The following is a 72,089-nucleotide window of genomic DNA, read 5'->3' on the forward strand; positions in this document are numbered from 1 at the left end:
ACTATACTACTCCCTCCGTTCCTAAATATAAGTCTTTGGAGAGATTTCACTATGGACCACATACGGAGAAAAATGAGTGAATCTACACATAAAATGCATCTATATACATCCGTATGTGGTCCACAGTGAAATATTTATGAAGACTTATATTTAGGAACGGAGGGAGTACTACTCAGGCTGGAGGAGTGCGAACCACGGCAGCCCAGTGAACCAGCAGTGCGAACCACGGTAGCCCAGTGAACCAGCAGTAGAAAACAATGGGGTGATATGGCCATAAAAACAATGTGCTACGGTCCACACTGTAGCATGTACAGTAACACTCATCTTTGTTTGGATCCCTGAGTTAGAGCTAGTTTGGGTTGAAATAGCCTCAAATTATCGAAACAAGAGGGGTTAGTTTGAGCTAGTTTGCTCTAACCCAACTAAAAAACTAGCCCGGTGGAGAGGTTCTAATTGGGTTAGTTATCCTCGGGCCCAATAAAAGAGAACTAAAAAAATCTCCCCTGCCCGCACCAGATCGCTCCCCCCTCTCGCACGACTCCTCTCTGTTCCCCATAGGGCCGCTCGCCCTCTCTCTCCTCCGGCCGCCCTCTCCTTCCGGCCTCCGCCGCCCTACTCCGGCCGCCCTCTCCCTCCGGCCTTCGAAGGTCGCCCCGCTCCCCCTTCACCAGTCGTTTTTCTCCATCTGTCGTGCGCGGCGGCGGCACATCTACCAGGGAGGTCGCGAGAGGGGTGAGTTTGTTCGTTCCTTCTCTGTCTCACGGCCATATCATTGATCTTGCTTGCTCTAGCGCTAATTCTGATTTGGAAAAGTAGATCCTGATCAAACTTGGTATAGATTTGTGGCGCACGCATGGAATTGTTTGATGCTGCTTGAGGAGGTAATAAATCTTTCTAGAGGCCCAAAGATTCAGGTCACCTTTCTAGGTATTTCAATTTCAGGCTTGCATTATTTCTAGAGGCCCAAAGATTCAGTTCACCTTTCTAGGTATTTCAATTTCAGGCTTGCATTATTTCTAGAGGCCCAAAGATTCAGTTCACCTTTTAGGTATTTCAGTTTCAGGCTTGCATTATTTCTAGAGGCCCAAAGATTCAGTTCACCTTTCTAGGTATTTCACTTTCAGGCTTGCATTATTTCTAGAGGCCCAAAGATTCAGTTCACCTTTCTAGGTATTTCAGTTTCAGGCTTGCATTATTTCTAGAGGCCCAAAGATTCAGTTCACCTTTCTAGGTATTTTAGTTACAGGCTTGCATTATTTCTAGAGGCCCAAAGATTAAGTTCCCAGTCGGCGGCAAGCAGCCCTGCTACCCATGCCGGTGTCGACCTCAACTCGCAAGGGCCAGCGTCGGAGGGGTTCCCGGGGCTTGGGCTCTACAGAGCCTTCCTCTAGAGCGACGATGGCGAGCTCCTCCCTCGGTGCGTGAGGGGCTCCAGGCTCCCTCCCTATCGTGAATGACTTCCGTGATGAGTTAGCTCATTCTTTGTTTCATGAAGTGTTTTTTATTTTGTGAAGCTTGATTGACGACTTGTATGTTTAAGTGGGATATCTTATTTGTATGGACAAAGTAAAAATTATCATGTTTTGCATGCTTGATTTGTATAGATGGTTCGTTTATGTCAATTGTGAACGGGAGGAGGCCACAGAAGAGCCGGCCACACCAAGAGGGTGCTTGGATCCAAGGGACTTATTTTAGTCTGACTAAAAATACTCTCTTTAAGAGGCTAAAGTTCCAAGCACCCCTGACTAAAGAGGGGCTAAAACTAGTCTTGAGACTAAAAATTTTTAGTCAGGGGTACCCCTACTAAAATGTGGATTAGTCCTCTCTCTCCTCATTTAACTCCTCTCCTTTAACACAGGCGAGTTCTGGATTGGAGGGTTTGGAGGATAATAAATGCTCATTAACTTGATTTTAGTCTCTTTAGTATTTGGATCCAAGCATGGGTGAGGCTAGCAAGCTTTAGTCCCACTACTTTTAGTCATGGAACTAAAACGTATCCAAGCACCCTCCAAATCCGGCAGGAAATAGGGTCCAAAGTAGTCAAATGATTGAGATAGAGCATTTATTGTCAATCTAACCCTGCCATCCATACACCTCTTTGGTTTAGAGTTAGTTCAGGGTTAGAATCTAACTCTAACCTCTAACTGAGTTAGAGTTCTCCTCGTCTCGGTTCATCGCCATCATACTTTCCCCATTCCTGTGTTTTCAGTATCCTGCAAATCAAAGAGGCCCTTTTTTGCGGGAAAATCAAAGAGGCCCTTAGACTGGTTTCGGTCCGGTCATTTTTTATAAATGTGTTATGTCCAAAATTTAATGAACGTGCTCCAGTTTCCACGAAAATAATCCGGTTTCATGTAGTAATTCATTCATTTATTTATTCTTCTGTGGGGGGTTTGCATGTAATTCGTGTGTAAAGTACCCCGGCATATGCTCTGAGTCGTGCATGCACTACGACCCAGATGCTCTATGTCCCACATGTTGGCGAATGGGAGCACGTGGAAATAGCCTAGGACTACATATAGGAGGATAAATGCGTGAAATAATATGTACTGTGAAGCGCAGCCGCGGTTCGAAAAGGAGACCTAAAGTGATGACAGCTATACGTCGCACGCACCCAACTAGTGGTACTAGACATACGACTAGTTTTTCCCTCAAAAAAAAAGAGGCACGAGTGCCCAGTACTCCTATTCTATAAACACGAGTCCCATCTGACAACATCGTCTATGCTACAGCTAGCTCTCCTCCCTCGTTTCTCTCTTCTAATTCTAAACTCGGCCGACGCCCGGTGGGCGGGGTGGGTTTGCTCAACTACGACCCCACCTCACAGTGAAAACGTTACGACTAGAATAAAAATGCCATATACTCCCTCCGTTCATAAATATAAGCCTTTTTAGATACTATTTCAAATGGAATACATCATACAGATGTATGTAGACATAGTTTAGAGTGTAGATTCACTCATTTTGCTCTGTATGTAGTAGTCACTTGCTGGAATCTTTAGAAAGACTTATATTTGGGAACAGAGGGAGTACTATACTAATAAAACATTAAGGCCACGAGGTGATGCAGTGCTGGTTACAGGAGGCAAGAAGAAGAGATGCATCCATCGACGACGTCCACCTCCTCGACTCAGGGCGCCGGCCCACCAAACGGCGCCTAAGTAGCAGCGGCTTTCGTGGCCAGGTCGATGTGCTTCTGAACAATGGCGTCCAAAGATTCCAGCCGCCGGAAGAAGGCCAACGTCTTTCTGTCCTCGCTTGCCTTGTAGTTGCCTATGTAGACGATTTCCTCGTAGACGTGGATGTGCAGGTCGACGGTTTCTTGCATGGCGAGGCGCTGCGCGGCGAGCGCGGCCTCGAGGTGCACATTCTTCGTCGCGACCTCCGGCACCTGCAGGGCCACCAGGGCTTGAAAGAGTTCGTCACCATGGAGGCCGATGAGGGTGGCAGGCAATGAGGAGCTTGGGCGCGTGGGCTGGAGCAGTACGGCAAGGTCGTCCGCGCGCTTCTTGACGGCGGTGAACTTGCGGATGGAGTTGACCATCATGTCATCCATGCAAGAGGCGAAGCCGGCGTCGGCGAGGGCTACGATGCCTGCAGTCGCCAGCACCGTATGGAAACGCTGCGCTGTGCGGGGCCGTAGGCCGGCACCTTGGATGATTTGGCACAGCCGACTGCCGCTCGCGACCATCGCCTCCATAGGTGCTTGTGGCTTCTGGTCACTTGGTCTTGGATTGGAGTGAGCAGTGTTGCGCAGAGACTTGGGAGTAGATGGATTGGAGTGGTGGGGCGCCTTTATTATATGAGAGTCCAAACTCTGTTGCATTCACATCGTGCTGGCTCTATTCTGCTTCTCCAATTAATTCCCTCTGCATGTAATTGAGGATGCATCATTGACCGTTCAACGTCTCGGGAACTGCTACCCTCTCCCTCCTTGGCATTCAAGCACCTATGGACCCGTCGACGATGAGGTGCCTATGGTGACTTCGTAAATTTCAAGATGATAGTGCCGTGCATGTGTGCATTCATAGGGGTGAGTGTAAGTGCGTGTATATGAGCGCTTGCATCTGTACTATGTAAAAAACGTAAATGCGTGTCAAAAAGAGACTAGTCAGTATACTCAATATTGTGCACCTCGGAGAGGAAAACGATAGAACTAGTACGTATTTATTTACGGCGCAGATTCACTCATTTTGCTCCATATGTACTCCGTCTCGGTGTAGTCTAGTCACTTGTTGAAATCTCTAGAAGGGCAAATACTCCTTTCTGGTTTACAGGGCTATACTAGCAAGTAGTTGTACGCACTAGTACAATAGTGGGCTCACATAGCAATTTTGTCTCATGCAAGAGCCTGGCTATATGCGTGCTCCAATGTTCGCAACTGCAACGTTCGGTTTGCGCTTGTCTCTTCGCCTCTTCGAGAAGACGAACAATGATGTTACTACTACTGCTTCTACAGTGTCGAATCCACTGCTGCATGTCCGTCCACCGCGAGCGGGACATATAGCTTGTTGTAGAAGTACTACTAAGCAAAAGTCTGTCCTCGTTTGCGAGCAACCGCGTGCATGGGTGAGGGAGAAGGCATGTAGTAAAATCAAGCTTCTCCTCGTTGTACGAGTTGACGTGACACATCATAGCAGTGGCCCCACATGCTTGCCTCTAAACTTGGCTGAAAGACCCGCAGTGTACAATATATTTGCTGCAACCTCTAACATTTACCCACCACAAATTAAAATATATGTGGCCGTATGCATCGTTCTGATGCAGAGGCCGAGGAGTCCCCCCTTTTAAAAAAAACAAATTAAAATATATATTCCTGTCTTGACCAGATGAGCGTGCAAACTACAATCACCAGGGTGTCAGGTAGGGCTAGAAGACTATTTTAATTTTTTTTAAAAACTTCGAGACGGCCACATAGCATGGAGCCGACCCCAACGATTTTAAGCTTACAGGCACGGTACACGCTATCCTAGACTACTCTACACATGAAACTGCCACACGAGCGTTCAGGCTGCGCTTGGCTCTTCGCCTCTTCGGGAAGTTGAACAATGATGGAGTACTACTGCACTGGAGGAGTACTACAATATGCTTCTGGCCATCTGACACCGATTGAACTGCTGCATGTCCACCGCGTGCGGGAGGGAGAGCATGTAGCGAAAGCTTCTCCTAGTCTTGCCAGCCACCACGCTCATGGGCGAGGGAGGGACGCTCCTGCCTTTGCGTGTATGACAGGTGGGCCCGACAGGTGTGTGGCCAACCTGTCATACAACCAAAGGCAGGTGCAGTTAAGTCCGCGAGGGAGAGCATAATCAAACTTCTCGTTGATGTATGAGTTGACGCGACACATCAAAGCACCGCACTCGATATATTTCAATAATTTGTGTTTACCGATGCATTAATTACAACACATGCATACATGCCGTGACTCTCCTTTTGATACTTGCATGTGTTGATTTAATGCACCTTGAAGTAGTATAAAATATGTGACGGTAAAGCTTTGTAATACCCCGGCCCAAGTCGAGAGATGGTTGTGCACGAGGAGGGCGAGATCATGCAGACCGAACTGGACCCGACAATGGAGCTCTCTAAGGTCTCGATGGACCTCACCGTGCTCCACTGCCCCTTGTGCCACCGCCCCTTAACGCCTCCAGTGTATGAGGTTCGAATACACCTCGTCCGTTCGGCTGATTGAGCAAGGTGCAGGTTTCTTGATTGATGTGCTGTTTGATTGATTTCTGCAGTGCAAGGGAGGGCACCTGGCCTGCGCGGACTGCCGCGTCGAGCGCCCCGAGAACCAGCGGCAGTGCCAGAAGTGCGAGCGCGGAGGTGGCTTCGACGTGCGGAACACGGCGGTGGACTCCGTCCTTTCGTCGGTGAGGTTGGAGTGCCCGCACGAAGGCTGTGGGCTCTACTGTTGGAAATATGCCCTAGAGGCAATAATAAAATGGCTATTATTATATTTCCTTGTTCATGATAATTGTCTATTGTTCATGCTATAATTGTGTTATCCGGAAATCGTAATACATGTGTGAATACATAGACCACAACATGTCCCTAGTGAGCCTCTAGTTGACTAGCTCGTTGATCAACAGATGGTCATGGTTTCCTGACTATGGACATTGGATGTCATTGATAACGGGATCACATCATTAGGAGAATGATGTGATGGACAAGACCCAATCCTAAGCATAGCACAAGATCGTGTAGTTCGTCTGCTAGTGCTTTTCTAATGTCAAGTATCATTTCCTTAGACCATGAGATTGTGCAACTCCCGGATACCGTATGAGTGCTTTGAGTGTGCCAAACGTCAAAACGTAACTGGGTGGCTATAAAGGTGCACTACATGTATCTCCGAAAGTGTCTGTTGGGTTGGCACGAATCGAGACTGGGATTTGTCACTCCGTATGACGGAGAGGTATCTCTGGGCCCACTCGGTAATGCATCATCATAATGAGCTCAATGTGACCAGGTGGTTGATCATGGGATCATGAATTACGGTACGAGTAAAGTGACTTGCCGGTAACGAGATTGAACGAGGTATTGGGATACCGACGATCGAATCTCGGGCAAGTAACGTACCGATTGACAAAGGGAATTGTATACGGGATTACTTGAATCCTCGACATCGTGGTTCATTCGATGAGATCATCGTGGAACATGTGGGAGCCAACATGGGTATCTAGATCCCGTTGTTGGTTATTGGCCGGAGAGCTGCCTCGGTCATGTCTGCGTGATTCCCGAACCCGTAGGGTCTACACACTTAAGGTTCGATGACGCTAGGGTTGTTAGGAAGACTTGTATGTGATTACCGAATGCTGTTCGGAGTCCCGGATGAGATCCTGGATGTCACAAGGAGTTCCGGAATTTTCCGGAGGTGAAGATTTATATATGGGAAGTTGTCATACGGTCACCGGAAAGGTTCGGGGGCATATCGGTATTGTACCGGGGCCACCGGAGGGGTTCCGGGGGGCCACCGGGAGGGGCCACCTCTCTCGGAGGGCCTTATGGGCCGTAGAGGAAAGGAAACTAGCCCTTGGAGGGCTGGGCGCATCCCCCCTTGGGCCCATGCGCCTAGGGTTGGGGGGAAACCCTAGAGGGGGCACCCCCTTGCTTGGGGGGCAAGCCCCCTCCCCTTGGCCGCCGCCCCCCTCTATATCTCATCTAGAGGGGGCCGGCCCCCTTCCCCCTTCCCCTATAAATAGAGGGGCGAGGGGAGGGATGCACACCACACCCAAGGCGCAGCCCCTCCCCTCCCCAACACCTCTCCTCCTCCGTTAAGAGCTTGGCGAAGCCCTGTCGGAGTACTGCCACTCCATCACCACCACGCCGTCGTGCTGCTGTTGGAGCTCTATTCCTCAACCTCTCCCTCCTCCTTGCTGGATCAAGGTGGACGTCTCCGCTCCATACGTGTGTTGAACACAGAGGTGCCGTCCGTTCGGCGCTAGGATCATCGGTTATTTGGATCATGATGAGTACGACTCCATCAACCCCGTTCTCTTGAACGCTTTCGCTCGCGATCTACAAGGGTATGTAGATGCACTCCTCTCTCTATCTCGTTGCTAGATGACTCCATAGATTGATCTTGGTGATGCATAGAAAATTTTAAATTTCTACTACGATCCCCAACAGTGGCATCATGAGCTAGGTCTATGCGTAGTTTCTATGCACGAGTAGAACACAAGTTGTTGTGGGCATCGATTTTGTCAATTTACTTGCCGTTACTAGTCTTATCTTGATTCGGCGGCATCGTGGGATGAAGCGGCCCGGACCAACCTTACACGTACACTTACATGAGACAGGTTCCACCGACTGACATGCACTAGTTGCATAAGGTGGCTAGCAGGTGTCTCTGTCTCTCCCACTTTAGTCGGATCGGATTCGATGAAAAGGGTCCTTATGAAGGGTAAATAGAAATTGGCATATCACGTTGTGGTTTTGGCGTAGGAAAGAAACGTTCTTGCTAAGAAACCTATAGTAGCCACGTAAAAATTTGCAACAACAATTAGAGCACGTCTAACTTGTTTTTGTAGCATATGCCGTGTGATGTGATATGGCCAAAAGGATGTGATGAATGATATATGTGATGTATGAGATTAATCATGTTCTTGTAATAGGAATCACGACTTGCATGTCGATGAGTATGACAACCGGCAGGAGCCATAGGAGTTGTCTTAATTTATTTATGACCTGCGTGTCAACATAAACGTCATGTAATTACTTTACTTTATTGCTAAACCATTAGCCATAGTAGTAGAAGTAATAGTTGACGAGACAACTTCATGAAGACACGATGATGGAGATCATGGTGTCATGCCGGTGACGATGATAATCATGGCGCCCCGAAGATGGAGATCAAAAGGAGCAAAATGATATTGGCCATATCATGTCACTATTTGATTGCATGTGATGTTTATCATGTTTTACATCTTATTTGCTTAGAACGACGGTAGCTTAAATAAGATAATCCCTCACAATAATTTCAAGAAAGTGTCCCCCCCTAACTGTGCATCGTTGCGAAGGTTCGTTGTTTCGAAGCACCACGTGATGATCGGGTGTGATAGATCCTAACGTTCGAATACAACGGGTGTAAGCCAGATTTACACACGCAATACACTTAGGTTGACTTGACGAGCCTAGCATGTACAGACATGGCCTTGGAACACGGAAGACCGAAAGGTCAAAAATGAGTCGTATAGAAGATACGATCAACATGAAGATGTTCACCGACGATGACTAGTCCGTCTCACATGATGATCGGACACGGCCTAGTTGACTCGGATCATGTATCACTTAGATGACTAGAGGGATGTCAGTCTGAGTAGGAGTTCATTAAATAATTTGATTAGATGAACTTAATTATCATGAACTTAGTCTAAAATCTTTACAATACGTCTTGTAGATCAAATGGCCCACGCTAATGTTGCCCTCAACTTCAATGCGTTCCTAGAGAAAACCAAGCTGAAAGACGATGGTAGCAACTATACAGACTAGGTCCGAAACTTGAGGATCATCCTCATAGCTGCCAAGAAAGCATATGTCCTTGAAGAACTGCTAGGTGAAGCACCAGCCCCAGCAAACCAAGACGTTATGAACGCTTAGCAGACCCGTGTTGATGATTACTCCCAGGTTCAGTGCGGCATGCTTTACAGCTTAGAACCGGGGCTCCAAAAGTGTCAGGACCCCGATTCTAAGTCACATCGATCTAGCCGGTAACACCTCATATCACTTTGCGGCCTCACGCACGGTATTCCCACGGGTGTCGCCTTACCATGGCCCGGGACCGTTTGCGCCTTTTGGCTCACGTATATGATAGTGTCACTAGCATCCATATGACAGAGAATCCGGGCCGACATGGCTAGTCGTGAACCCAAAGCGGCACTAACCTATGGGGACAGGCATACATGAATCACATCGAGCATGTCGGTCAGCAGCGTGTGAATCCGGGCTGTAGCACTGGGCTAACAGGACTCCGGGAACCCGGGATGTAGCAGGCTAGGCAGGACTCCAGATGTCACCGCGTGACATTTCCCCGAAGGGACAGACACAGGAACAAAGTGAAACACATGCCGGCCAGTCAAGTGTCCTGAGCAGTAGTGCTGGGCTAGCAGGACTCCAGTGAACCAGGCTGTAGCGGACTACTATGGCTCATGGAAGCACTAGACTACATTTCCCCATAAGAGAGGCTGCCAAGGATAAACAACTATATTGTCGGATCCCACACATACCAAGCATTTCAATCATACACACAATATGCTCGGTATGTGTAAATACAACATGGCATCACAACATAACTCTACAACTCAAGTATTTATTCATTAGGCTCCGAGGAGCGAGATATTACAAACATGGGTCTCATGACCCAACATTCAGAGCATACAAACCAAAGCACATGCGGAAGCTTAACATGTCTGAGTACAGACATCTATAAATGAAAAAGGCTGAGAAGCCTGACTATCTACCAGATCCTGCCGAGGGCACAAGATCGAAGCTGAGGTATCAGGCTAAACGTCGAAGTCCACGCGGAACTACTAGCGAGACTGAAATCTCTCTGCAAAACATAAATTAAGCAAACGTGAGTACAAAGGTACTCAGCAAGACTTACATCAGAACTAGCTATATATGCATCGGTATCAACAAGGGGGGTGGTGGAGTTTAACTGTAGCAAGCCAGCTTTGACTTAGTAGCTAACCTGAACTACGACTGCAAGCAACTCTTTTGAGGTGGCGCACACGAGTCCACATATCCACCATTCAATACACCACTATGGATCCGCTCCTGTCTCCCTACGAGAAGGCCATCCATAGCACTCACACTTATCTTGCGAGTTTTAGAGTATCCACTTTCACTTGTCTATGAATTATGCAAGGGGTCCAAGTTTCCATATCCGAGGAATCCGGCTATTCGAATAAATAATGATAACCCTGCAGGGGTGTACTTCTTCACACACGCTCTCGCCACTTATCGCCCTGTACACGTCATGTACCTCGGCAACCTTCAAGGGGAAACCGGACGAGGGAGTCGGCCACGACCTGACTAACCAACAAGTCTCTAGTCTAGGTTTATCGCCTATTCGGGTTCCATCCGCAAGGAGATCCGGCCGGGGTGTCGCTCACGGCCCCAAACGATGTATGCAGGGTTCCCAAGCCCACCATCCGGGTGCCACTTGGTACACCGTGCCACTGTGCCTAGTCTGTCCCAAGCCCACCTGTACCAGGTGCCACTTGGTAGACTACTAACACTACCTACAAACACCAGAAACTAGTTGCAACTCCTGGACAGAGATTGAGTTGATTAATAAGCCGAGAGGGGCCGAGTTACCGGAACCCAATGTATGGTAGTAACTGTTCATGGATCACAAACACATGACTCAGTTCCTGAGGACGGCTGCAATGAGACAACCCACCATGTACTCCTACATGGCCTCTCACCGCTACCTTTACCAAATCGTGTTCACACACTTAGCTCTCAACGGTAGGACATGTTCACCACGTTCCAATTCATTCCCGATGAATCAGACCGGACTCAACTCTAAGCAGTAGCAGGCATGACAACAAGCATGAATGAGTAGGCACATCAGGGCTCAAACAATTCCCACTCATGCTAGTGGGTTTCATCTATTTACTGTGGCAATGACAGGTCATGCAGAGGAAAGGGGTTCAGCTACCGCAGCATGTAACAGTTGAAATAGTGTTGTCCTAATGCAGTAAAAAAGAGCAAGAGCGAGAGAGTGGGATTGTATCAGAATGAACAAGGGGTTTTTGCTTGCCTGGCACTTCTGAAGATAGTATAGCTCTTCATCGGTGTCATCGATCTCATCGTCGGAACCGCGTTTACTGAGGGGGAACAAATACCAGCAACTGAGAAAGAACTCAATCAACACATGACGATATGCAACAATATGATGCATGCTATGACATGGCAATATGAAGGTGTTTTGGGCTAATGCAAGCTAGAACATATTGAAATGAGTCCATTTGAACCAAAGATTCAAATGCAAACCCATTTTATGAAGTCATATTAGTGCATTAACTTATTTCACCTAAACAGCAAGGTTAAAGTGTTCTAACATGCATGAGACTAGTACAGATGGAAAGATTGGATTTTTCTGATAATTTTTCATATATAATTTATCTTATTTGGAGTTATAGATAATTTTCTATGATTTTTAGAAGTTTTGGGCATTTTCTGGAATTTTCTAATTACTTTAAATCCAGAAAATCAATTACTGCATCAGCATTGCGTCTGGGTGACGTCAGCAGGGTCAACAGGCCGGTCCAGGTCAAACCTGACTAGTGGGGCCCACTAGTCAGTGACCCAGAACAGGCTAGTGACATAGACAGGTGGGGTCTGGTCAACAGGTGACGTGGCCAGGTTAAACTGACATGTGGGGCCCTTGTGGTTAGTTAAAACTAATCAGAAACTAAACCAGGTTAATTAGAGAGTGGGGCCCATCCGTCAGTGAGCTAGGGGTTAGTTTAGTGGGGTCATTAATGGCTAATGATAGCACCACGTTGGCTTCGCCGGAGTTCCACCGGCGGCGACCAAAACGCGGCGGAGGGCTTCGGGATTTCGCTACGGGGGCCGGTTTGGCGCGCGAGAAGCATCTACGGGGAGCTAGCAGGGTGGCGCATCCAACGGTGGAGGCGGTCGGAGCTGGGGTGGCCTGCAGAGGCACCGGCGATGAGCGAGGCGGCGGCCGAAGCTCGGGTTGATGCGGGCGCGGGGCTGTAGGGTACGGCGAGGCCAGCTAAGGGGATCTACGGCCTCCTGGTACATCTAGGAGCTCGCTAGGCTCGTCGGCTTGAGTGGAGCGGCACGGCAGCGCCATGCCCGGCGTCCATGGTGGACGACGGCGCTCGGTACGGTGGCTAGCACGGCTACAGTGCGGGAAAACCACGAGGAGAGAGGGGAAACATAGGCGAGCTCACGGGGTGGCTAGCGGGGAAGACGGTGAAGTCGGGGAAGCTCTGGACGCGCCGAATCGGAGCCGGCGATCTTCGGTGCCCGTCGGTGAAGACGACGACGGTGGCGACGAAGCAGGGCCTCCGGGCGTCACGTATCTCGGTGGAGAGGGCAAGGCAGACGCGGCGGAGCTCCTAGGCTCAGCGGCAGGGCGAGGGGTGGTCGGTGGCCTTGGGTACGGCAAACGGCGGCGACGGTGGCGTTCGGTGGTGTTGCGGGGAAGAGCAGAGGAGGGGGGAAAGGGGTCCAGGGAGAGTGGGGAGCGGGAGAGGAGGCTCCAGGGCGTCTCCGTGGCGTCGCTAGAAGGCACGGGGGGTGAAGCAGGCAGGGAGGAGGCGTGGCGCCTCGCGCGCGCGTGCGCTGTCCCGCCTCTGCCTACTGGCAGAGGTTGGGGATGACTGGCAGGGGCCAGCTGGGCTGGGCCGGCTTGCTGGGCCACAGGTAAGGCCAGGTAAGTGCTCTGCCTTTCTATTTTCTGTTTGTTCTATTTTCTATTCTGTAATTGTTTTGAATTTGGTTTGCTAACCAAATATTTTGTAGCTTCTGAGATTTATTGTAGAAGCAATATGGATTATTCCAAAGCTCCACAAAATGTTTTAGAATAATTGGAGCTACCAAATATTTTATAGGAATTAATAGCTCCAATCCAAAAATAATATGAGTTAATGCAAAAACCATAAATGCCTTGGAAAAATGTGCATGCCCTCTGGTAAAGGTTTTAACCTTTTCCCATAAATAATGAACATTTTTGAAGGGAATTTTGGGTTCATTGAAAATCTTTTTATTTAACCTAGTTGAATTTATTTGGTGCTAGGGTTTGAATATCCCCAATTCAAATTTCATAAATTTAAACATGATGCATAGATGATCTCAGATGCAACTAAATACAAGCAGTTCTAGGGTTGTGACAACTCACCCCCACTAAACAAGAATCTCGGCCCGAGATTCAAGACGTGAGGTAAGAAGGAAGGGGGTCACAAAACTATCGCAGTCTTCTCGATCCAACCGCCCTTCCCGAGGATGTTGATTCATTGCATCATCTTGATCTTGACGTCTTTGCTTTCGGGATCTTCATCCAGCATGATGACGGCAGAAAGAAATTCTACAGGAATCGATCTCCTCGAAGATCTAGCACTCAAGATCAACTCATGGAGTGAGATATAAAACATCTCTTGAGCTGAGACACGAAACACACATCAGGGGTGATGGAAAGAAGCAGATGATAAAGGTTGAAATTTGGTAGGCAACAATTCCACGCTTAAGTAGGATGGTGCATGGTTTCAAAGTAGCAAGGAGATAATTGCCATGATACCATAACAAGACATCTTAAGGAAGGTGACTCGCAGAAATATTCCCTTAAGTGGAAAAAAGAATTACTTTTGATTCGGAGATCATTGAAACTCTTTATACCAGCCTAAGGCAATCACAATCGATCATTTGAAGGAGTTCAAAAGAATGACATACTTGGACTAGAAAGGATGATGTGGACTCCCTTGTTGAAGACAACGCAATGGATGATTTTGCTTATCATCGAAAATGGATGGGACCCATGGTAAGTCCACTTTTGAAGATGATCCTGAACAACAACTACTGAGGTGCAAGCTGGGAACAAAATGCAAATGTTGGGAATGATTCCGGTAACTGGGGAAGAACTCAATAGTCGAGAGTGAGTCCACTATTTGAAAAGGTTATAACATAATCGAGGAAACTGGAAGCAAATCCCAGTTAACGCCAACGGTAAAACCTAGTTCTTGCGCGTGCTCTCAAGAACTTGAGCATCTCCAAATTCATCAAGGTTTTACCAATATCCGTGTCAGGGATCCTGGCAACACAACATACCACCATGATGAATGGTGATGGATGATGCAGATGCAAAGGAAGATAACACTTTCTCAGATTTCACCTTAGCGAGGCCAAGGAAACAAAATCTGTACGATCGATCGAGAGACATTTAGCACTCCGCTTCTAATGTTCTCCTTGATGTGCTAGGATAACCCATTTATTGATATGGTTTGGTATCTAGGACATCAAGTAAAAGGTCAGACTTTGGGAGCACAAGAATCCGTAAGGATTAACTACGGAGGTAAATCCTACGAAATCCTCATGGGGAGGTGGCCAACTTTCTTCAATCGAGATACTACAATAATAGGTCTTCCGGCTGGATGTGTTGGCCACGACATCCACTTTACCGGTTATCGAGGGACCAATATTATAGTTCTTGGAAAATGCTCCAACCATCATATCTGCCTGAGATTCAGATCTGTTTGGTGTCAGGATATTCCAGACTCATCGAGTCTAGAAAAGAAAATGAAAGTTTGCAACACAAATCGATGAGACGACATTGCGAGATTCTCGGGGAATGAACTGCGATAGCAAGCTCCAAAACATGAGCTGGTTCTACTACAACATGTGAACACGTTGTCCCAGACAAGTATGACCACATAGTAGTCTTATAATAAAACACTACCTAGTTCTGGTGGGGAACCATCATTGAGGATATCGAAATCTTGTGCATGACCTAGGATAGCACAACAACTCCTTTTCCTGGAACAGGTCAATCAGTGGCTTAGTGTGCTATGGAATTCATATGGAATGAAGATGATCAGTCTATCAGATCGTGGAATACTTTGCACGTGCATGACTTACTTGGGATGATTCCAGAGGAAGAAAAACTAACTTTCTCAAACTCATGGCCTCAACTTGCACCAAATGCACGTGAATCAGAGGAAGTCACTTCTTTCATCCAACATATGCTTCATGAGCTAGCATGAAGAGATGCTTTCAAAAGTTTCCAACACTCGCTTAATGTTCGACAAAATCATGGAGAGGACATGGATGTTGTCGATGGGCTCAACAACAATTCATCCAGGTTTCCATATAAATGGAATTCCATAATTAAGTGGACACGGTGATAGCATTGGTCAGACCCAAAGAATATAATGATGTATGCTCGAGGAATCAACCACGAGTAAGACAACATTACGAATATCGTTGGTTCTGATTTGATTTGACGATAGCCCACACTCAAATCAAAGTTTGGGTAAGACAATAGCACCGACAATTGATCACGAGGATCAATTGATGAAGATATCATCTTTCTTCAACACACACACACACGCAAAATATCCCTTTGGAATGAACTGAGTCGGACAAGCTTTTATTTTTCAACTCTCCAAGTTGTTTTTTAGCTTAACCAACTTGCTCAGGGTATCCGACACAGATTCTTGGAGAAAGGACGGTTTGGAGGAAAACCAACATGATCACGAACTCAACATAGCGGGCAGGTGACAACCTGGTAATACTTCCAAGAAGATATTTGGAACATCACGAACCACCGATATGTTACTAAGCTCAAGAACAATCTTGCTTTTCAGGGCAGGACAATGTGATCAAGAGAGTGATGGATTGACACACTCCTAACTCATTGGTCGAGAGTGCACCAGAAACAATGATTAGGTAGCACAATCTACCTTAGAACGATGATTCAATAACCAACATGCTAAGAATGAAGTTATTGTCCTTTAACTACCAAGCAATGGGGTTGCTTGGAGTATTGATTTCACACATCATGATTCACTTGTCGACATTCCAGTTGCAACAACACGGAAGCCGAGAAATGAATAATGATGGAGAGAGTATCACTACATCAAGAATTCATGAGAGATGCTGCAATTCCTATGACAATCCTAACATGAAGGGGGTAATACTCCGAGGTAGAACAGAACAAAAACTGGATTGGCATTTTGATCTATGGAATACAACTACTTTGACCAGTCCAAGAAATGGATGAGGTGCTGGAGTTTGTTTCTCCTAGTCATTCCGGAATAGAATGGCTCGATGGACCACAAGAATAATAGACATCGATAACACGAATGCATGGCATAAACTTGGCTATCAACTGATAGACAAGGATCGGAATACAACTACAGAGGGACAACTCAAAGGAACATATATCTTTCTGAGTTGTGGATGCATAGGTTAGTATGTCGAACAAGTTCAACATATTCCTTCCGGATAACCCATGCTGAGAGGTAGGACTGGCAGAGTCACAATTATGAATGGAGAACTCCTCAGGAGTACTCTAATGGTGATCTTTTGGTTCAAAGAACTTCTGCCTTAATGGTTCATGGTATTTTGAAGAAGGAAATACCATGGACCTCGAGGACTATCGCAAAGGTTACTAATGTCCTAAAGGAACTAGCAACAATATCAAAACGAAGTGAATAGAGTGATTCTTGGGTCAAGAACACAGGAGTAGAATACCTACTACTAAATGGCATCACAGGATGCTTTCGAGAATGATGGCCAAAATCATCACACGGGGAACACAAAACATAGCTAGATTACTAGGTAATCTTCTAAGACACCTAGGATCATAATAATAACTCCAACATATATGTCGAGGCAATAAATTACCTCAATGCATCGGATAGTATGGTTAGACTGGCCCAAAAGACATCGAACACAGGAGAAAGGGATTTGCAAATGCATCAGATTGTTTAGAAACCTGGGATGACTCGGACAGCATAACGGCTGTAAATGCTCAAAAAGATTTCACACATCCTGCAAAATGGTGGCATAACCACTCAATATCACAATATCAAGGTTCTGAGATCAACGATCAACATACGGAAGTAGTAGGAGCTGAACTGAGGCTTAAACTCAACAATCCTAGGAAACTACGGTTTAGTAACACGTCATCCTGAGAGATAGAAGAGAAGCCTAGCTCTTAACCCCGTAGAAAAGATAAGATGACTCAGATCAGAAGGTCGTGAGGATAAGGAGTAAAAAGAGCCTTACGTTCCCTTCCACAATCAATTCCCTTATATAACTAAAGCATTTATAGACACAACTTCGACCAGTTTGGCTTGGTAAACCTACAAGCAGTCAGGCTCTAATACCAACGCTGTCAGGACCCCGATTCTAAGTCACATCGATCTAGCCAGTAACACCTCATATCACTTTGCGGCCTCACGCACGGTATTCCCACGGGTGTCGCCTTACCATGGCCCGGGACCGTTTGTGCCTTTTGGCTCACGTATATGATAGTGTCACTAGCATCCATATGACAGAGAATCCGGGCCAACATGGCTAGTCGTGAACCCAAAGCGGCACTAACCTATGGGGACAGGCATACATGAATCACATCGAGCATGTCGGTCAGCAGCGTGTGAATCCGGGCTGTAGCACTGGGCTAACAGGACTCTGGGAACCAGGGCTGTAGCAGGCTAGGCAGGACTCCGGATGTCACCGCGTGACATTTCCCCGAAGGGACAGACATAGGAACAAAGTGAAACACATGCCGGCCAGTCAAGTGTCCTGAGCAGTAGTGCTGGGCTAGCAGGACTCCGGTGAACCGGGCTGTAGCGGACTACTATGGCTCATGGAAGCACTAGACTACATTTCCCCATAAGAGAGGCTGCCAAGGATAAACAACTATATTGTCGGATCCCACACATACCAAGCATTTCAATCATACACACAATATGCTCGGTATGTGTAAATACAACATGGCATCACAACATAACTCTACAACTCAAGTATTTATTCATTAGGCTCCGAGGAGCGAGATATTACAAACATGGGTCTCATGACCCAACATTCAGAGCATACAAACCAAAGCACATGCGGAAGCTTAACATGTCTGAGTACAGACATCTATAAATGAAAAAGGCTGAGAAGCCTGACTATCTACCAGATCCTGCTGAGGGCACAAGATCGAAGTTGAGGTATCAGGCTAAACGTCGAAGTCCACGCGAAACTACTAGCGAGACTGAAATCTCTCTGCAAAACATAAATTAAGCAAACGTGAGTACAAAGGTACTCAGCAAGACTTACATCAGAACTAGCTATATATGCATCGGTATCAACAAGGGGGGTGGTGGAGTTTAACTGCAGCAAGCCAGCTTTGACTTAGTAGCTAACCTGAACTACGACTGCAAGCAACTCTTTTGAGGTGGCGCACACGAGTCCGCATATTCACCATTCAATACACCACTATGGATCCGCTCCCGTCTCCCTACGAGAAGGCCATCCATAGCACTCACACTTATCTTGCGAGTTTTAGAGTATCCACTTTCACTTGTCTATGAACTATGCAAGGGGTCCAAGTTTCCATATCCGAGGAATCCGGCTATTAGAATAGATAATGATAACCCTGCAGGGGTGTACTTCTTCACACACGCTCTCGCCACTTATCGCCCTGTACACGTCATGTACCTCGGCAAACTTCAAGCGGAAACCGGGCGAGGGAGTCGGCCATGACCTGACTAACCAACAAGTCTCTAGTCCAGGTTTATCGCCTATTTAGGTTCCATCCGCAAGGAGATCCGGCCGGGGTGTCGCTCACGGCCCCAAACAATGTGTGCAGGGTTCCCAAGCCCACCATCCGGGTGCCACTTGGTACACCGTGCCACTGTGCCTAGTCTGTCCCAAGCCCACCTGTACCGGGTGCCACTTGGTAGACTACTAACACTACCTACAAACACCAGAAACTAGTTGCAACTCCTGGACAGAGATCGAGTTGATTAATAAGCCGAGAGGGGCCGAGTTACCGGAACCCAATGTGTGGTAGTAACTGTTCATGGATCACAAACACAGGACTCAGTTCCTGAGGACGGCTGCAATGAGACAACCCACCATGTACTCCTACATGGCCTCTCACCGCTACCTTTACCAAATCGTGTTCACACACTTAGCTCTCAACGGTAGGACATGTTCACCACGTTCCAATTCATTCCCGATGAATCAGACCGGACTCAACTCTAAGCAGTAGCAGTCATGACAACAAGCATGAATGAGTAGGCACATCAGGGCTCAAACAATTCCTACTCATGCTAGTGGGTTTCATCTATTTACTATGGCAATGACAGGTCATGCAGAGGAAAGGGCTTCAGCTACCGCAGCATGTAACAGTTGAAATGGTGTTGTCCTAATGCAGTAAAAAAGAGCAGGAGCGAGAGAGTGGGATTGTATCGGAATGAACAAGGGGGTTTTGCTTGCCTGGCACTTCTGAAGATAGTATAGCTCTTCATCGGTGTCATCGATCTCATCGTCGGAACCGCGTTTACTGAGGGGGAACAAATACCGGCAACTGAGAAAGAACTCAATCAACACATGACGATATGCAACAATATGATGCATGCTATGACATGGCAATATGAAGGTGTTTTGGGCTAATGCAAGCTAGAACATATTGAAATGAGTCCATTTGAACCAAAGATTCAAATGCAAACCCATTTTATGAAGTCATATTAGTGCATTTACTTATTTCACCTAAACAGCAAGATTAAAGTGTTCTAACATGCATGATACTAGTACAGATGGAAAGATTGGATTTTTCTGATAATTTTTCATATATAATTTATCTTATTTGGAGTTATAGATAATTTTCTATGATTTTTAGAAGTTTTGGTCATTTTCTGGAATTTTCTAATTACTTTAAATCCAGAAAATCAATTACTGCATCAGCATTGCGTCTGGGTGACGTCAGCAGGGTCAATAGGCCGGTCCAGGTTAAACCTGACCAGTGGGGCCCACTAGTCAGTGAACCAGAACAGGCTAGTGACACAGACAGGTGGGGTCCGGTCAACAGGTGACGTGGCCAGGTCAAACTGACATGTGGGGCCCTTGTTGTTAGTTAAAACTAAACAGAAACTAAACCAGGTTAATTAGAGAGTGGGGCCCATCTGTCAGTGAGCTAGGGGTTAGTTTAGTGGGGTCATTAATGGCTAATGATAGCGCCATGTTGGCTTCGCCGGAGTTCCGCCGGCGGCGACCAAAACGCGGTGCAGGGCTTCGGGATTTCGCTACGGGGGCTGGTTTGGCGCGCGGGAAGCATCTACGGGGAGCTAGCAGGGTGGCGCATCCAACGGTGGAGGTGGTCGGAGCTGGGGTGGCCTGCAGAGGCACCGGCGATGAGTGAGGCAGCGGCCGGAGCTCGGGTTGATGCGGGCGCGGGGCTGCAAGGTACGGCGAGGCCAGCTAAGGGGATCTACGGCCTCCTGGTACATCTAGGAGCTCGCTAGGCTCGTCGGCTTGAGTGGAGCGGCACGGCAGCGCCATGCCCGGCGTCCATGGCGGACGGCGGCGCTTGGTACAGTGCTACAGCGCGGGAATACCACGAGGAGAGAGGGGAAACGTAGGAGAGCTCACGGGGTGGCTAGTTGGGAAGACGGTGAAGTCGGGGAAGCTCTGGACGCGCCGAATCGGAGCCGGCGATCTTCGGTGCCTGTCGGTGAAGACGACGACGATGGTGACGAAGCAGGGCCTCCGGGCGTCGCGTATCTCGATGGAGAGGGCAAGGCAGACGCGGCGGAGCTCCTAGGCTCAGCGGCAGGGCGAGGGGTGGTCGGTGGCCTTGGGTACGGCAAACGGCGGTGACGGTGGCGTTCAGTGGTGCTGCGGGGAAGAGTAGAGGAGGGGGGAAAGGGGTCCAGGGAGAGTGGGGAGCGGGAGAGGAGGCTCCGGGGCGTCTCCGTGGCGTTGCTAGAAGGCACGGGGGGTGAAGCAGGCAGGGAGGAGGCGTGGCGCCTCGCGCGCGCGTGCGCTATCCCGCCTCTGCCTACTGGCAGAGGTTGGGGATGACTGGTAGGGGCCAGCTGGGCTGGGCCGGCTTGCTGGGCCGCAGGTAAGGCCAGGTAAGTGCTCTGCCTTTCTATTTTCTGTTTGTTCTATTTTCTATTCTTTAATTGTTTTGAATTTGGTTTGCTAACCAAATATTTTGTAGCTTCTAAGATTTATTGTAGAAGCAATATGGATTATTCCAAAGCTCCACAAAATGTTTCAGAATAATTGGAGCTACCAAATATTTTATAGGAATTAATAGCTCCAATCCAAAAATAATATGAGTTAATTCAAAAACCATAAATGCCTTGGAAAAATGTGCATGCCCTCTGTTAAAGGTTTTAACCTTTTCCCATAAATAATGAACATTTTTGAAGGGAATTTTGGGTTCATTGAAAATATTTTTATTTAACCTAGTTGAATTTATTTGGTGCTAGGGTTTGAACATCCCCAATTCAAATTTCATAAATTTAAACATGATGTATAGATGATCTCAGATGCAACTAAATACAAGCAGTTCTAGGGTTGTGACAAAAAGCGTTTCGAGCAGCACGGAGCATATGGGATGTTCCAAGAGCTGAAAATGGTGTTCCAAGCTCATGCCCGGGTCGAGAGATATGAAGTCTCCGACAAGTTCTACAGTTTTAAGATGGAGGAGAATAGTTCCGTCAGCGAGCACATACTCAAAATGTCTGGGTTGCACAACCGCTTGTCTCAGGTAGGAGTTAATCTCCCTGATGACGCGGTCGTTGACATAATCCTTTAATCGCTTCCACCGAGCTACAAGAGCTTTGTGATGAACTTCAATATGCAGGGGATGGAGAAAACCATTCCTGAGGTATATTCGATGCTGAAATCAGCGGAGGTGGAAATCAAAAAGGAACATCAAGTGTTGATGGTGAATAAAACCACCAAGTTCAAGAAAGGCAAGGGTAAAAAGGGTTTCAAGAAAGACGGCAAGGGAGTTGCCGCGCCTAGCAAGCAAGCTGCCGGGAAGAAGCCAAAGAATGGACCCAAGCCTGAGACTGAGTGTTTTTATTGCAAGGGAAGTGGTCACTGGAAGCGGAACTGCCCCAAGTACTTAGCGGACAAGAAGGCCGGCAACACCAAAGGTATATGTGATATACATGTTATTGATGTGTACCTTACCAGCACTCGTAGTAGCTCCTGGGTATTTGATACCGGTGCGGTTGCTCATATTTGTAACTCAAAACAGGAGCTACAGAATAAGTGGAGACTGGCGAAGGACGAGGTGACGATGCGCGTCGGGAATGGTTCCAAGGTCGATGTGATCGCCGTCGGCACGCTACCTCTACATTTACCTATGGGATTAGTTTTAAACCTCAATAATTGTTATTTAGTGCCAGCTTTGAGCATGAACATTGTATCAGGATCTCGTTTAATACGAGATGGCTACTCATTTAAATCCGAGAATAATGGTTGTTCTATTTATATGAGAGATATGTTTTATGGTCATGCCCCGCTGGTCAATGGTTTATTCTTAATGAATCTCGAACGTAATGTTACACATATTCATAGTGTGAATACCAAAAGATGTAAGGTTGATAATGATAGTCCCACATACTTGTGGCACTGCCGCCTTGGTCACATTGGTGTCAAACGCATGAAGAAGCTCCATGCAGATGGACTCTTGGAGTCTCTTGATTACGAATCATTTGACACGTGTGAACCATGCCTCATGGGTAAAATGACCAAGACTCCATTCTCCGGAACAATGGAGCGAGCAACCAACTTATTGGAAATCATACATACTGATGTGTGCGGTCCAATGAGCGTTGAGGCTCACAGTGGCTATCGTTATGTCCTCACCCTCACTGATGACTTAAGTAGATATGGGTATGTCTACTTAATGAAACACAAGTCTGAGACCTTTGAAAGGTTCAAGGAATTTCAGAGTGAGGTTGAAAATCAACGTGACAGGAAAATAAAGTTCTTACGATCAGATAGTGGAGGAGAATATTTGAGTCACGAATTTGGCACACACTTAAGGAAATGTGGAATCGTTTCACAACTCATGCCGCCTGGAACACCTCAGTGAAATGGTGTGTCTGAACGTCGTAATCGCACTCTATTGGATATGGTGCGATCTATGATGTCTCTTACCGATCTACCGCTCTCATTTTGGGGCTATGCTTTAGAGACTGCCGCATTCACTTTAAATAGGGCTCCATCAAAATCCGTTGAGACGACACCGTATGAATTATGGTTTGGGAAGAAACCTAACCTGTCATTTCTAAAAGTTTGGGGATGCGATGCTTATGTCAAGAAACTTCAACCTGAAAAGCTCGAACCCAAGTCGGAAAAATGCGTCTTCATAGGATACCCTAAGGAAACCATTGGGTATACCTTCTACCTCAGATCCGAAGGCAAGATCTTTGTTGCCAAGAACGGATCCTTTCTAGAGAAAGAGTTTCTCTCGAAATAAGTAAGTGGGAGGAAAGTAGAACTTGATGAAGTACTGCCTCTTGAAGCAGAAAGTAGCGCAGCTCAGGAAAATGTTCCTGTGGTGCCTGCACCGACTAGAGGGGAAGTTAATGATGATGATCAAGGTACTTCGGATCAAGCTGCTACTGAACTTCGCAGGTCCATGAGGACACGTTCCACACCAGAATGGTATGGCAACCCTGTCCTGGAAATCATGTTGTTAGACAACGGTGAACCTTCGAACTATGAAGAAGCGATGGCGGGCCCAAATTCCAACAAATGGCTTGAAGCCATGCAATCCGAGATAGGATCCATGTATGAAAACAAAGTATGGACTTTGACAGACTTGCCTGATGATCGAGGAGCGATAGAAAATAAATGGATCTTTAAGATGAAGACGGACGCGGATGGTAATGTTACCATCTATAAAGCTCGACTTGTCGCTAAAGGTTATCGACAAGTTCAAGGGGTTGACTACGATGAGACTTTCTCACCCGTAGTGAAGCTGAAGTCCGTCCGAATCATGTTAGCAATTGCCGCATTCTACGATTACGAGATATGGCAAATGGACGTCAAAACAACATTCCTTAACGGCTTTCTTAAGGAAGAATTGTATATGATGCATCCGGAAGGTTTTGTCGATCCTAAGAATGCTAACAAGGTATGCAAGCTCCAGTGCTCCATCTATGGGCTGGTGCAAGCATCTCGGAGTTGGAACATTCACTTTGATGAAATGATCAAAGCGTTTGGGTTTATGCGGACTTATGGACACTACTAGGGAAAACCTTATACACAGAACTTTAGCAGTAGCGAGGGTCAAAAAAGCACGCTGGTGCTAAGTAGCAGTAGCGCGTCTGCGCAAACCGCGCTGCAGATAAAGTTCTAGCAGTAGCGCGTCTTGTTCTAAACACGTTACTACTAAAATTCCCACGGCTTAGCCGATAGGCTACACATAGTAGTAGCGACCTATAACGAACCGCGCTACCGCTACTTTCTTTGTAGCAGCACGTTTTAGTCTAAACTCGCTACTGCTAGAGGATATAAAATTAAATGGAAAGCAAATAGAAAGGTAATTGAAAATGAAAGAAATAGAATAAGGTGAAAGGAAAAAATTAAAATGTGAAGAAAACTAAATGAAAAAGGGGGAAAAAGAGAATGGTGTAGCAGTAGCGTGTATTCCAAAACGCGCTGTAGCTAACATAGCAGTAGCGCCCTTTCTAGAACGCGCTACTGGTACTTCTGACTTAACCACGGGGTTCGTCCTTCCCCACAGCCACTTCATCCCCCAAATCCAACTCCACTCTCGATGCCGACGTTGCCCGTCGGCCGTCGCGCGCTCTCCGCACACCCTCTACGCCGCCCCCGCCCCCGACCTCAACGCCGCCCCGGACGCCGCCCCCGGCACCGACCTCAACGCCGCCCCGGAGCCCCGACCACGACCTCGACGCCGCCTGCCCCTCCCTCGTCGCAGGCACCCGAGGTGAGCACGCCTGCTCCTCCCTCTCCCCTACCTCTGCCTAGGGTTTCTACCTCCATCAAATTAGTTAGGGTTCATGTAAGGGTGGAAACGAATCGGATGCGGATGCGGCTCAAATGAGTTAGGGTTCATGTAAGGGTGGAAACGAATCAAATTTCTAAGATGAATCATAAAACGAGTAAAATTTGACCACTTATTTCACTTTATAGTTGGATAATTGGAATATCCGCTACCACTTTCCACCCCTATAGGTTCATCAAATTAGATGGTAATTAGGGCAGTAGTTCCTAGGTACTAATTAGTTAGTAAGAACTAGGTACTTGTCGGCGTTCTGGGAACGGGGGTCCCCAGACTTGCCTGCCTGCGGCGTGGCTCAAAAGGGGGCCCAGCGCGGCCCATCTTCATCAACACAGACCCAAGACCCTCGCGAGGGGCCAAGCCTCGCGGGGCGGACGACACGGAGCTTCCTCAGGCACAGCCTCATCAGGCTGGCTCGCGAGGAGGCGGAGAGATCAAGGAGGGGTACCTCACGAGGTGCCCGTGACGCAAGCCATGACGACCAAAGGCGTCAGGCGGGTGCCAGCCGTGCAGTGTCCTCCTTTCCTCTTTGGTGCAAAGGGAGCAAGCGCAGGCGAGAGCATCAAGCAAAGGCACCCGTTTCGGTGCAACGAGACCAAGACCAGTCCAACGGCAGGGAGGAAGTCATTGTGGAGCCCAAGCCAGCGTCACCACCAGAGCCTTTGGCAGGCGAGGACCAACTTTAGTCAGGATAAGTGTACCAGATGTTCCCCTTCGAAATGGCCAATTGCTGGCGCCCTTCCTGCTCAATATTTGGGAAGAGGCCCAGGGCCTTTGCCTATAGATAGGACTAGCCACCCCCAGGGTAGGGGGGCAATCAAGAAGGGAGAATCTAGAAGCCAAGAGAGAAACTAGCTAGGATCGAAATCGGAGAGAGAATCGAGAAGAGAGAGAGAGAAGGGTGACTGAACTCCTCCGAGCAGTTCATCCCCTCAGCCAAGAACAGACCCTCGCAAGGCTGTTCTTCCTTGTATTGCTCATCATCATCAGCCCAAGAGGCAATCCACCACACCACACACTTGAGTAGGGTATTACACCACAACGGTGGCCCGAACTAGTATAAACCCTGTGTCTCTTGTGCTGTTCTCTCCATAGCTTAGATCTTAGCGAGGCGGAGGGGTGCAGGTAGGTAGAAGGCGAAATCTCCACGCGCACCCCAGTGTTCGAACCTCAAGGGTCTGCCGGAACCCGAAATCCTACATTTGGCGCGCCAGGTAGGGGTGCGCCGGAATTCGTCTTCCACCACCCCGTTCTCCTCCGACCATCGCGTCCATGTCTAACGCTCGTCGGGCCCGCGCCGAGCGCCGGGCCGCTCTCGCTTCCCGCGTCACCCGGACGGCTCCTATCAGCGGGCGTCCTCGCCTTTCCCCGTCACCTGCCATCAACGCCGCCACCGGCCCAGCGGGGAACGAGCAGCAAGCGTCGTCTCAGCATCCGTCCGTGCGGCAAGACGGCCGCACCGCTACTCCCTCGCTCACCCCAGCTGGTTCTTCGTCCCGCGCACTCCGCGCACCCATGGAGGCTCGAGCTGCGCTCATCGCAGCAAATGAGATCCTGCGCTACCGTCCCGTCGACGACGTCTACAAAGAATGGCTCGACCACGTCGCCGAGCTCGTCCGCGCCGTAGGGGGCTCCCCTGCGCCGTCCGTTCCGCTGCACCGCACCCTGCCCCACGCGGGCGACGAAGCTCCGGTGGCGCCCCAGTCGCCTCCTCCTCAAGAAGGCGCCATGGCTCCAAGGCGCGTGGCCCCTGGGCGGAACCCGCTCCGTGAGGTGCCAGCGTGGCAAGAGCAGAGCTGCCAAGAAGTCCCCCGCCCACGAGAAGCTGCCCGGGCGCTCCCTGCTCCAGCACGTCGCGACCATGCTCCTGCTCCCGCACATCAAGACCCCGCGCTGCTCCCAGCTGCAGTGCGTGGGGACATGCAAGACCAAGCTCTCCGCCACCCAAGGCCTCCCGTGGCCACAGCAGGCTGCCGTGCCTTCACCACCGAGCTACGCAGCATCGCGTGGCCCGGCAAGTTCAAGCCAGACCTGCCTCCTCGTTACGACGGCACGGCCGACCCTGCGGAGTTCCTCCAGCTCTATGAGTTGGGCATCGAAGCTGCCAACGGAGACGAGAAGGTCATGGCGAACTGGTTTCCCATGGCACTCAAGGACGGGGCCCGCACCTGGCTCCTGAACCTGGCTCCAGGCACGATCTCCTCCTGGGACGAGATGCGCACCCGCTTCATCGCCAACTTCCATGGTACTCGCGACCGGCCACCCGCCGTGAGCGACATGCGCCGCATCAAGCAACAACCCAGAGAGACCCTGCAGAAGTACATCCAGCGCTTCAACAACGCACGCCTCAAGATTCCCAAGGTGACCGAGGAGGCCATCATCTCAGCCTTCTCCGACGGCGTGCGTGATGTCAAGATGAAGGAGGAGCTGGCGATGCATGATGACCTATGCACTTCCTTGGAGTTGTTCAACTTGGCAACCAAGTGCGCCAGGGCTGAGGAAGGGCGTCTCTCCCTCCTCAAGCTGCCTGCCGCAGACCCAGAAGAGAAGAAGCCCAAGGCCAAGGATGTGAAGCGCAAGGGGGCTGCCGTGCTCGCGGCAGAACCAGACACCAAGCGGGGCAGAGATCAGCCCGAATCTTCCAAGGGCAGTCGGTACTGTGTGTACCATGACCTCCACACACACAACACCAACGAATGTCAAGAGCTCCGAGCCGTGCGAGAAGGAAGGATCGGCCGTCGCCCCGACCATGATGACCGGGGCTACGGTCAAGGAGGAGGAAGGAACGCAGGGCGCTGGGAAGACCGCTGCCCACACCAAGGGTGGCGCGATCGACCTCGCGAGGATCGCCGGCAAGACCCGCCTCGCGAGGGAGACTAGGGGGATCAGCCTCGCGAGGATCGCCCGCAAGGCAATGCAGGCCTCCCTCCGCTGCTGCCGTAGCCAAGGAGAAACGAGGACCGCCATCAGGACGAGGGGGCTGGGGGCTTCCAGGAGCCGCGTGCGATCGCCTGCATCCTGGGCGGGGCTCAAGCCCCAGCCTCTCAACGCATCTTCAAGCAGTTCGCCCGTGAAGTGAATGCAGTCCTCCCCAAGCTCGAAGCCACGCGCCCTCTCAGGTGGTCGGCGTGCTCCATCACGTTCAGCTCTGCAGATCAGCTCAAGTGTGCGGCTACAGCCGGAGTCCTCCCGATGCTTTGTTCCCCAATCATCAGCAACGTGGTGGTCACCAGGACCCTCATCGACGGCGGGCCAAGGCTCAATGTCCTGTCCATGGAAACATTCAACAATCTCCAAGTGCCCTACAACCAGCTTCAGCCAACCAAGCCTTTCTCCGGAGTCACCGACGGCTCCACGGTCCCGATTGGGCAGGTCCGCCTCCCTGTCACCTTCGGGGCACGCTACAACTACCGCACTGAGCTCATCGACTTCGACGTCGCTCACATTCGCCTGCCGTACAATGCCATCCTTGGGTACCCAGCGCTGGCCAAGTTCATGGCCGTAACTCACCACGGCTACAACGTCCTCAAGATGCCAGGAAGTGGCGGAGTCATCACGGTGCCCTGTGAAGAGAAGGACGCGGTGTGTTCCCTGGAACGAGCCTTTCAGGCCGCATCACTGGAAGACCCGGATCGCGGAAGCAGGAGGCTTCTCGAGACCGCCCCCAAGAAGAAGAAGACATCGTCCGGCCCGGCCCCTCAGGAGGCAGGCCCCTCAGGGCCCGCGCCTGCCCAGGGGGAACCTCCTTCCATCGCATAGGAAAACGCGCCCGATGCCCTCCTCAGGCAGGGCTCGGGAGCTCTCCCCTGGAGGGCCACCGACCTGGCTAAGGTCACGAGGGAGGCGCTTGGGCACCACATGGAGGCATGTTTCAAAGTACGTTTCCCTCAAGAAGGAGTAAGGCAAGCAGAGCCAGACCCTCAAAAGTTCGTCAGCAAGGCCATTCAGGAGCTACAGGAGTCAAGAGTCATGAAAGGCGGCCGCCGCCTACCAGCTGTGGCTCCCCATCCAGGCGAGGATGGTGGGCTGCGCGTCTGCATCAACATACCAGGGCTCAATCAAGTCGCCTCTCTGGAGCGCCTCTGGCCCTCGTGAGTGGGGCGCTGCGAAGGTCCCCCCCCCACAACTACGTTCGCATGCCTTACGGCTTGCCGAACGCGGCTGCCACGTACCAGCGCCTCATGAGGGGTATCATGGAGCCTCAAGAGGCCAGGCGTTCCGCAGCCCTGGCGGAGATGGAGATGGTCCGGGAGGAGCCACCAGCGCCTCCGGAGCCTCCCGAGGCCCCTGGGCCTGGGGGCTCGTGAGGATCGGCTTCCGCGGCCCACCGAGTCTGCTACACCAACACTCCTTCGTCTTCAACATCATCAGGTGACATGTTTCAAGTTTCATTTCCAGCTGGGAGCGCCCCCCAGGGCTGCATTATTCCCAGGCCGCATGGGTCCGTCCCTGCGGCATGTATCCCTTTTGTTTCATGTTGTTAGCTTACTTTGTTGGGGGCGCCCCACGGGCTGCATCATCCCCAAGTCGCTCGGGCCAGACCCGGCGGCATGTATCCCTTTTGCGTTTATTTCCGGCTATGCGTTCGACCCACCATGCTTGATTATTTGATGCCTGTCCACGGCACCTCTTCTTCTCCATGCCGACCACTTGCACGTTAAAGGGGGGGGTACCTGAGCATCGCGACTCAGCTCTTACTGGCTCTCCAGCCCTCACCCTCTGGCCTTGTCCACGGCATCGCGACCTGGCATACCAGCGACGGCTCAGACCAGCTCGAGGGCCGGGACCCGAGGACGTAGAGTGCCGGCATCTAACCAAATTTGCAGGGAAACATCACAAGATAAGGCCCAGTGCCAGGCGCAACCCGCCTAGAGGTAGGGCCCCGTGAGTCCCGCGCTGGCTCACGGGTGCCCAGATACACCTCGCCAGGCCTTACTGTGCCAGCCACGTGTCGGGGCGGGGCTGTACACGCCCCGGGGGCTCCTCTCGGAGGGGAGCCCCCTCCCACGTACCAGTGGAAGCACCATGCTCCGCGCTGGCTGACGACACTGCCGAGGAGCGGCTATGCCCGTACACATACGGAAGCGCTATGCTCCGCGCTGGTGATAAACAACTGAGGGCGGCCCCCGGGCCGCATCAACCTCAGGGAGCCCAGAGCTCAGTGTCTAGCCTCATGGAAACGCCTCCCCTCGGGAGTGCCGCGCGAGGGGGCTGGGCACAGGGGCTGCGCCTGGGTCACGCCCAGACGCACGCCACCCAGCCAGGCCCCCCCGGGCCTGGTTCGTCGCGCGTCTCTCCCCGAGCGGAGCCAAGGTACGAAGGCCGTTTGAGCGTCAAGGGGGACTCTTGAGCATCGCGACTCAGGAGCCTAACTGGTCACGTAGCCCCTCACTCCTTAGTTCCGAAAGGCTAATGGCGGCTGAGGTATGCGCGCGGCCGGGCTCTGCAGACGTAGAATGGTAGATCCACCCACATCACACCTCCCTACTTGCTGTTCGTGTGCCAAGGGGGACTCCTGAGAATCGCGACTCAGGAGCCTAACTTGTCACGTAGCCCCTCACTCCTTGGTCCCGTCCTGGTTTCCGGTCGGGGCTAACGGCGGCTGAGGTATGCGCGGGGCCGGGCTCTGCCGGCGTAGAACATAAGCAAGTAGGAAGGAAAAGCGTAAATTTCAAGGAATTCAAAAGCAAATATTACAGTCCACACTGTTATCTCAATGCCAAACGCAAGTTTAAACGCCTCCCTGAGGCATGATACATGTGCAGGAATTAAAGGCAGGACAGGAGCCACAACGGAGTCACTTGTCGGCGGTGGAGCAGCGTGGAGTGGGTCCGCCTCACGGAGCAGCGGGGTCGGCAGCGCCTTTCTTGTGCTGAAGGCCCGGAACTTCCCCAGCAGAGCCTCCGCGCGACCCTTCGCGGCCTCGGCAGCGGCAGCGGCACGCTCGCCGCTTACTAGCTCCAGCAGGCTGTCGAGGTCGGCGCCGGGATCGCGAAGGTAGATGTGGGTGAGGACCCGCGTCAGCGCTGCAGAAGACAGGACACGCGCCTCGGCCTCGGCCGTGGGGCCAAGGCCAAGGGAGACATCTTCAAGAGCGCGAACCAGGAAGGGAAGCAGCTTGGCGGGGCCGTCCTCGGCGCCAGCCAACGGGCTCTCCAGGCCGCTGTCGTAAAGCGTCCTCAGCGAGGAGCGAGCCTTCGCCTCCATCTCCGCGAAGGCCAGGCGGTCCTCGGCAAGAACCTGGGCCTTGTCGTCCAGCTCGACCTTCCTCGCCCCCAACTCCCGCTCCAGCACGCCTAGGCGGTCACGGCGCCTCCTGAGCTTGACCTCCCTCTCCTTGATGGCCGCCTCGCGAGCCTTCACGCCTTCTTCCTGCTCTTGGCGAAGGCGGGCCTCTTTCGCGAGCTGGTCCCGCAGGCCTTGCAGCTCGTCCTCCAACGCCTTGCAGCGACCACGGACGTCGACCACCTCCCCCAGGGCTGCGTCACGAGCAGCCTTCGCCTCAAGGACGGACTGCCTCTCCTCATCACAAGCCGTCGAGGCCTGGACCAGCGCCGCCCGAATCAAAGCGTCGGAGCGAATCCATCCTGAAGCCAGCTCCAAGCGCCCGGCCACCAAGCGAGGGTTGGCGCCAAGAAGATCCTGCCGTAGCCGGTCCAGCTCAGCAGCAGCACGATCCAGAACGGCAGGAGGAGTCGGAGAGACAGCAGTCAGTGGAGTAGGAGGAGAAGGCGGCAACGCGACCACAACATCCTAAGGCGGAGCCTGCTGCGCCCCAATGGCTGTAGTGGCGGCAGCAGGCAAAGGCACCTCGGGAGTCACTTGGGCCATGGGGGCTGAGCTCGCCCCAGCCGGCTCAACCAGGCCTCGCGAGGACGACTGGGCAGGAGAAGCCCGTGCATCACGGTCACCTTCCTTCGCGGGCAGAGGCGCTGCCACGGATGGAACCTCAGGAGCTCCCTTCGGCTTCTTTGCTGCAGGCGCCAGCCTGTCCAAGAGATGTGCACGTCAAGCCTCAGCAGCAGAACAAGAAATAAAGACAAGAATCAAGCGCTTACGGGTCGTCGCCAGTGAGCTCAGGCAGCCTCCGGCCAAATTTGAAGCCTGAAAGCCGGCTGGAAGGGTCAACCTTGGGAAGCTCGGGAGCGGAAGGCGCGTCTACGGTCCGCGTCGGGGCCGGGGCAGACCCGCGGGAGATCAGCCCGGTTCTGTCCTTCTTCGGGATCGGGGGCAAGCTCCCTCCACCCTGCTCGTCATCATCCTCGTCGTCATTGCTCGGAGAGAGGCGGAGAGCGCGGGACCTGCGCCGGGGGAGGGGAGCCCTCGACTCTCCGTCAGTCGCCTCGGAGTCAGGCCCTTTTTCCCGCTCCCCTCCTTCCTCCTCTTCGCTGGAGTCGTCGGAGGACACGTCCACCAATTCCCCGGGAGTTTCCATGGGCACGGGCCCATCCCTATTGAAGATGGGCATGGACTCCACTACCTGCTCCCAGTCGTTGCGGAGGAACAAGGGCGTAGGAGCGCCCTCCAACCTTGCCACATCGCCCCCGACCAGAGATTGGAGGACCGCAACCAGATCTTCGTCGGCCAAGGCCGCGGGGCTCGGATGGGGCCTCCACATCGGAAGTGAGTACTGCCGAAGCGGAGCCAGCTGGTGCTCCAGGAATTCCCTCAGCAGCGACGCGCCGGTCAGCTTCGCCGCCACCATGTTGGCCGGCCTCAGATCCGCGTCCATCTTCTCCAACACTAGCTTCGCGCGGGGGTCCGCGAGCTCCGCTCGACCCCAATCGCTGGAGCTCGTGGGTTGCTCTGTGGGAAAGATCAGCCGAGGGTGGATGCGCCCAGCATCTGCCAAGACCCACTTGCTCCTGAAGCCCTCAATCCTTTTCCCGGGGTTCGAAATGGCAATGGCGCCACCGTACGCGATGAAGCTCGCGCACGCGGAAGCAGGACCGCGAGAGGTCCGGAGGTAGAAGTAGTGGCACAGCAAGGCCACTGAGGGTTGCACCCCTACGCAAGCCTCGCAGTAATAGGCGAAGATTGCCAGGAGAAGGACGGAGTTGGGGTGGAGATGCAGAGCCTGTAGCTTATAATGGCGGAGGACAGAGAAGAAGAACTCGGAGAAGGGAGGCACCAGGCCAGCAGCAATGGCGCTTACAAAGAACGGATAGAAGGTGCTCCCTTGGCCCTCAGGGGTGGCGGAGCCGGCCTTGAACACCTTCGCCCCGTCGATGCCCTGCGCAGCCGCCATCCGGCGCAATCGGGCGAGGCTCGCCTCCAACACTTTCGGCGAGTCCAGGGCAGATGAGTACCAAGCTCCGGCCGGGGACTGACGAGGCGCCATGGCTTCCTAGGTCACGCGGTCGGAGTAGATCTGGAAATTTTGGAGGAAGGAAGGAGAGGCGCAAGAAAGGGGATCTGAGCAGCAACCAGAGAAAGAAAAAAAAAGCAAAGCCTAGGCAGATGCCGCTCCCTTATCAACTTGCGCGGTTGCTGAGGCGCCCACGTCCAGTCAACCGCCACGCGGCGCCCAAGGCCGCAGGCTGTTAGGGCCCGTGGCGCTTCGCTCTTGCCCTTTCGCCTCCCTGCACGGCCAAGTCCGGGCGCGCCTTGGGCCCGGGGGCTACTGTCGGCGTTCTGGGAACGGGGGTCCCCAGACTTACCTGCCTGCGGCGTGGCTCAAAAGGGGGCCCAGCGCGGCCCATCTTCATCAACACAGACCCAAGACCCTCGCGAGGGGCCAAGCCTCGCGGGGCGGACGACACGGAGCTTCCTCAGGCACGGCCTCATCAGGCTGGCTCGCGAGGAGGCAGAGAGATCAAGGCAGGGTACCTCATGAGGTGCCCGTGACGCAAGCCATGACGACCAAAGGCGCCAGGCGGGTGCCAGCCGTGCAGTGTCCTCCTTTCCTCTTTGGTGCAAAGGGAGCAAGCACAGGCGAGAGCATCAAGCAAAGGCACCCGTTTCGGTGCAACGAGACCAAGACCAGTCCAACGGCAGAGAGGAAGTCATTGTAGAGCCCAAGCCAGCGTCACCACCAGAGCCTTTGGCAGGCGAGGACCAACTTTAGTCAGGATAAGTGTACCAGATGTTCCCCTTCAAAATGGCCAATTGTTGGCGCCCGTCCCGCTCAATATTTGGGAAGAGGCCCAGGGCCTTTGCCTATAAATAGGACTAGCCACCCCCAGGGTAGGGGGGTAATCAAGAAGGGAGAATCTAGAAGCCAAGAGAGAAACTAGCTAGGATCGAAATCGGAGAGAGAATCGAGAAGAGAGAGAGAGAGAGAAGGGTGACTGAACTCCTCCTAGCAGTTCATCCCCTCAGCCAAGAACAGACCCTCGCCAGGCTGTTCTTCCTTGTATTGCTCATCATCATCAGCCCAAGAGGCAATCCACCACACCACACACTAGAGTAGGGTATTACACCACAACGGTGGCCCGAACCAGTATAAACCCTGTGTCTCTTGTGCTGTTCTTTCCATAGCTTAGATCTTAGCGAGGCGGAGGGGTGTAGGTAGGTAGAAGGCGAAATCTCCGCGCGCACCGCAGTGTTCAAACCTCAAGGGTCTGCCGGAACCCGAAATCCGACAGTACTAATTAGGTACTAGAATATTTTGATTTATTGTAAGTTTATTTTTAGTAAGAACTAGTTGAATTAATAGAACTAGTTAGTAAGAACTTGTTGCTATTTTTTTAGTTAAAGCAATTTTTCCGCATCGACGTGGACGATGCCTATCCCGCATCCTCGTTGTCGAGTCGGCGGAGGAAGACACCTGCTTGACCAGATGGGCCATGTCCGGGACTGGGCTCCGCCGGGTGGTACTGGGAGGCCCTACCTACCAGGGGGCGCAGGTTGGTGAGGAGCCAGCCTGTCATTGACCCGAACCTTCTTTGGTGGCGGTTGCATGGGCCAGTGACGGTCCAGAGGCTCGAGGACTCTGCGGAAGTGGTGCGTCACCGTGTCAGTGAGGAGGGTGCGCACGTCCGTCGCTACTTGTTTGCGTTGGAGCACAGGTTCTCCAATACCTGGCAGGTTCTCCAGGGATCTCACTAGAGCTATGATCCCGTGATGGTTCCTTCTCTGTGGGTGTCCACCGCCCGTGCCGATACCCGTCGTGTGCTAGCGTTTTAGTTGTATTAGTGATGTTATATGTATGACACTATTCGTGATGTATTAGTGATAATATTCGACGATGTACGGACGCATGAGATGATTTACTTTTGCTTATTGAATGCATGCTAATTTGAGTCCTATAAGATATTTTGAAATGTATATCTTGTGTTGCTCAATATCCAAGTGGCCGGTCATGTTTGCAGGTTACACCTCCGAGTGGCCTATGTTTTGCTGGAGTGTTGATTCATTTCCGTTCCGGCAAATTTCAGGCGCTCGATATGTCCTATTTTAGGAAAGGTCATGCCGGATTTTTCCGTGAATTTTGGCATGACTTGTTCCAGAATATGTAGGAAATATTGAGTGCCCCGGATTTGTGTGTTGAGTATCCTGGTAGTTGTCTTTGATCGATTTTCAATTAATATTTTAACTATGAACATAGGAAATGTCTGACGACAAAAAGGATTTCGGTATTTGCAAATACTGCGAAGACGAGCGCGGCCTGTGCGACGGAATCTTCCTAGATGATGATAGGCGCTTCAGCATCAAGCTGGATGAGAACTTCAAAGTGGATACAGTAAGTCACAACGACAAGTCTTTTTTCGTAATTAAGCATGACATTTGCTTGATTTGCTTCAACTTATAATTTAAGCATGACATTAAGCATGACAAGTCTTTTTTTTACTTTTCTACTAGCGTATCCCCTGCCATGCAAGAGTTTTTGTATTGGATAAGATAGGTTTCAGTCGTACTATGGAGGAAAAGAAATTTTACTTGAAGACCGAGCATGGTTATATTTTCAACGTAAAATTATACAATTCAGACGACTACACCTATTTTGGATGCAAAACATGGCGAGCACTATGCAAGACTTATGCATTTGAGCATGATATGGTTATCACCTTTGATATTCGTCCGGAAGATGATATTGAAGGTAATACCGACATCTGGGTCGATGTGCAGACGCCTCCAGTTATACCATTATGTAAGTTTCTCAACCATATTTATGTCTTTGATATTGTTTATTCAAAAATAGTTGACAACTAATTTGTATTGTCAGCTTATTTCGATGCAAGAAAACATGTCCAACGCTTGGTAGACATGACCTGCTACTGTCCCGGGGCTGAACTAAACTGCGAGGAGCTAAGTCATTATGTTTCATGGCTTGAGGATCTTGATACTGTCAAGACAAATTTTCTTCCTGCATTTAGAAATGTTAGTACTGAAAACGTGTGACCAATAGTGTTCGTAATGAACTACGGTCACATCTATTTAGGAAGGATGGTAAGATTTTTACTATTTGTCCTCAGTGCATCTTTTCCATACATTATTTGTGAAGCTAAACTTCATTGCTAAGTATGTTACCATACGATGTTCTTCAACAGGGACTCTCGATGAATGTTGTGCCTTATGGGATCGAGACTAAAGGTGCCATGAGTATTATTAGCTTACGGCCAAGATATCCTACATGTTACTTTAGTGCATTCAAGATCAGCGATGAATGCTTAATAGTGCAAGACTGGACCAAATATGTGATGGGTGAGCACAGAGAAGTACTAGGGGGAAGCAAACAGATGTGCTACCCACAATTAGGAGACAGGTTCATCTGCATGCTCCAACTTGATCAAGGAGGAGAGCCACACATGTTCTATGTTATTTTACCTAAGAGAGAGCAGCAGGAGTGATTAGCTAGCTAGAAATGAGTTTGAGGATGATGATGTGCTACACTATTACTATGATGATAAAATAGGTAGTGTTGGTGGTAATGACCATGATGATTATTATTAGCTAGTGTTGGTGGTGATTAGCTAGCTAGAATGAGAGTTTGAAGATGATGATGTGTGCTACACTATGACTATGATGATTAAATAGCTAATGTTGGTGGTAATGACTATGATGATGATTAAATAGCTTGTGTTGGCGGATTAGATTCAAGTGGAGGCAACATGTGGTGCACATCGAAAGTACTACTAGTCCAAACTAGATCAAGTTTGGATTTGTAGTATACTTTTGACATGCACCACATATTGCCTCCACTTGAAACTAATCCACCTTCATTTGACACACTGATATGGACATAATGATGTAAACCTCATAACTGGTATTGTACCAATATTTGTACGATAAATACACTAAAAATAAAAAAATAAAAAAAGAATACTAGTAGCGATGGACAGAAAACGCGCTGCTACTAGTTACATTAGCAGTAGCGTGGGATTGAACAAACGCTGCAGCTACTTGTCCTAGCAGTAGCGCGTGTAACACGCGCTACTGCTAAGGAATAGCTGTAGCGCCTTATCAGTAGTGCATATCCTCGCGCTACTGATAGGCCTAAAACCCGCGCTGCTGCTAGCCTTTTCCCTAGTAGTGGGAGAAGCCTGCATTTACAAGAAAGTGAGTGGGAGCTCTGTAGCATTTCTCATATTATATGTGGATGACATACTGTTGATGGGAAATGATATAGAGCTCTTGGAGAGCATAAAGGCCTACTTGAATAAGTGTTTTTCAATGAACGACCTTGGAGAAGCACCTTACATATTAGGCATCAAGATCAACAGAGATAGATCGAGACGCCTCGTAGGTCTTTCGCAAAGCACATAGCTTGATAAGATATTGAAGAAGTTCAATATGGATCAGTCCAAGAAGGGGTTCTTGCCTGTATTGCAAGGTGTGAAATTGAGCTCGGCTCAATGCCTGACCACGGCAGAAGATAGAGAAAAGATGATGAGTGTCATCCCCTATGCCTCAACCATAGGGTCTATCATGTATGCCATGCTGTGTACCAGACCTGATGTAAACCTTGCCGTAAGTTTGGTAGGAAGGTACCAAAGTAATCCCGGCATGGAACACTGGACAGTGGTCAAGAATATCCTGAAGTACCTGAAAAGGACTAAGGATATGTTTCTCATTCATGGAGGTGACGAAGGGCTCGTCGTAAAGGGTTACGTCGATGCTAGCTTCGACACAGATCTAGATGACTCCAAGTCACAAACCAGATACGTGTATATTTTGAATGGTGGGGCAGTAAGCTGGTGCAGTTGCAAGCAAAGCATTGTGGTGGGATCTACATGTGAAGCGGAGTACATGGCAGCCTCGGAGGTAGCGCATGAAGCAATTTGGATGAAGGAGTTCATTACCGACCTAGGAGTTGTTCCCAATGCGTCGGGCCCGATGACTCTCTTCTGTGATAACACTGGAGATATTGCCCTTGCCAAGGATCCCAGGTTTCACAAGAAGACCAGACACATCAAGCGTCACTTCAACTCCATTCGTGAAAATGTTCAAGATGGAGATATAGATATTTGTAAAGTGCATACAGATCTGAATGTCGCAGATCCGTTGACTAAACCTCTTCCACGGGCGAAACATGATCAACACCAGAACTCTATGGGTGTTCGATTCATCACAATGTAACTAGATTATTGACTCTAGTGCAAGTGGGAGACTGTTGGAAATATGCCCTACAGGCAATAATAAAATGGTTATTATTATATTTCCTTGTTCATGATAATTGTCTATTATTCATGCTATAATTGTGTTATCCGGAAATCATAATACATGTGTGAATACATAGACCACAACATGTCCCTAGTGAGCCTCTAGTTGACTAGCTCGTTGATCAACAGATGGTCATGGTTTCCTGACTATGGACATTGGATGTCATTGATAACGGGATCACATCATTAGGAGAATGATGTGATGGACAAGACCCAATCCTAAGCATAGCACAAGATCGTGTAGTTCGTCTGCTAGAGCTTTTCTAATGTCAAGTATCATTTCCTTAGACCATGAGATTGTACAACTCCCGGATACCGTATGAGTGCTTTGGGTGTGCCAAACGTCACAACGTAACTGAGTGGCTATAAAGGTGCACTACAGGTATCTCCAAAAGTGTCTGTTGGGTTGGCACGAATCGAGACTGGGATTTGTCACTCCGTATGACGGAGAGGTATCTCTGGGCCCACTCGGTAATGCATCATCATAATGAGCTCAATGTGACCAAGTGGTTGATCACGGGATCATGCATTACGGTACGAGTAAAGTGACTTGCCGGTAACGAGATTGAACGAGGTATTGGGATACCGACGATCGAATCTCGGGCAAGTAACGTACCGATTGACAAAGGGAATTGTATACGAGATTACTTGAATCCTCAACATAGTGGTTCATTCAATGAGATCATCATGGAACATGTGGGAGCCAACATGGGTATCCAGATCCCGCTATTGGTTATTGGCCGGAGAGCTGTCTCGGTCATGTCTTCGTGAGTCTCGAACCCGTAGGGTCTACACACTTAAGGTTCGATGACGCTAGGGTTGTTAGGAAGACTTGTATGTGATTACCGAATGTTGTTCGGAGTCCCAGATGAGATCCTGGATGTCACGAGGAGTTCCGGAATAGTCCGGAGGTGAAGATTTATATATGGGAAGTTGTCATACGGTCACCAGAAAGGTTCGGGGGCATATCGGTATTGTACCGGGGCCACCGGAGGGGTTCCGGGGGGCCATCGGGAGGGGCCACCTCTCTCGGAGGGCCTTATGGGCCGTAGAGGAAAGGGAACCAGCCCTTGTAGGGCTGGGCGCATCCCCCCTTGGGCCCATGCGCCTAGGGTTGGGGGGGACCCTAGAGGGGGCGCCCCCTTGCTTGGGGGGCAAGCCCCCTCCCCTTGGCCGCCGCCCCCCCTCTAGATCTCATCTAGAGGGGGCCGGCCCCCTTCCCCCTTCCCCTATAAATAGAGGGGCGAGGGGAGGGCTGCACACCACATCCAAGGCGCAGCCCCTCCCCTCCCCAACACCTCTCCTCCTCCGTTAAGAGCTTGGCGAAGCCCTGTCGGAGTACTGCCACTCCATCACCACCACGCCGTCGTGCTGCTGTTGGAGCTGTCTTCCTCAACCTCTCCCTCCTCCTTGGTGGATCAAGCTGCGGGAGACGTCTCCGCTTCGTACATGTGTTGAACGTGGAGGTGCCGTCCGTTCGGCGCTAGGATCATCGGTGATTTGGATCACGACGAGTACGACTCCATCAACCCCGTTCTCTTGAACGATTCCGCTCGCGATCTACAAGGGTATGTAGATGCACTCCTCTCTCTCTCGTTGCTAGATGAATCCATAGATTGATCTTGGTGATGCGTAGAAAATTTTAAATTTTTGCTACGATCCCCAACATCTACGTCACTTACCACAAGCTCACCGATCACCAGAGCGTGTGTCCGCTCGCGCCCTGCAAATGCCCCGTGCCCGTCTGCGGCTACGAAGGCCCGCCACCGGAGCTCTACCACCACATCAGCACCGCTCATCCCATGCCCATGCACAGAATCCAGTACGGCAAGGTGCTCCAGCTGCAAGTGCCACTGTCGGAGCCACGGCTCTTGTTGTTCGCGGAGGAGGACCGCCGTGCATTTTCTTGGAAGGCGGCGTGCTTGACATCAGTGCGCCTATCGCCATGTCGGTCGTCTTTATCAGAGCGGTGGTGTCCCCACTGCCACACTACGTGGCCAAGCTGTGGGTGAACGGCCCGCCGGGGGAGCCCAAAGGCACGACCGACGCCGTCAAGGTGGAAATGGAGGTGACAAGCAGCAAGGATCCCGGCAACGTCGACGTGCAGGAGCTGACCTTCTTGACAGTTCTGCCCAAGCTGCTGGCCGGGGCTAAGCTTGTGTCCCTCCACATTCAGATTGACAAGCTCACATCCTAAATGTTTCTACAATGCCTTCTGTTTATCTTAGTAATATGCTAATATAGGGATTACCTTGGTCTACTTTAGCTTAAGAAATGGTGGGTTTTGGTGGCGATGTAGCAATTACTTCGACACAGATCAGTAATTTCCAACAGTCGAACGGATATTTTGTGTCTGTTGGATATAAAGTTCCTTTGGGTAAGAAGTACTACTTGTCATCAAAATGGATAAAAGGAGATGTATGTAGACGTATTTTAGTTCTAGATACGTCCCTTTTTTATCCATTTTGATGACAAGCACTCCCTCCGTTCCACAACATGCCTTCCATTTGTCAAAATATAGATGTATGTAGACATGTTTTAGTATATAGGTACATCCATGATAGAGCCAATCGGATGGTTGAGAACACTACAATTCGTAGCTACAGATGCGTGTGTGACTCCCAGATGTAGAGGCCGAGGGTCATCATCCTCCTTTTCGAGAAAAAACAGACGCGTGTGTGAGAGGACGAGTGCGTCTGTGCACCTCTTCTCTTCCTATATAACGTACACTCAGAGTACAAGTTTTTGTGGGTGGCATGATGGTGCGTGCGAAAAGTCCCGAGAGATAGGTTTAATGCTTCTAAAGAAAGACTAGCCTAGAGCTCGCCACGTAGCTATTCCTGTCGACCGCCCCATTATCCGTAAGATATGTATACGACGGTGCCAGTTATTGCACGTACACAACAGTACTCCCTCCTTTCCGGTTTATAGGGCTTAATTCAAAAATCTCACCAACCAAGATGGTGAGTGGTGGAATATTTTTTGCAGTTTGCAAAAGCACCTAATTAATGCTCTTGTTTTTCTCAAAAAATTATTTTATCAATGCATTAATTGCAATGCATGCATGGATAAAGTACATGCATTGGTCAATTTTCTCTTAATACTACCATGCAATGATTTAATGCACCTTGGAATCTGAACATGTGTTGGGGAACAACCAAATTGAGCCTTATAAAATGGAAAAACGAAAATTTTGAGATAAGCCCTATAAAACCGGAAAGGAGGGAGTAGAAAAAGAAGTACTCCATCTGGGAATAGTGCCGCACTTCGAAACTAGAATCGTCAATAAATTTTGAGCTTGCATCTCGTCACATTCCAAATTACTCCACGCTATATTGAATTGCAAACCTGTTCACACCGATCACAACCTAAACGGTTTCCCACTTAGGAGCGTATTAGTACCACGCTATATTGAATTGCAAACCTGTTCACACCGATCACAACCTAAACGGTTTCCCACTTAGGAGCATATTAGTACTCGGTTATAAATACTAATATGCCAAGATGACTGCACATTCCTCCTCAACTCCTCATCCACAAAAACAAACAAGTCATTCAGCATCCTTCCCTCGCGTCTGCCATGGCCAGCGTGAGTTCTGGGTCGAGAGATTTCCACCAGGGAGAGGCGAGCATGGAAGCGGAAGCACGAGAGATGTCCCGCCTCACTGCCAGAGCAGCCGACATGTCCCGCTGCGCAGAAGTAGCAGCACAGAGGTCCCGCCGCGCTGTTGATGCAGCAGACTGGTCCGGCCGCGCCGTGGAAGCAGCAGAGATGTCCCGCCGCGCCACGAATGCAGCAGAGATGTCCCACCGTACCACGACGTCCTGGGAAAATTTCTCACGGGCAGGCGACGACTGTTACAGGCGCATGCATGCGATCGTCCATAGCCAGATGGATCAGATCTCCGGCTGGGCGAGGTTGCAGGACGACATGAAAGCCTCGTTTGAACAGGCTACCGGCGTCATCCAGCAACTAAGGGAGGGAAATGAGAGGCTCCCAGCCGAGTGCGACCTGCTGAGGGAGAAGATCGTCCGAAGTGCAGACCAGCAGGAGGAGACCAGTGCCTTGTTGAAGAGGACCGGTGTCATCGTCAAGAAACTTATGGAGGAGAATGACATGCTCCGCAACAAGCGCCAAAGGCTGGTGGAGGAATCCATGGATGTTCTCAAGAAGCGTTTTGAGGACACGAAAGAGCTCATCGCCGCTCGCCGCGGAGACTAGTTCTCGCGGCCTGCAGCAACGCATCAAGAAAGTAGAGATCAGCGAGCCAGATCCTTGTCTTCCTTTTTCTTTTGCCCTTGTGTATTTCGGGCGTAGCCGCATGTGGCTTTTTTAATTATCTTTCCAATTATGTAAGACAATTAATTGTCCTTATCTTTCTATGGAAGATCAATGTTGCGAGGCTGGAATGAAGAAAACTCTTGCTGTGGCGACCCTGGCGTTGCTGTTCTTCTAGTTGCTGCTGGGCTTCCTTCAGTTTCCTGGTTTCTTTTGATGTAATAATTGGTTTAGGATGTTTATTGTGTCGTCGGTTGTGAAATGTTGGGTTCTAGCGCGTATGTTTGTCCTTTGTTGGCCTCTTGGGATGTTGCGATTTCAATCTGGTAGCTTTTAGTCCTTTGTGTTAGGCTAGAATTGCGCTGAACTTCTTGTGAATTGTGGTGGTTTTCAGTAATGAAAATCGGAAGGGGCAAGCCCTTCTTTGATTAAAAAATAATATTAATTGTCATTATATATTCATCAATCTTGCTATAAGTCGCAGTAGATGCTATATAGGCCCGTCAGATCTTACATCAAGATCCGTGCTTTCAAATTTTCTTTTTCTCTCTTAAATCTCAGTCGAGTGAGACATAGCCACGCCATTAAATAGAGGCTCGGGCGCCATTAATGGAAACCTTGGGAGAGAGGTGGACGGTAGATGGAGGTCAAAGGTCTCTCCTCCCGATAAGCACGCGCAGGGGTCTGATTGCACGCCTCTCGTACTCAAATACCTACCCTGCACGACGCCTCCTAGCTAATAAAAAATGGGGATGCGTGGCGGCACGTAAATGTGTCGGTGTTCTGGGAACGGGGGTCCCTAGACTTGCCTGCCTGCGGCCTGCGGCGTGGCTCAAAGGGGGGGCCCAGCACGGCCCATCTTCACCAACACAAACCCAAGACCCTCGCGAGGGGCCAAGCCTCGCGGGGCGGACGACGCGAAGCTTTCTCAGGCACGGCCTCGTCAGGCTGGCTCACGAGGAGGCGGAGAGATCAAGGCGGGGTACCTCACGAGGTGCCCATGACGCAAGCCGTGACAACTCAGGGCGCCAGGCGGGTGCCAGCCCGCGCAGCGTCCTCCTTTCCTCTTTGGTGCAAAGGGGGCAAGCGCAGCCGCGGAGTACCGAGGCATCAGTCAAAGGTTGCCATTTCGGTGCAAAGAGACCAAGACTAGGAGGACTACGAGACGGAGGTCACCGTGGAGCCCAAGACGGCGTTATCACCAGAGCTTTGCACAGGCGAAGACTACTTTTGTCAGGATAGCTGATACTTGTTGTCCCCCTTCAAATTAGCCCGCCATTGTTGGCTCCCTTCCCGCTCAATATTTGGGAAGAGGACCAGGGCCTCTATAAATAGGACCAGCCACCCACACAGCAAAAGGGGGTCGGCCAAAGGAGAGAGAGAGAGAAAGGTGGCTGAACTCCTCCTAGCAGTTTATCGCCTCAGCCAAGAACAGACCCTCGCGAGGCTGTTCTTCCTTGTATTGTTCATCATCATCAGCCCAAGAGGCAATCCACACACCACACACTGGAGTAGGGTATTACACCACAACGGTGGCCCGAACCAGTATAAACCCTATGTCTCTTGTGTTGTTCTTTCCTTAGTTTAGATCCTAGCATGACGGAGGGGTGCAGGTAGGTAGGAGGCGAAATCTCCGCGCGCACCCCAATGTTCGAACCTCAAGGGTCTGGCGGAACCCGAAATCCGACATTTGGCGCGCCAGGTAGGGGTGCGCCGGAATTCGTCTTCCACCGCCCCGTTCTCCTCCGACCGTCACGACCATGTCTGACGCTCGTCGGGCCCGCGCCGAGCGCCGGGCCGCACTCGCTTCCCGCGTCACCCAGACGGCCCCTGTCGGCGGGCATCCATGCCGTTCCCCATCACCTGCCGTCAACACCGCCACCGGCCCGGCGGGGGACGAGCGGCAAGCATCATCCCAGCATCCGTCTGTGCGGCAAGACAGCCGCACCGCAACTCCCTCGCTCACCCCAGCTGGATCTTCGTCCCGCGCGCTCCGCGCGCCCATGGAGGCTCGGGCTGCACTCATCGCGGCAAACGAGCTCCTGCGCTACCGTCCCGTCGACGACGTCTACGAAGAATGGCTCGACCGCGTCGCCGAGCTCGTCCGTGCTGCAGGGGGCTCTTCCGTGCCGTCTGTTCCGCTGCACCGCACCCCGCCCCGCGCGGGCGAAGAGGCTCCAGCGGCGCCCCGGCTGCCTCCTCCTCAAGAAGACGCCATGGCTCCAAGGCGCATGGCCCTTAGGCGGAACCCGCTCCGTCAGGTGCCAGCGCAGCAAGAACAGAGCTGCCAAGAAGTCCCTCGCCCGCCAGAAGCTGCCCGGGCGCTCCCTGCTCCAGCACGTCGCGACCATCCCCCTGCTCCAGCGCGTGGGGACATGCAAGACCAGGCTCTCCGTCACCTAAGGCCTCCCATGGCCACAGCTGGCTGTCGCGCCTACACCACCGAACTATGCAACGTCGCGTGGCCCGGCAAGTTCAAACCAGACCTGCCTCCTCGCTACGACGGCACGGCCGACCCTGCTGAGTTCCTCCAGCTCTACGAGCTGGGCATCGAAGCTGCCAACGGAGACGAGAAGGTCATGGCGAACTGGTTTCCCATGGCGCTCAAGGACGGGGCCCGCACCTGGCTCCTGAACCTGGCTCCAGGCACAATCTCCTCCTGGGAAGAGATGCGCACCCGCTTCATCGCCAACTTCCAAGGTACTCGCGACCGGCCACCCACCGTGAGCGACATGCACCGCATCAAGAAACAACCCAGGGAGACCCCGCAGAAGTACATCCAGCGCTTCAACAACGCACGCCTGAAGATCCCCAAGGTGACTGAGGAGGCCATCATCTCAGCTTTCTCCGACGGAGTGCGTGACGTCAAGATGAAGGAGGAGCTGGCGATGCATGAAGACCTGTGCACTTCCTTGGAGCTGTTCAACTTGGCAAACAAGTGTGCCAGGGCTGAGGAGGGGCGTCTCTCCCTCCTCGAGCTGCCTGCCGCAGACCCAGAAGAGAAGAAGCTCAAGGCCAAGGATGTGAAGCACAAGGGGGCTGCAGTGCTCGCGGCAGAACCAGACACCAATCGGGGTAGAGATCAGCCCGAACCTCCCAAGGGCAGCCGGTACTGCGTGTACCACGACCTCCACACCCACAACACCAACGAATGCCAAGAACTCCGAGCCGTGCGTGAAGGAAGGATCGGCCGTCGCCCCGACCGCGGTGACCGGGGCTACGGTCGAGGAGGAGGAAGAAACGCAGGACGCTGGGAAGACCATGGGCCGCGCCAAGGGTGGCGTGACCAACCTCGCGAGGATCGCTGGCAAGACCCGCCTCGCGAGAGAGGATGGAGGGATCAGCCTCGCGAGGGAGACTGGAGGGATCAGCCTCGCGAGGATCGCCCGCTAGGCAACGCAGGCCTCCCACCACTGCCGCTGTAGCCAAGGAGAAACGAGGAACGCCATCAGGACGAGGAGGCTGGGGGCTTTTAGGAGCCGCGCGCGATCGCCTGCATCTTGGGCGGAGCTCAAGCCCCAGCCTCTCAGCGCATCTTCAAGCAGTTCGCCCGTGAAGTGAACGCAGTACTCCCCAGACTCGAAGCCACGCGCCCTCTCAGGTGGTTGGCGTGCGCCATCAGGTTCAGCTCAGCAGATCAGCTCAAGTGTGCGGCAACAGCCGGAGTCCTCCCGATGCTTTGTTCCCCAATCATCAGCAACGTGGTGGTCACCAAGACCCTCATCGATGGCGGGGCAGGGCTCAATGTCCTGTCCGTGGAGACGTTCAACAACCTCCAAGTGCCCTACAGCCAGTTTCAGCCAACCAAGCCCTTCTCCGGTATCACTGACGGCTCCACGGTCCCGATTGGGCAGGTCCGCCTCCCTGTCACCTTCGGGGCACGCGACAACTACCGCACCGAGCTCATCGACTTCGACGTCGCTCACATTCGCCTGCCGTACAACGCCATCCTTGGGTACCCAGCGCTGGCCAAGTTCATGGCCGTAACTCACCACGGCTACAACGTGCTCAAGATGCCAGGAAGCGGCGGAGCCATCACGGTGCCCTGTGAAGAGAAGGACGCGGTGTGTTCCCTGGAACGAGCCTTTCAGGCCCCGTCACTGAAAGACCCGGGTCGTGGAAGCAGGAGGCCTCCCGAAACCACCCCCAAGAAGAAGAAGACATCGTCCGGCTCGACCACTCAGGAGGCAGGCCCCTCTGGGCCCGCGCCTTCCCAGGGGGAGCCTCCCTCCATCGCCTAGGAAAGCGCGCCCGGCGCCCTCCCCAGGCAGGGCTCGGGGGCTCTCCCCTAGAGGGCCACCGACCTAGCTAGGGTCACGAGGGAGACGCTTGGGCACCACATGGAGGCGTGTTTTGAAGCACGTTTCCCTCAAGAAGGAGCAAGGCAAGGAGATCCAGACCCACAGGAGTTCGTCAGCAAGGCCATTCAGGAGCTACAGGAGTCAAGAGTCATGAGAGGCGCCCGCCGCCTACCAGCAGTGCCCCCCCATCCAGGCGAGGATGGTGGGCTGCGCGTCTGCATCGACATACCAGGGCTCAACCGAGTCGTCTCTCTGGAGCGCCTCTGGCCCTCGCGAGTGGGGCGCTGCGGAGGTCCACCCCACAGCTACGTTCGCATGCCTTACGGCTTGCCGAACATGGCAGACGCGTACCAGCGCCTCATGAGGGGCATCACGGAGGTACGAGAGGCCAGGCGTTCCGCAGCCCTGGCAGAGATGGAGATGGCCCGCGAGGAGCCGCCAGCGCCTCCGGAGCCTCCCGAGGCCCCTGGGCCTGGGGGCTCGTGAGGATCGGCTCCCGCAGCCCCCCGAGCCTACTACACCAACACCCCTTCGTCCTCAACATCATCAGGTGACATCTTTCGAGTTTTACTTCCAGCTGGGAGCGCCCCCAGGGCTGCATTATTCCCAGGCCGCGTGGGTCCGTCCCTGCGGCGTGTATTCCTTTGTTCCATGTTGTTAGCTTACCTTGTTGGGGGCGCCCCTCAGGCTGCATGATCCCCAAGCCGCTCGGGCCAGACCCAGTGGCATGTATCCCGTTTGCGTTTATTTCCGATCATGCGTTAGGCCCACCATGCTTGATTATTTGATGCCGGTTCACGGCACCTCTTCTCCTCCATGCCGACCACTTGTACGTTAAAGGGGGGCACCTGAGCATGGCGACTCAGGGCTCTTACTGGCTCTCCAGCCCTCACCCTCTGGCCTTGTCCATGGCATCGCGACCTGGCATACCAGCGACGGCTGAGACCAGCTCGAGGGCCGGGACCCGAGGACGTAGAGTGCCGACATCTAACCAAATTTGCAGGGACACATCACAAGATAAGGCCCAGTGCCAGGCGCAAACCGCCTAGAGGTAGGGCCCCGTGAGTCCCGCGCTGGCTCACGGGTGCCTAGATACACCTCACCAGGTCCTACCGTGCCAGCTACGTGTCAGGGCGGGGCTGTACACGCCCCGGGGGCTCCTCCCGGAGGGGGGCCCCCTCCCACGTACCTGTGGAAGCACCATGCTCCACGCTGGCTGACGACACTGCCGAGGAGCGGCTATGCCCGTACACATACGGTAGCACTATGCTCCGCGCTGCTGATAAACAACTGAGGGTGGCCCTCGGGCCGCATCAACCTCAGGGAGCCCAGAGCTCAGTGTCTAGCCTCATCGTAAAGCCTCCCCTCGGGAGTGCCGCGCGAGGGGGCTGGGCACGGGGGCTGCGCCTGGGTCACACCCAGACGCACGCCACCCGGCCAGGTCCCCCGGGCCTGGTTCGTCGCACGTCTCTCCCCTAGCGGAGCCAAGGTACGAAGGCCGTTTGAGCGTCAAGGGGGACTCCCGAGCATCGCGACTCAGGAGCCTAACTGGTCACGTAGCCCCTCACTCCGTGGCCCCGTCCTGGTTTCCGGTCGGGACCATCGCTGGGTGAGGCACGCGCGTGGCCGGGCCCTGCAGACGTAGAACGGTGGATCCACCCGCATCACACCTCCCTACTTGCTGTTCATGCGCCAAGGGGGACTCCTGAGCATCGCGACTCAGGAGCCCAACTTGTCATGTAGCCCCTCACTCCTTGGTCCCGTCCTGGTTTCCGGTCGGGGCTATTGCTGGGTGAGGTACGCGCGGGGCCGGGCTCTGCCGGCGTAGAGCGTAAGCAAGTAGGAAGGAAAAGCGCTAATTTCAAGGAATTCAAAAGCAAATATTACAGTCCCCACTGTTATTTCAATGCCAAACGCAAGTTTAAACGCCTCCCCGAGGCATGATATGTGTGCAGGAATTAAAAGCAGGACAGGAGCCACGACGGAGTCACTTGGCGGCGGGGGAGCAACACGGAGCGGGTTCGCCTCACGGAGCAGCGGGGTCGGTAGCGCCTTGCTCCGGCTTGGTGCTGAAGGCCCGGAACTTCCCCAGCAGAACCTCCGCGCGACCGTTCACGGCCTCGGCAGCGGCAGCGGCACGCTCACCGCTCACTGGCTCCAGCAGGTTGTGGAGGTCGACACCGGGATCGCGAAGGTAGATGTGGTTGAGGACCCGCGTCAGTGCTGCAGAAGACAGGACATGCGCCTCGGCCTCGGCCGTGGGGCCAAGGCCAAGGGCGACATCTTCAAGAGCGTGAACCAGGAAGGGAAGCAGCTTGGCGGGGCCGTCCTCGGCGCTAGCCAGCGGGCTCTCCAGGCCGCTGTCGTAAAGCGTCCTCAGCGAGGAGCGAGCCTTCGCCTCCAACTCCGTGAAGGCCGCGTGGTCCTCGGCAAGAACCAGGGCCTTGCCATCCAGCTCGGCCTTCCTCGCCCCCAACTCCTTCTCCAGCGCGCCTAGGCGGTCGCGACGCTTCCTGAGCTTGGCCTCCCGGCCCTCGACGGCTTCCTCGCAAGCCTTCACGCCTTCTTCCTGCTCTTGGCGAAGGCGGACCTCTTCCACGAGCCGATCCCGCAGGCCTTGCAGCTCGTCCTCCAGCGCCTTGCAGCGACCGCGGACGTCGACCACCTCCCCCAAGGCTGCATCACGGGCAGCCTTCACCTCCAGGATGGCCTTCTTCTCCTCATCGCATGCCGTCGAGGCCTCGACCAGCGCCGCCCGAATCGAGGCGTCGGAGCGAACCCATCCAGAAGCCAGCTCCAAACGCCCGACCACCAAGCGGGGGTCGGCGCCAAGAAGATCCTGCCGCAGTCGGTCCAGCTCAGCAACAGCATGATCCAGAATGGCAGAAGGAGTCAGAGGGACAGCGGCCGGTGGAGTAGGAGGAGAAGGCGGCAGCACAGCCGCAGCATCCTGAGGCGGAGTCTGCCGCGCCCCGACAGCTGTAGCGGCGGCGGCAGGCAAGAGCACCTCGGGAGCCACTTGGGCCATGGGGGCTGAGCTCGCCCTAGCCGGCTCAGCCAAACCTCGCGAGGACGACCGGGCAGGAGAAGCCTGTGCGTCGCGGTCACCTTCCTTCGCGGGCAGAAGCGCCTCCACAGATGGAACCTCGGGAGCCCCCTTCGGCTTCTTTGCTGCGGGCGCCAACCTATCCAAAGATGCGGACGTCAAGCCTCAGAAGCAGAGCAAGAGATAAAGACAAGAATCAAATGCTTACGGGTGTCGCCAGTGAGCTCAAGCGGCCCCTGACCCTCGAGATAAGTTATCGCCCGGAAGCGCCAGCTACCGTGGCACCATCCCCGCACCTAATGCTATCCCTTGTTAGCAACGCCGCTCCCCTTTCTCACCAAATGACGGCTGCTTGGGCGCCAAAGGGGATCTCCTGAGCATCGCGACTCAGGGGCTCTTACCGGACTCCGGGTCGCTCACCTCCTGGCCTTGACCACGGCATCGCGACCTGGCATACCAGTAATGGCTGAAGCCGCCTTGGGACTGGGACCTGTCGGCGCAGAGCACCAAGCCCTCGTGAGGTTCGAAAGGGAGGACTGAGCTAAGATGGAATGACCAACTCGCGCAATTCTATGACAAGGGTGATATATACAAGACAGGATCACAGGCACCTTACAAGCCCCTACGGGACGCGTTTTTGATTCCTCGCAGGGAACGGATCCTAAAGGGACACAAACTACGCGTGTCCCTGCAAAAGACGCCATCATCAACAGTGGGCCGTCAAGCACCGACGCCAACCCCATCCAAATCAGAGTCGGCGGCGGCTTGACGAGCCCGCCCTACTCCAGGAGTGGCGCCGGCTCGGGGGCTCGTATCTGTCGTCGCTCGTCTCCGGAGTCGCGAAGAGCTCACCAGAGTCGCCGGAACCTCCGACGCCTCCACCACCTGAGGAGCCTCCAAGGGAGTGGGTGGCGTGCCCAGTCCTCATCACAGCAGGGCCCTGGCCACCTTCCCCGGGGCAGCACTCCAGCCGGCGCCCGCTCGCATCGAAGACCTTGAAGAGCATCACTGAAGCACCGTCATAGTCCAGGTGGATCGCGAAGACTCCCCTTGTCCTGCAAATCCGGGCGATCTCCCTCCAGCCCCGGGTCATGTAGACCTCACTCGGGGCGACGACCGCGACCTCTGCCTCGGTCGCGAGGGTGCTGCAGCCGGCGTGCTGCAGCCAGAGCTCCAGGGGCTCCCCCAGCGGGATGATGGAGGCGAAGAAGGGAGGCAGGCGAATCCAAGACTGAAGAGGAATGGCGACGTGGAGCACAAACTCTTGGGAGGAGCCCTCGGTGTGGACCCCAGGGGGGACGACCCACACCTTCGTGATCCGTCGGCGCCGACGGCGGCGCCGCCTGTGGTGGTCAGCATCAGCTCCTTCGGGGTCCTCGACGTGGGCGAACAATGGAAGCGGGAACCCCGGCGGCGCCCGCTCGCCCCAAGGCCTCGGCACCACCTGAAGGGCCCCTTCGTCCGGGCCACGGGGGATGAGCCGTTTCTTTGGCGGGAGGGGGTCTGGCCCCTCTCGGGGAGCCTTTCCCTTCTCTGCCGTCGAGAACCGGCGGATCGGAGCCATCGCGGCAAGACGGAGCAAGGATCGGGAATAAGGAGAAGCAAGGAGGGGTGGACTGGAAGGGCGCGCGCCGTTCCGTACTTATGGCCGGCGAAGGCCAACCGCCGGCCTCCACGATCGCAGGTAATCATGACCCGTTTTGCATGCAAGGACTTGTCCCATCCGTGCAGTTGCCGAGGCGTCATGGGGAAGTGGAGGCGCCCACGTCCAATCAACCGCCACACGGTGCCCAAGGCCGCAGGCTGTTAGGGCCCGCGGCGCTTCGCTCTTGCCCTTCCGCCTCCCTGCACGGCCAAGTCCGGGCGCGCCTTGGGCCCGGGGGCTACTGTCGGCGTTCTGGGAATGAGGGTCCCCAGACTTGCCTGCCTGCGGCCTACGGTGTGGCTCAAAGGGGGGCCCAGCACAGCCCATATTCACCAACACAAACCCAAGACCCTCGCGAGGGGCCAAGACTCGCGGGGCGGACGACGCGAAGCTTCCTCAGGCATGGCCTCGTTAGGCTGGCTCACGAGGAGGCGGAGAGATCAAGGCGGGGTACCTCACGAGGTTCCCATGACGGAAGCCATGACAACTCAGGGCACCAGGCGGGTGCCAGCCTGCGCAGCGTCCTCCTTTCCTCTTTGGTGCAAAGGGGGCAAGCACAGCCGCGGAGTACCAGGGCATCAGGCAAAGGTTGCCATTTCGGTGCAACGAGACCAAGACCAGGAGGACTACGAGACGGAGGTCACCGTGGAGCCCAAGACGGCGTCATCACCAGAGCTTTGCATAGGCGAAGACTACTTTTGTCAGGATAGCTGATACTTGTTGTCCCCCTTCAAATTAGCCCGCCAGTGTTGGCTCCCTTCCCACTCAATATTTGGGAAGAGGACCAGGGCCTCTATAAATAGGACCAGCCACCCACACAGCAAAAGGTGGTCGGCCAAAGGAGAGAGAGAGAGAGAGAGAAAGGTGGCTGAACTCCTCCCAGCAGTTCATCGCCTCAGCCAAGAACAGACCCTCGCGAGGCTGTTCTTCCTTGTATTGTTCATCATCATCATCCCAAGAGGCAATCCACACACCACACACTTGAGTAGGGTATTACACCACAATGGTGGCCCGAACCAGTATAAACCCTGTGTCTCTTGTGTTGTTCTTTCCTTAGTTTAGATCCTAGCATGGCGGAGGGGTGCAGGTAGGTAGGAGGCGAAATCTCCGCGTGCACCCCAGTGTTCGAACCTCAAGGGTCTGCCGGAACCCGAAATCTGACAAAATGGTACTAGTAAGTAGAGCGCCCACGGTTTCAATAATACTTGTGTTTTCGATTGTAACGTGATAGCACTTGTTCCAAAATGACTTTGTTGATTGTTAATGTGTGTGCCTTCGCAAATCGGACTGCAAATTTACCACAGCATGTTGGTGCCATGTCATGGCACCAAGCCAAGTTTCATTATTTTCATGCGTGTTTTGGATTTACATGAATTAAAAAACTAAGTTTCTCAATGTTTCCAACCTAGCCACGACGCCCAGAATTTTGAATTTCATTCCCATTTCTTGCATGGAACCTAGAAATTTACCCGAGGACACACACGTGATTTTTCAACCAACTTTGGTGCACTGGAACATGTGCTTGTATTTCAAATTTGAATTATGCACACAAAGGTGACACGTTCCCTCCTAGAACCACGAGCCTTCTTGAGAGAAGCACCGATTTGCAAGAAGCTTATACTAAAATTTGTTCCTATTCGACCAATTTTTTTACCACGACATGGTACTACCATGACATGACACCATGCCAAGTTTCATGATTTTAAAACCAAGTTTCTCAATGTTCTCGACCGAGCCACGATGCCCAGATGTTTGAATTTTATTCTCATTTTTCGCATGGGACCTACTCCCTCCTTCCATCTATATAGGGCCTAATGTGTTTTTCAAGACAGCCTTTGACTATTGACAAGATTAATAGCACATGAGATGTATACTATGAAAATTATATTATTGGAAGCTCCTTTGACATACAAATTTGAAGGTATGCTTTGTGTAAGTTGCATGCCAGATATTGTTGCTCTAACGTTTGGTTAAAGTTAGCCTCGAAAAACGCATTAGGACCTATATAGATGGAAGGAGGGAGTAGAAATTCACCCGGGGACACAAATGTGATTTTTCAACCAACTTTGGTGCATGGGAGCATGTGCTTGTAGTTCAAATTTCAATTATGCACATTAAATGACCAAAAACTCAATTAATGTGTAAATAAGGCCAAATGAAGCCGGAATAATTCCAAAATTTAACAGGGCACTCATGTAGTTCTATGTTGCCTATGTAAATAAACTCAAGGGGGACAATGTATATCGTTTCACACTCAAAGGTGGCACGTTCCCTCTTAGAAACATGAGCCTTCTTGAGAGAAGCTCAGGTTTGCAAGAAGCTTATACCAAAATCTGTTCCTATTCAGCCAATTTTTTTACCACAACATGGTAGTACCATGACATGACATCCATGCCAAGTTTCATGATTTTCAGACGTGTTTTGGATTTACAAGAATTTTAAAACCAAGTTTATCAATGTTCTCGGCCGAGCCACGATGCCCAAATGTTTTAATTTTATTCTCATTTCTTGCATGGGACCTAGAAATTCACCCGAGGACACAAATGTAATTTTTCAACCAACTTTCGTGCACGAGAGCATGTGCTTGTAGTTCAAATTTGACTTATGCACATTAAATGACCAGAAACTCAATTAATGTATAAAAACGACAAACGAACCCGGAATAATTCCAAAATTTAACAGGGCACTAATATAGTTCTATGTTGCCTTTGTTAAGAAACTCAAGGGGGGCAGCGTATATCGTTTCACACTCAAAGGTGGCACGTTCCCTCTTAGAACCACGAGCTTCCAAATCGGCCCAATTTTTTACCACAACATGTTAGTGCCATGACATGGCACCATGCCAAGTTTCATGATTTCCAGGCGAGTTTTGGATTTACATGAATTTAAAATCAAAGTTTCTTGATGTTCTCGGCCGAGTCATGACGCTCAGATGTTTGAATTTCATTCTCATTTCTTCCATGGGACCTAGAAATTCAACGAAGGACACACATGTGATTTTTTAACCCACTTTGGTGCACCGGAGCATGTGCATGCAATTCATATTTAGATTATGCACATTAAAAGTCCAGAAACTCAATTAATGTATAAAAAGGCCAAATGAACCCGAAATAATTCCAAAATTTAACAGGGCACTCATATAGTTCTATGTTGCCTCTGTAAATAAAATCAGGGGGGAGGCAGCGTATATCGTTTCGCACACAAAGGTGACACGTTCCCTCTCGGAACCACGAGGCCTGTTGAGAGAATCTCCGGTTTTGCAAGAGGCTTATACCAAAACTTGTCCCAATTCATCCAAAAATTATACGTATGAAAACAGGGTTTAGATTACCCCAAACATCTCGCTACCTAGACCAATAATGTACTATGATTTGAATTCAACATAAAATGGATACAAATATTTGAATTGGAGAGCGTATGGTACATGTAGTTCATAGTGAAATATGATTGCTGCTATATGTATGTTTTTTGTTATCAAGATAACATTTAAATTATTGTCTAACTTGACAGCAATCGTATTCAAATAAGGAAAATTGATTCAAATTTAGTCCATATGGTAGACGACAATATATATGTTCACATGGTGGAGTAAAATGTTCATATATGATGGAAGATCAAAATTTACGACTACACCAATTATAAACCGCAAGGTCACCTAACGATATATTCGAATTCAACATAACGTGGATTCAAAAATTGAAATTCGAGATCATGGCATATGTAATCATATAAAAAGGGACATTACTCTTTCTTTGGTGGGAATTGATTTGTTCTTTGTTGTTGTTGAGGGAAGTGCGAATTGATTTGGTACTGTGCAGGGTAATCTTGTTCTCCCGATTTTTTTACATTTTTCTTGTAGTTTTTTCAATGGCATCTATAGCAATATAGTAAAAGGGTACATGACTCTCTTGTGTCTTGTATGAATTGTTTTTTTACACGTTAAGTTTGTTCTATCGAACCAGGAATCCGCACCTTGTTATCCCGAAATTTTCAAGCTCGAGTATCTTTTGTCTCACCTGCTTTGAAACTCCTGCTTCTTCAACCCGCGCCACGCCTTGTTATCCCGAAATTTGGACGCGCACAAGAACTCCCTCCTCATCCGAAATCGCTCCCGCAGCCCAGACACGCGAAATCCCCCTTCTACCTACCCCTCAGCCAGAAATGAAGCTCCACGTCGCGGTGTCAAAACCGATGGGGGTACGTGAAGGAAATATGCTCTAGAGGCAATAATAAAGTTATTATTTATTTCCTTATATCATGATAAATGTTTATTATTCATGCTAGAATTTTATTAACCGGAAACTTGATACATGTGTGAATACATAGACAAACAAAGTGTCAGTAGTATGCCTCTACTTGACTAGCTCGTTGAATCAAAGATGGTTATGTTTCCTAGCCATAGACATGAGTTGTCATTTGATTAACGGGATCACATTATTAAGAGAATGATGTGATTGACTTGACCCATTCTTTTAGCTTAGCACTTGATCGTTTAGTATGTTGCTATTGCTTTCTTCATGACTTATACATGTTCCTATGACTATGAGATTATGCACTCCCGTTTACCGGAGGAACACTTTGTGTGCTACCAAACGTCTCAACGTAACTGTGTGATTATAAAGGTTCTCTACAGGTGTCTCCAAAGGTACTTGTTGGGTTGGCGTATTCCGATTAGGATTTGTCACTCCGATTGTTGGAGAGGTATCTCTGGGCCCACTCGGTAATGCACATCAATATAAGCCAAGTGTAACTAATGAGTTAGTTGCGAGTTGATGTATTACAGAACGAGTAAAGAGACTTGCCAGTAACGAGATTGAACTAGGTATTAAGATACCGACGATCGAATCTCGAGCAAGTAACATACCGATGACAAAGGGAACAAACGTATGTTGTTATGTGGTTTGACCGATAAAGATCTTTGTAGAAAATGTAGGAGCCAATATGGGCATCCAGGTTCCACTATTGGTTATTGACCAGAGAAGTATCTCGGTCATGTCTACATAGTTCTCGAACCCGTAGGGTCCGCACGCTTAACGTTCGTTGACGATATAGTATTATATGAGTTATGTATGTTGGTGGCCGAATGTTGTTCGAAGTCCCGGATGAGATCACGGACATGACGAGGAGCTCCGGAGGTAATGATTCATATATTGGATGATATGGTTAGGCCAAGTGGTCAGGCCCACGGGGCTATAAGTCGGTGCAAAAGGAGTTTTGCGGAGGCTAGGGGGCCAAACGCCGGAGACCCTAGCGTCTGGCCCTGGGCCAGACGCCGAGGCCCATGGCGTCTGGGCCAGATGCCAAGGATTGTGGCGTTTGGTCCTGGAGTCTGAGTGGGACTCTTGCCTTTCGAGCAAAACCGACTTTGAGGAGGCTTTTGCTCCAAGTTTCGAACCCAGGGCTCAACATATAAATAGAGGGGCAGGGCTAGCACCAAAGACACATCAAGAAACACCAAGCCGTGTGCCGGCAACCCCGTCTCCTCTAGTTTATCCTCCGTCATAGTTTTCGTAGTGCTTAGGCGAAGCCCTGCGAAGATTGTTCTTCACCAACACCGTCACCATGCCATGGTGCTGCCGGAACTCATCTACTACTTCGCCCGTCTTGCTGGATCAAGAAGGCAAGGACGTCATCGAGCTGAGAGTGTGCAGAACTCGAAGGTGTCGTGCTTTTGGTATTTGGATCGGTCGGATCGTGAAGACGTACGACTACATCAACCGCGTTGATATAACGCTTCCGCTTTCGGTCTACGAGGGTATGTAGACAATACTCTCCCCTCTCGTTGCTATGCATCACCATGATCTTGCGTGTGCGTAGGAATTTTTTTGAAATTACTACATTCCCCAACAGTACGCTGGTAACTTACCCTACATTTCGGACAAGCGCGTCCCTAAGCTTGGCTCCCCCTCCCCCTTTGCCCCCCATTCGTACACCGAGGCCGCCAAAACCCGGGAAACCCCATGCTCCTCTGTCGGCCTCCCGACCGCCGCCCAGCCGGAGACTCTTCCCCGACTACGTCGTCCACCGCAACAGCTCGCCGTCCCTCATCCACCGCACCGGATGAGGATCCGTTGTCGATCTCATCGTCCCGCCGGATCAGCCGCCCCGTCCTCCACCTCCAAGGAGCTGCCCCAACGTTCGCCTCGTCTATCGCGCCACCTCAATCCCCCGCAGCGCCGTCTTGACCTGCCCCACCAGAACCGCAGCACCCTCACCAATTCCTTCGATGAAGCCGAGGCCAACTCGGCGCCACCAAGGAGGTTCTGCACTCACCGCTGCATTTTATCTTTTATTCGATCTCACGGGGCTGCCGGTGCTCGATACCGAGCAGACTTGGCGTGTCTCCATCAACAGCGTCGTCGCCGGCCACATCATCCATGGCGTCTCTCCCCCATGTCATTGCTTCCTCGGCGGCGACTTCCACAACGGCACTAGCTGCAGCTGCTCCGGCTCTCGCTCGCGCTGCGGCTCTGTTCTTGCTGTCGGTCGCGCTGCTGCACTGCTCCTGCTTTCGTTCGTGCTGCTGCTCTGCTCTTGCTCTCGCTTGCGCTGCTGCTACTACTGCACGACCTCCGGCTGCTACAGGAGTTGCTGCTTTAGCACTCGCTCGCGGTGCTACTGCACGACTTGCTCTCTGCTAGTGCGTTCCATGCTCGAGCGTCTGCTGATTTAGATCACTGCTTCTCTTCTACTAGTGCCCGAACGCCCTAAACATCTATTGCATTGCTCTGTTACTAGTTCAATCAGTTTCGATAGTAAAATTCAGTTTCGACTGTGAAGTTCATTTTCTTCAGTTAAGTTCAGAGTGAACAGTACTTACAGCATCTGTCGGAGCGGCTGTGGCGCGGCTGATGTGTTTTGCATCTAGCACTTTTTGGTGATGTATTTTACATCATCTATTGTAGATGATATTAGGATCCCACTTCAGATTAACGTTGTCTATCTTGTCATGCTTCAGCCTCGTCGCCGTACACCTTAGCGGAGCTGCTCCAACGACGGAAACGTCCATCACAGCGGAGCAGTACCCTCAGCGCCGTTTCCAGAGGCCTGGGATCTTCTTCCCCGCCTCCGATAGTCACACCAGCATCATCACCATCCTCCATGTCCAACCCAATGATGCTGATGTCCACAAGGCTATGCCAAAGAGGTTGTACATTTGTCGCATCACTTTGTTTCTCCATTCCTCTGTTCTTCCAATTCATGTGAGCCAAACACACAGGTTGACTGAAATCCTATGTTTCCAAATGCTCTGTTTTGCACGTGCATTCCTATCCTATTCCTGTGTTTTTCCTGTCCTGCGTTTATAGAATCCTCCAATTCTAAGGAGCCCTTATAGATTTACTTCATTTTCAGATAGGCGTCAAAGAAAACTCTGTGTGTTATGTCCTGCTCCTGTCGTGCCGTCATCCACCCCACCTGAGGTGCACCATCGACAGAAGCGTTCACTGCAGCAGAGATCACCCCTGCAGACTTCCTTTCGCCGCCTCAGATCATCTTCCCCATTGCCGGCAGCCACGCCAACTGCATTACCATCATCGACTGAGCAGATGAACCTGAGGACTAAACAGTTCCGGAAGAGAGGTCGCAGTCTTTCATGTTTGCTTACGTTATACATTGGTTATTATTACCTGCTACTTTATCATTCAATCTTGAGTTTTGAATTTCCCATGGGTCTCATATCGAGCCAGCAATGAATAGTATCTGTCTACTATCTGGTTCATCTGGGTCTTCTATGTGGTTCATGTTGGGTGGGCAACAAACAATAGATGATCCATTTTTATCATCTTAAACTGAAGCTATAATCTACCTGCTATCATTAGTTTTGGATCCATCCACTCGTTTGCTACCACCAGTCTTGATTTTTGCATGCACCCCTTAGGCCTTACAAAATCTAACTATTTTTTATTATGCATGTCAGATATTGTACACAATCGTACTGAACATGTAGAGAAAAAGAGAAGACCGTTGCGTGTGAATATAATGTCATGCAGACGCCGCTCCATGGTGGGCGAAGTGCCCCCCCTCCTGCATTTCCAGATTGTATTCCAGAGGAAGATAACTGTTCAGATGGAGATTCAGAAGGAGAAGACCACGCCTGTTTACCACCTGAGGTGTTTGCTCTAAGCTGGCATGCTGATGTTGGTCATATCATGCATATGGCGCCTTGCATTGCTTACATTATACATCTTATATGTCATCAGCTTAGTTTAGATTTGCTTTGTGTGAATGCCACCTGTTGGGTTTCTATATCATACTCCCACCATTCCTAAATATTTGTCTTTTTAGAGATTTCAACAAGTGACTACATACGGAACAAAATGAGTGAATCTACACTCTAAAATATGTCTATATACATCCGTATGTGGTAGTCCATTTGAAATCTCTAAAAAGACAAATATTTAGGAACAGAGGGAGTATATGGGAATTATGCAATGCCATCTTCTTTAGCCAGGCATCATATACGTGAATCATGCAATGCCATCCTGTTTAGCCAGTCATCGTATATGTGAATTGTATCGTGCCATATTTTTTTCCATAATGTATTCCATTTGTCAATAATGTTTATACATTCATCTACTCTTCCTATGCATCAGCCATTTGAGTCGGTCATGGGAAAATCTGGAGTGAAAACAAGGTCTTTTGAGCAGTTAGTGCTACCTATTGATGTAGATTTCTTGCTGGTTATAAATAGCTCCTCAGAGGAGGATTCAGAGAGAGATGACCAGTCGTATCCCCCCCGAGGTGCATGCTCTGACTTGGCTGGGTTATATTGCTCATATCATGCATATGGTGTCTTGCATTGCCATGCCATCTGCTTAGAGTAGACATGCTTTGTGTGAATGCCTCCTGTTTGCTTTCTATATCAGATATGTGAATTATGCAATGCCATGTTTTTCAGCCAGTTATCATATATGTGAATTATGCACCGCCATGGAGCCAGGCATCATATATGTGAATTATCTCATGCCATCTTTTTTTCATTACGTATTCCATTTGTCGACAATCTGTGTATATTGAACTACTCTTCATGTGTATCAGCCATTTGAGCCGGTTATGGAAAAATCAGGAGAGAAAACAAGGTCTTCAGAGCAGGCAACGGTACCTGTTGAAGCATATATCTCGATGGTTACAGGGAGCTCCCCAGAGGACGATTCAGAGACAGATGACTAGTCCTATATCCCACCTGAGGTGTATGCTCTAAATTGCAATGTTTATATTTCTCATATGATGCATATGGTGTCTTGCATTTCTTAGTTTAGACATCATATGCACAATATTGAATTCTATCTGCTTAGTTTAGAGATCATACATGCGAGTGCCAGCTGCTTAGTATATGAATCAATTATGTCAATTATATCATGCCATCCTGTATAATTAGACAACATGTATGTGAATTATTTCATCCCAACCTATTTTAGACATCATATAGTTTTGTCATGTCATCCTGTTTAGGTACTCATCATGTGTTGAATTATGCCATTATATCCTGTTAAGTTATCCATCATATATCTGAAACTGTGTCATGCTATCATGTTTAGTTTGGCATCATATATGTGAAATTGTGTCATGCTGTCCTGTTGGGTTAGACAACATATATGTGAATTACCACATCTGTCTATCATACAATGTCTGTCCAGATTGCACACTTACACCGTTGGGCAGAGAACCAGCTACAGCCCATCTAACCGCAACCCCAGCGGATAGTAACCCACTTATAGTTGACAAATCACCATGTCCACCACAGAGTACCCCCACACGAGCAGTTTGTAAAGCTACTGCAGTGCCCAAAGCACGAAGACCACCACAACTAACCCAAACTCCACGTTTAAAGCAGAAGAGCAACTGTTCTCAGGTCAGATTCCATAGCTATGGTCCATACTCCTTTTCTATTGCATCACTGTATTTACTCATACCAACTACTTTCGAATTTGAAGGATCCAATTGAAACTCCAATGGCGCAACAGGTATGTTTTAAACCTATTTCTTTAACTGGATTGCTGTTCTAACTTCTTGCTCTATGTTGATTTCAGTTTAAGTTGTATAAAAAGTTATGTTCTCATGTGATGCACATTACAAGTGCTGCCAATGTTGTGTAGTTTCTCACACTTATATTCTGTCTATGCTGATGTGTCTTAAAAATATATGAGTTGAACTATGTCTCTATATTGATTAGGGAACATAAACAAGAATGATATGGACAATACAATGACCATAGTACATAGATATATGTTTGTTTCATGCTGTTATCCTGTCCACCTTACTACTGAACCGGTTTACCAAAATGAGTTTCGTATACTACAAGCTAAATATGTGATGTGTCTGCTTGTTTCTCTTGTAGTATGCAAACAGAATATTGGAGAAGAGCACCCCACTATGCAATGGTAGAGAAAGTAATGCAGATAAGGTTCAAGATAGTGAGACAACCCTGTTGGTCTCCAAGAAAGGTGATAAAAACGATCTTGTAGACAGTGAGAAAACCCCACAGTCCTGCGTTGATGTAGTGTTCGAGTTACTGGCCAGTACCGCTGGCACAAGCTCTTCGAACTCACTGCCTGAATCACTTCGGCTTCTTCAGTCTCAGCTACAAGCTGAAAGGCATTAGTCAACTGTGTTGCGGCAAGAAGCCAAAGGACTGAGGAAGTCCCTGCAGAATTCAGATGTGTACTTTCTTGTGCAACAGCAAGCGCTAGAGGATTTAAGCGCCAAACAAGAGAAAGTTAATAAGCTTGCTAAGCATCTTGCCAGCATTATGGGTACCCAGGATATTGTTGCTTGAACTCTTCTGAAGTGGTTTCAGTTCTGGACTTGTTTTGCTGCAGCGTTTATATGCTGCTTTGTTCCCTATATTTGCACTGGTGGAGAACTTTGATGCCCAGTGGATGTAATACGTTAATAGCCGTGATAGCCTAGCATAAGTTGCTTGCTTATTTATTTCCTTGTTGTCTTGTTTATTTGTTTGCTTGTAGTCAGTGCAGTTCTTTTTCTGCGGTTTGCTAGTGGCTGCAATAACCTATTTTTTAAAACTAGGCCACAATAACCATGGGCTAATATTTACTGTAGTGACACTGGGCCTCCTACGGGCCGTAGAAACAGTGGGCCTTCTACGGGCCGTAGAAACAGTAAGCCTTCTACGGGACTCTTGCCTTTCGGGAAAAACCGACTTTGAGTAGGCTTTTGCTCCAAGTTTCGAACCCAGGGCTCAACATATAAATAGAGGGGCAGGGCTAGCACCAAAGACACATCAAGAAACACCAAGCCGTGTGCCGGCAACCCCGTCTCCTCTAGTTTATCCTCTGTCATAGTTTTCGTAGTGCTTAGGCCAAGCCCTGCGAAGATTGTTCTTCAGCAACACCGTCACCACGCCGTCGTGCTGCCGGAACTCATCTACTACTTCGCCCATCTTGCTGGATCAAGAAGGCGAGGACGTCAGCGAGCTGAACGTGTGCAGAACTCGGAGGTGTCGTGCTTTCGGTACTTGGATCGGTCGGATCGTGAAGATGTACGACTACATCAACCGCGTTGATATAAAGCTTCCGCTTTTGGTCTACGAGGGTACGTAGACAATACTCTCCCCTCTCGTTGCTATGCATCACCATGATCTTGCGTGTGCGTAGGAATTTTTTTGAAATTACTACGTTCCCCAACAGTGGCATCCGAGCCTGGTTTTATGCATAGATGTTATATGCACGGGTAGAACACAAGTGAGTTGTGTGCGATACAAGTCATACTGCTTACCAGCATGTCATACTTTGGTTCGGCGTTATTGTTGGATGAAGTGACCCGGACCAACATTACACGTACGCTTACGCGAGACTGGTTCTACCGACGTGCTTTGCACACAGGTGGCTAGCGGGTGTCAGTTTCTCCAACTTTAGTTGAACCGAGTGTGGCTATGCCCGGTCCTTGAGAAGGTTAAAACAGCACTAACTTGACGAACTATCATTGTGGTTTTGATGAGTAGGTAAGAACGGTTCTTGCTCAGCCCATAGCAGCCACGTAAAACTTGCAACAACAAAGTAGAGGACGTCTAACTTGTTTTTGTAGGGCATGTTGTGATGTGATATGGTCAAGACGTGATGCTATATTTTATTGTATGAGATGATTATGTTTTGTAACCGAGTTATCGGCAACTGGCAGGAGCCATATGGTTATCGCTTTATTGTATGCAATGCAATCGCCCTGTAATGCTTTACTTTATCACTAAGCGGTAGCGATAGTCGTAGAAGCATAAGTTGGCGAGACGATAACGATGCTACGATGGAGATCAAGGTGTCGCGCCGGTGACGATGGTGATCATGACGGTGCTTTGGAGATGGAGATCACAAGCACAAGATGATGATGGCCATATAATATCACTTATATTGATTGCATGTGATGTTTATCTTTTATGCATCTTATCTTGCTTTGATTGACGGTAGCATTATAAGATGATCTCTCACTAAATTTCAAGATAAAAGTGTTCTCCCTGAGTATGCACTGTTGCGAAAGTTCTTCGTGCTGAGACACCACGTGATGATCGGGTGTGATAAGCTCTACGTTCAAATACAACGGGTGCAAAATAGTTGCACACGTGGAGTACTCAGGTTAAACTTGATGAGCCTAGCATATGCAGATATGGCCTCGAAACACTAGAGACCGAAAGTTTGAGCGTGAATCATATAGTAGATATGATCAACATAATGATGTTCACCATTGAAAACTACTCCATCTCACGTGATGATCGGACATGGTTTAGTTGATTTGGATCACGTGATCACTTAGATGATTAGAGGGATGTCTATCTAAGTGGGAGTTCTTAAGTAATATGATTAAATTGAACTTTAATTTATCATGAACTTAGTCCTGGTAGTATTAGCATATCTGTGTTGTAGATCAATAGCTCGCGTTTAGCTCCCCTGTTTTATTTTTGATATGTTCCTAGAGAAAACTAAGTTGAAAGATGTTAGTAGCAATGATGCGGATTAGATCCGTGATCTGAGGATTATCCTCATTGATGCACAGAAGAATTATGTCCTTGATGCACCACTAGGTGACAAACCGATTGCAGGAGCAAATGAAGACGTTATGAATGTTTGGCAAGCTCGATATGATGACTACTTGATAGTTTAGTGCACCATGCTTAACGGCTTAGAATCGGGACTTCAAAGACGTTTTGAACGTCATGGACCATATGAGTTGTTCCAGGAGTTGAAGTTAATATTTCAAGCAAATACCCGAGTTGAGAGATATGAAATCTCCAACAAGTTCTATAGCTAAAAGATGGAGGATAATAGCTCAACCAGTGAGCATGTGCTCAGATTGTCTGGGTACTACAATTGCTTGAATCAAATGGGAGTTAATCTTTCAGATAAGATAGTAATTGACAAAGTTCTCTAGTCACTATCACCAAGTTAATAGAACTTCGTGATGAACTATAATATGCAAGGGATGACGAAAACAATTCCCAAGCTCTTTGTGATGCTAAAATTGGCGAAGGTAGAATTCAAGAAAAACATCAAGTGTTGATGGTTGACAAGACCACTAGTTTCAATAAAAGGGGCAAAGGGAAGAAGGGGAACTTCAAGAAGAACGACAAGGAAGTTGCTGCTCGAGTGAAGAAGCCCAAGTCTGGACCTAAGCCTGAGACTAAGTGCTTCTACTGCAAAGGGAATCGTCACTGGAAGCGGAACTACCCCAAGTAATTGGTGGATAAGAAGGATGGCAAAGTGAACATAGGTATATTTGATATACATGTTATTGATGTGTACTTTACTAGTGTTTATAAGCAACCCCTCGGTATTTGATACTGGTTCAGTTGCTAAGAGAAGTAACTCAAAATGGGAGTTGCAAAATGAACAGAGACTAGTTGAGGGTGAAGTGATGATGTGTGTTGGAAGTGGTTCCAAGATTGATATGATCATCATCGCACACTACCAATACTTTCGGGATAAGTGTTGAACCTAAATAAATGTTATTTGGTGTTTGTGTTAAGCATGAATATGATTTGATCATGTTTATTGCAATACGTTTATTCATTTAAAATCAGAGAATAATTGTTATTCTGTTTACATGAATAAAATCTTCGATGGTCATACACCCAATGAAAATAGTTTGTTGGATCTCGATCATAGTGATACACATATTCATAACAATGAAGCCAAAAGATGCAAAGTTAATAATGATAGTGCAACTTATTTTTGGCACTGCCGTTTAGGTCATATTGGTGTAAAGCGCATGAAGAAACTCCATGCTGATGGGCTTTTGGAATCACTTGATGCTTGCGAACCATGCCTTATGGGCAAGATGACTAAGACTCCGTTCTCTGGAACAATGGGGCGAGCAACTGACTTATTGGAAATAATACATACTAATGTATGCGATCCGATGAGTGTTGAGGCTCGCGGCGGGTATCGTTACTTTCTGACCTTCACAGATGATTTGAGCAGATATGGGTATATCTACTTGATGAAACATAAGTCTGAAACATTTGAAAAGTTCATATAATTTCAGAGTGAAGTGTAAAATCATCGTAACAAGAAAATAAAGTTTCTACGATCTGATTGTGGAGGAGATTATTTGAGTTACAAGTTTGGTCATCATTTGAAACAATGCGGAATAGTTTCGCAACTCACGCCACCTGGAACACCACAGCGTAATGGTGTGTCCGAACATCATAACCGTACTTTATTAGATATGGTGCAATCTTTGATGTCTCTTACCGGTTACCACTATCGTTTTGGGATTATGCATTTGAGACAACTGCATTCACGTTAAATAGGGCACCATCTAAATCCGTTGAGACGACACTATATGAATTGTGGTTTGGCAAGAAACCAAAGTTGTCATTTCTTAAAGTTTGGAGTTGCAATGCTTATGTGAAAAGGTTTCAACCTGATAAGCTCGAACCCAAATCGGAGAAATGCGTCTTCATAGGATACCCAAAGGAGACTGTTGGGTACACCTTCTAATCACAGATCCAAAGGCAAAATATTTGTTGCTAAGAATGGATCCTTTCTAGAGAAGGAGTTTTCCTTGAAAGAAGTGAGTGGGAGGAAAGTAGAACTTGATGAGGTAATTGTACCTTCTCCCGAATTGGAAAATAGTTCATCACAGAAATCAGTTCCTATGACTCCTACACCAATTAGTGAGGAAACTAATGATGATGATCATGTAACTTTAGATCAATTTACTGCCGAACCTCGTAGGTAAACCAGAGTGAGATCTGCACCAGAGTGGTATGGTAATCCTGTTCTGGAGGTCATGTTACTTGACCATGACGAACCTATGAACTATGAGGAAGTGATGATAAGCCCAGATTCTGCAAAATGGCTTGAGGCCATGAAATCTGAGATGGGATCCATGTATGAGAACAAAGTGTGGACTTTGGTTGACTTGCCCGATGATCGGCAAGCCATAGAAAATAAATGGATCTTCAAGAGGAAGATGGACGCTGATAGTAGTGCTACGATCTACAAAGCTAGACTTGTCGAAAAAGGTTTTTACAAAGTTCAAGGAGTTGACTACAATGAGACCTTCTCAATCGTAGCGATGCTTAAGTCTGTCCAAATCATGTTAGCAAATTGCCACATTTTATGAAATCTAGCAAATGGATGTAAAGACTGCATTCCTGAATGGATTTCTGGAAGAAGAGTTGTATATGATGCAACCTGAAGGTTTTATCGATCCAAAGGAGGCTAACAAAGTGTGCAAGCTCCAGCGGTCCATCTATGGACTGGTGAAAGCATCTCGGAGTTGGAATATACGCTTTGATGAGTTGATCAAAGCATATAGTTTTATACAGACTTGTGGTGAAGCCTGTATTTACAAGAAAGTGAGTGGGAGCACTACAACATTTCTGATAAATATATGTGAATGACATATTGTTCATCGAAAATAATGTAGAATTTTCTGGAAAGCATAAAGGAGTATTTGAAAGGAGTTTTTCAAATGAAGACCTTGGTGAAGCTGCTTACATATTGAGCATCAAGATCTATAGAGATACATCAAGACGCTTGATAAGTTTTTTCAATGAGTACATACCTTGACAAGATTTTGAAGTAGTTCAAAATGGAATAGTCAAAGAAAGAGTTCTTGCCTGTGTTACAAGGAGTGAAATTGAGTAAGACTCAAAGCCCGACCATGGTAGAAGATAGAAAGAGAATGAAAGCCATTCCCTATGCCTCAGCCATAGGTTCTATAAAGGATGCCATGCTGTGTACTAGATCTATTGTATACCATACACTGAGTTTAGCAAGGAAGTACAATAGTGATCTAGGAGTAGATCACTGGACAGCGGTCAAAATTATCCTTAGTGGAATAAGGATATGTTTCTAGATTATGGAGGTGACAAAAGGTTCGTCATAAAGGGTTACATTGATGCAAGTTTTGACACTGATCCAGATGACTCTAAGTCTCAATCTGGATACATATTGAAGGTGGGAGCAATTAGCTAGGGTAGCTCCGTGCAGAGCATTGTTGACATAGAAATTTACAAAATACATACGGATCTGAATGTGGCAGACCCATTGACTAAACTTCTCTCGCAAGCAAAACATGATCACACCTTAGTACTCCTTGGGTGTTAATCACATAGCGATGTGAACTAGATTACTGACTCTAGTAAACCCTTTGGGTGTTGGTCACATGAGGATGTGAACTATGGGTGTTAATCACATGGTGATGTGAACTATTGGTGTTAAATCACATGGCGATGTGAACTAGATTATTGACTCTAGTGCAAGTGGGAGACTGAAGGAAATATGCCCTAGAGGCAATAATAAAGTTATTATTTATTTCCTTATATCATGATAAATGTTTATTATTCATACTAGAATTGTATTAACCGGGAACTTGATACATGTGTGAATACATAGACAAACAGAGTGTCAGTAGTATGCCTCTACTTGACTAGCTCGTTGAATCAAAGATGGTTATGTTTCCTAGCCATAGACATGAGTTGTCTTTTGATTAACGGGATCACATTATTAAGAGAATGATGTGATTGACTTGACCCATTCCGTTAGCTTAGCACTTGATCGTTTAGTATGTTGCTATTGCTTTCTTCATGACTTATACATGTTCCTATGACTATGAGATTATGCAACTCCCGTCTACCGGAGGAACACTTTGTGTGCTACCAAATGTCACAACGTAACTGGGTGATTATAAAGGTGTTCTACAGGTGTCTCCAAAGGTACTTGCTGGGTTGGCGTATTCCGATTAGGATTTGTCACTCCGATTGTTGGAGAGGTATCTCTTGGCCCACTCGGTAATGCACATCAATATAAGCCTTGCAAGCATTGTAACTAATGAGCTATTTGCGAGATGATGTATTACAGAACGAGTAAAGACACTTGCCGGTAACGAGATTGAACTAGGTATTAAGATACCGACCATCAAATCTCGGGCAAGTAACATACCGATGACAAAGGGAACAAACATATGTTGTTATGCGGTTTGACCGATAAAGATCTTCGTAGAATATGTAGGAGCCAATATGGGCATCCAGGTTCCGCTATTGGTTATTGACCAAAGAAGTGTCTCGGTCATGTCTACATAGTTCTCGAACCCGTAGGGTCCGCACGCTTAACGTTCGTTGACGATATAGTATTATATGAGTTATGTATGTTGGTGGCCGAATGTTGTTCGGAGTCCCGAATGAGATCACGGACATGACGAGGAGCTCCGGAATGGTCCGGAGGTAAAGATTCATATATTGGATGATATGGTTAGGCCAAGGGGTCAGGCCCACGGGGCTATAAGTCGGTGCAAAAGGAGTTTTGCGGAGGCTAGGGGGCCAAATGCCGGATACCCTGTCGTCTGGCCCTGGGCCAGACACCGAGGCCCATGGCATCTGGGCCAGACGCCAAGGATTGTGGTGTTTTGTCCTGGAGTCCGAGTGGGACTCTTGCCTTTCGAGCAAAACCGACTTTGAGGAGGCTTTTGCTACAAGTTTCGAACCCAGGGCTCAACATATAAATAGAGGGGCAGGGCTAGCACCAAAGACACATCAAGAAACACCAAGCCGTGTGCCGGCAACCCCGTCTCCTCTAGTTTATCCTCCATCATAATTTTCGTAGTGCTTAGGTGAAGCCCTGCGAAGATTATTCTTCACCAACACCGTCACCATGTCGTCGTGCTGCCAGAACTCATCTACTACTTCGCCCGTCTTGCTGGATCAAGAAGGCGAGGATGTCATCGAGCTGAAAGTGTGCAGAACTCGGAGGTGTCATGCTTTCGGTACTTGGATTGGTCGGATCGTGAAGACGTACGACTACATCAACTGCATTGATATAACGCTTCTGGTTTCGCTCTACGAGGGTACGTTGACAATACTCTCCCCTCTCATTGCTATGCATCACCATGATCTTGCGTGTGCGTAGGAATTTTTTTGAAATTACTACGTTCCCCAACATTACGCTGGTAACTTACCCTACATTTCGGACAAGCGCGTCCCTAAGCTTGGCTCCCCCCTCCCCCTTCGCCCCCCATTCGTACACCGAGGCCGCCAAAACCCGCGAAACCCCACGCTCCTCCGTCGGCCTCCCGACCACCGCCCAGCCGGAGACTCTTCCCCGACTACGTCGTCCACCGCAACAGCTCGCCGTCCCTCATCCACCGCACCGGATGAGGATCCGTTGTCGATCTCGTCGTCCCGCCGGATCAGCCGCCCCGTCCTCCACCTCCAAGGAGCTGCCCCGACGTTCGCCTCGTCTATCACGCCACCTCAATCCCCACAGCGCCGTCTTGACCTGCCCCACCGGAACCGCAGCACCCTCACCAATTCCTCCGATGAAGCCGAGGCCAACTCGGCGCCACCAAGGAGGTTCTACACTCACCGCTGCATTTTATCTTTTATTCGATCTCACGGGGCTGCCAGTGCTCGATACCGAGCAGACTTGGCGTGTCTCCATCAACGGCGTCGTCGCCGGCCACATCATCCATGGCGTCTCTCCCCCATGTCATTGCTTCCTCGGCGGCGACTTCCACAACGGCACTAGCTGCAGCTGCTCCAGCTCTCGCTCGCGCTGCGGCTCTGTTCTTGCTGTCGGTCGCGCTGCTGCACTGCTCCTGCTTTCGTTCGTGATGCTGCTCTGCTCTTGCTCTCGCTTGCGCTGCTGCTGCTGCACGACCTCCGACAGCTACAGGAGTTGCTGCTTTAGCACTCGCTCGCGGTGCTACTGCACGACTTGCTCTCTGCTAGTGCGTTCCCTGGTCGAGCGTCTGCTGATTTAGATCACTTCTTCTCTGCTACTAGTGCTCGAACGCCCTAAACATCTATTGCAATGTTCTGTTACTAGTTCAATCAGTTTTGATAGTAAAATTCAGTTTCGACTGTGAAGTTCATTTTCTTCAGTTAAGTTCATAGTGAACAGTACTTACAGCATCTGTCGGAGCGGCCATGGCGCGGCTGATGCGTTTTACATCTAGCACTTTTTGGTGATGTATTTTACATCATCTATTGGAGATGATACTAGGGTCCCACTTCAGATTAACGTTGTCTATCTTGTCATGCTTCAGCCTCGTCGCCGTACACCTTAGTGGAGCTGTTCCAACGACGAAACCGTCCATCACAGAGGAGCAGTACCCTCGGCGCCGTTTCCAGAGGCCTCAGATCTTTTTCCCCGCCTCCGACAGTCACACCAGCATCATCACCATCCTCCATGTCCAACCCAACGATGCTGAGGTCCACAAGGCTATGCCAAAGAGGTTGTACACTCGTCGCATCAGTTTGTTTCTCCATTCCTCTGTTCTTCCAATTCATGTGAGCCAAACACCCAGGTTGACTGAAATCCTATGTTTCCAAATGCTCTGTTTTGCACGTGCATTCCTATCCTATTCATATGTTTTCCTATCCTGCGTTTATAGAATCCTCCAATTCTAAGGAGCCCTTATATATTTACTTCATTTTCAGATAGGCGTCAAAGAAAACTCTGTGTGTTATGTCCTGCTCCTGCCGTGCTGTCATCCACCCCACCTGAGGTGCACCATCGACAAAAGCGTTCACTGCAGCAGAGATCCCCCCTGCAGACTTCCTTTCGCCGCCTCAGATCATCTTCCCTGTTGCCGGCAGCCAAGCCAACTGCATTACCATCATTGACTGAGCAGATGAACCTAAGGACTACATAGTTCCGGAAGAGAGGTCGCAGTCTTTCGTGTTTGCTTACATTATACATTGGTTATTATTACCTGCTACTTTATCATTCAA

At 50.1% G+C, this 72,089-nt stretch overlaps 1 pseudogene; it reads left to right on the forward strand.

Moving 5' to 3' along the window:
• Window positions 1–5,523: 5,523 nt before the first annotated feature.
• LOC147960897 (E3 ubiquitin-protein ligase SINA-like 10) lies at window positions 5,524–40,827 on the forward strand (annotated as a pseudogene).
• Window positions 40,828–72,089: the final 31,262 nt, after the last annotated feature.

The sequence above is a fragment of the Triticum urartu genome, chromosome 7A (assembly GCF_056163025.1).
Source record: "Triticum urartu cultivar PI428250 chromosome 7A, HENAU_Tu73, whole genome shotgun sequence".
In the NCBI taxonomy this organism is placed as follows: Eukaryota; Viridiplantae; Streptophyta; class Magnoliopsida; order Poales; family Poaceae; genus Triticum; species Triticum urartu.